This window comes from Myotis nattereri (genome assembly GCF_964212035.1).
Source record: "Myotis nattereri genome assembly, chromosome: 17".
NCBI lineage: Eukaryota > Metazoa > Chordata > Mammalia > Chiroptera > Vespertilionidae > Myotis > Myotis nattereri.
In genome coordinates this window covers 12,664,588-12,736,676 of record NC_138092.1, presented here as the reverse complement: position 1 = coordinate 12,736,676, position 72,089 = coordinate 12,664,588, and the positions used below count along the sequence as shown (strand labels likewise).

Here is a 72,089-nt window from a genome sequence, read left to right as displayed (position 1 = left end):
ACAATCCTTTGCTGTCAAATATAAGAAACATGATAAAAGAACCCTGAGAAGAGTTCTACTTTGTACTTGAAATATTATGCAAGCTTGAGAATTCAGAAGGCAACACATGACTCTATGCAGCCTTCAGAAATATTAACAATCTGTACTGACAAACAGGGGCATCTAAATTTCTCTTTTATGCTACCAAATTGATGTGAGAGCTAGGGAAAGAATGTTCGGGCTGGAATGAATAGAAAGAACATTATACTTGAGTAACAGGATAATTAAAGCATGAAGGCTTCTACATCTTGAGATAATGGCAATGCTATGTGTGGTTTTAACTAATTAAATGGTTAAGAACAATTTGCCTCAGTGACTACCTTACATTTGAACATGAAACTGCTAGCAACTGAGAATAGAATTATCATGGAGCTTGTAAAACAAATAGCTTTTGGCCACCAAAGGTGTAATTACATGTCAGAGAACCCAATGTGAATTAGTCCTACAGAGACTATTTGCCTCTTTACGCTATAGAATTCCTCGAGATTCATAGAGAGAGGGCATAGCTCCCTTCAACTACAACATGTCCTCTTCAAAACCTTTTACCATGTGAGAAAAGAAGGGTCATTACATGTTGGACTCAGCATGCTCTTGACCCAAAACAGTACTCCACAGCTTGAAAAATCACATACCTCTTCCTCAGACCTGACCCCTGATCACTTTTGGCAGTTTCTAAATATCAAACCCACCCTGGAAGCGAGAAGACTTGTCAATCTGATAATGTTCAAAAGAAAATGCCATAGAGTCAGAAATCGAAGCCACAAGAGGAATTCCAGGAATGTTGTGCACTACGTCAGCAGTGTTCAAATTAATGTGTGGTGGTATGATGTCACTGCCTCCCAACTTAATTTGAAGGGGACTTGTTCCTTTAATAAAGTGGCTCTTAACCTTCCTAATGCTGCGACCCTTTAATACAGTTCCTCATGTTGTGGTGACCCCCAATTTCATTGTTACAAATTGAACATAATTAAAGCATAGTGATTAATCACAAAAAGCAATATGTAATTATATATGTGTTTTCCGATGGTCTTAGGTGACCCCTGTGAAAGGGTCATTTGACCCCCAAAGGGGTCGCGACCCACAGGTTGAGAACCGCTGCTTTAGATGGTTAAGTTCTGAGCGATTTGCTATAAATCAGCATCATTACTTTTACAGTCTTATTGCTGAGGAAATCCAATCTTCTAGGCTGCAAGAATGATGACAAGAAACAAATTCAAGAACTATCTTGAAATTGATTTTTCAAATTAGTTAATTTTCCAATTGAATCATAATTATGTGTAAAAAGAATGCATAAAGAACAAAAATGGAAGGAGATTTACCAGAACCTTAAGATGAATCAGATTAAAGACAATTTTATCCTCTATTCCTGTAAAATCTACTTCCTGCATTTTCCACAATGATTAGGTAATACTTTGGTAATCAAGATCAAAGAGAAAAGTTTAAAATTGAAAAAATTCTCTCTATCTGTATGTATATCCCACTCCCCTCCCCCCTGTGGTGCAATCTAACCCTAAACATTTTTGAGCTTGTCCCAGTTCCATTTTTTTTAAAATATATTTTATTGATTTTTTACAGAGAGGAAGGGAGAGACATAGTTAGAAACATCAATGAGAGAGAAACATCGATCAGCTGCCTCCTGCACATCTCCTATTGGGGATGTGCCCGCAACCCAGGTACATGCCCTTGACCGGAATCGAACCCGGGACCCTTCAGTCCACAGGCCGACGCTCTATCCACTGAGCCAAACCGGTTTTGGCCCCAGTTCCATTTTATTGTTCTCAACAACAATTTCCTAGGTAGAGTAGGAAACAACATGAGAAATAAAAACTAAAATACAAGTTACCTTTTTGTAACATAGATTTCCCACCCCCTCTACTGCAAAGCAAACTTAACACACCTTTACTCTCAACTCTTCAAGGCAAAGGGAGCCGGCCGGCTGTTCTCTTTTGTGTCTTCCCTAAGAGGTAAAAGGTAGGTGGGAGTCCATGGCCCCTTCAGTAACCTCTGCTCCCCTCTCCCTCTCCTCACAAGTCATTAAGCCTCCCGCCTTCAGATGCTGAGCATTCAGAACTGTAAATGGTCATTTCTGCATGTTTTAACCAATCGGGCCTGCCAGTCAAGATAAACAACCTTTTTAGAAGTTGGCCCCAGGTTCTTCCCTCTGGGGGCGAGCGGGCTGGGTGGCCGTCCCTCGGGGCCTCAGACCAATCCCTGCAGAGGTCTTCTACACTTAGAGGGTGGGGTGTATGTGTGTGGGGGGTGACGGCTATCCAGCCAGCCCCTGGTGTCCGACACTCAAAGAGGAGGAGCATGACTCCCCTGCCAGGTCAAAGGGTATCTGTGGTTTACATCAAGATGCACCCCGACTTTCTCCCGAGGTCTGCTGTGGAAAAGGTTCCCAGAGCTCTTCCTCTTCCAAGTCCAGTGGACCCAGTGGTGAGCTGTGACCTTGAGAAGTTTCCGTTCGTTCCTGGAGCGGGAGTTGAACTCGATGACCCCCAACACCTCCCAAGGGCTGTGATTCCGATTCCAGTTTAGACTAATCTGCTTCAGGGAAAGTGAGGACATGTGGGAGAGCCTTCTCTCTGTGCTTTTCCAGGGTGGTTTGTGTTCATCTGGGAATCGGGAATCTTGTCACAGTTCCGACCTCTCGCTAGGAGACTGAGCCACAAATTTCTAGTCTCTCTGCAGCAAGGACCTGGGCATTAGGGCATGTATTTTGTACTGACCTCACTCTGGTTCCCAATTTACTTTACTACCTTTGTTTTCCTTTTTGTCCTTTTTCTTACTTGTTTTTTTTTGTAGTATTGTTCTTATCCGTTTTAACTTGCTATATTGTGTGTCTATTTTAAAGCTTCTTACCATCTTTTTCGGAACAAAGTAGAATATAAATAAAGTCAATCCATACTTTTTAAAAAAAAAATATGTGCGAGGGGGTGTCTCTTTCTGCTTCTTTCTGTCTTATCACAGTTTCCCCCTACATCCAAAAGTGGATCCCAACTCCACCAATCTGATTACGTGCAACATCTTCAATTACGAGCACTTGGCGTCCTTCGATTATAAATGTCCAGCGAGCAGGGATCAGGTCTGACCAGCAAAGCGCTGGGCGGCGGAAGGAAGGAGCCGGCGAAAGTGTCGCTTCCAGCTCCCCTGATCACTAGGTGTTTGACCTTGGGCAGGGCCCTTCTCTCGGCATCTCAATTTCCTTGTTTATAAAATGAGGAGGTTGGACCAGGTCACCTTTCAAAACCCTTCCAGCTCTGAAATTCATTGACTCTCTCACCCATTGTGGGCGCTTAATAAATAACCAGCACACGTCCCCAGAACCCCAAGAATGATTTGCGTTTGGACACTTGGGTCAACAAATATTGACTTGGCGTCCACCCAGCATGTGGCTGCTGTGGGGGACGAATCAGAGCCGGCCCCCTGTCGCTCCTGTGGAGGCTTCAGGCCTAAAGGGGAGACCTAGACACTCGTTTGTCCCCACTGCCTGTGGGTTCCGAGTTTTTACAAGATCAGTAGAAGCTGAAACTCCTTGCAGGGATAAAGAACCAAAGGCACAGGAGAAAAAAAGTGGCATTCATGAGAAAAGGAGTTTATCTACTTTTAGAAAAATAAGATTGTGTTAGTTCTTTAGAGTAGAGGGGGATAGAGATTTTTTTAAATTAAGTTTTCATGTTAATACTCTACAGGTCAAAAGTAACACATTTAAGAATATGAAAGGTATTCTTTCTGTGTGATTTAGTTTAGCCACAAAGTGATTGTGCTTGGTATTCTTTCTCTTTAAAATTGATCATTGTTCATTATAAATATGCTGATGGATATTTGTTCTAAATTGTTTGCACTTTTTAACACAGAGAGAGTCTAAGTTGCTAATAGCACCTTTTAAGGTTTATGAGGAATGGAACCAAGTTAAGAATACACCATCAACACTATAAAAAGGCTTGTGTGTCCATTAAGTGTTCGTGAATGCAAGCAGTAACCCCCCCCCCCCCCATTATCAGAAAAAGGGTGAGAAAGAAAGGGAAAAAACCTCGTCAACTACTATTTTGTCACATAAACAACTTTCTCATATTCCTCATCTTTCTAAACTGTTCCAGGAAGTCTTCATACCCATTGCTTCATTTTAATCATCACAGAAGATGATTTCTCGATACACTGAGGATTTCTCTCTAGATACATCTTTGCCTTTCTAAAGGACAAATTGTGTCTTTCCCCTTAAGTATCGACAGACAGGGCCCAATTCCTGCTTGTGTGTTAGAGGGTAGGTGTGAGAGGTGTCGGCAGCAGCGGTGGAGCTGGGCAAGGACCTCTCACCCCAGGGTGGGAGGGATGTGGTCCCCAGAATCCCAGACCAAATATCTGGGCAAAACGCCTGAAAATCTTTGTGTCCTGCAGAACATAAAACCATATCTCCAACATCACTGGCCAAGTGTGCTTTGTAATTCTAACAAATTCAGGAACACTGTAATTTATGCCTTCTAATTCAAGAGCTTTTCAGCACGCTGACAACTTCCTGCGTCTTAACAAGCATTTCCATTTGCTTCCTTCCATCCTTCCAAGTGGAAATGGACTTGAAGAGTCTCTCTCTCTCTCTCTCTCTCTCTCTCTCTCTCTCTGTGTGTGTGTGTGTGTGTGTGTGTGTGTGTGTGTGTGTGTGTGTCAAGGTCATGGCCTGAAGGATAGCTAGCAAAGGGGCACTTGGTTTCAGACAAGGCCTCTGGGCGGTTAAAAAAGGCTGGAGTCACTGCCATCCTCTGAAGCTCCAGGTCTAATTTTCTTTCACTGGAGACAATTCAAAATAGGGTGAACATATGCAGCGTTTTAAAAAATGATTAGTTTTAATAAGTCGAAACTTTTTTTTTTTTTAATCCTCACCCGAGGATATTTTCCCATTGCTTTATAGAGAGAGTATAAGAGAGAGGGAAAGACAGAGTATATAAGAGAGACACATCGATTGGTTGCTTCCTGCATGAGCCCCGACCAGGGGCTGGGCCAGGGAGGAGCCTGCAAGCAAGATAGGTGCCCTTGACCAGAATCAAACCCGGGACCCTTTGGTCCACCGGCAGAAGTTCTAATCTATCCACTGAGCCAAATCAGCAAGCGCAATCATTTGAAACCTTTAACATGTACACACACACAAAATACAACGCAATCAGTAACAATATAATAATTAATGATAAATAATAATAACAATGCAACAAAAGAAAGCTAAATAATTGCAGAATTTATTAAAATATTAATTCATAACACACAATTATTGGTGTGGCTTAGCATGGGACTCGAGTCAAGTTATATGAGGATCATTTTATTGTAATCCCACCGGGCAATTTGTGACTATGTCTTTAACTTAATCTGAAGATGAAGGCGAAGCTCTTAAACTTGAGACCCAAGCCCACTCCTCCCCTCCCTCCCCACCCTGGGGCTGTGTCCTGAAACTGGTCTGCAAGTCTTCAGGGCCGCCCGCCGACAACTTCCTCACCAGGCACAAGGACCCTTAAAACTAAGGCATGAAAAAGTGGTTACTTTTTTTTTTTAATAGCCTCTTTATTTTTTAGAAACCCCAAAGTGTGGCACCGACCGCACCCTTTCTATCATTTTCCTGGGATTTTAAATGACACTGTTTTACCCTATGCATTCTTTTCTTTGGAAGACAACAGCTCTCCTAGGAATCGCGCTTTCTATTCCTGCTCCCTTTCTTGGATCTCCTGTAGCTCTGGAAACCACCCAACTGATGATGTCACCAGGAAGCAAGTTTGGGCCTCGAAAACAGCATCCCATTGTGGTCATCTGCAAGTCCGCCCAGCTCTCCCCCACTGTGTCCTTGTGTCCTGCGGAGTCAGCAAGACAGAGTCACCTCCATGGTCCGTGGGGCCTCCCACGTGGATAACGTATCTGCACTCTTTTCGTTGTCTTCGACTCTCCATGAAACAAACTAACCAAACAGTCCTCGGCGTGTTGGCGTCACAGAAGCCAGTTACCCCGCTATCCATTCGTCTGTGAACATTTTGAAAGATAAAGCTCCACTGGTTGCTGCTTAAGCAGACTCCCTTCCCGGGTCATATTCTCAGAGCCTGTCTTCAGGGCAAACACTGCACTGATCTTAATAACTGAAGCACTTCCTGCCAGGATGCACTTTTTGTTGTAGATTGTCAGTGTTCCAGAGAATATAGATTGGTCTAGTCATTACCCTGCCCCCGCCCTGGATCAGCCATGAAGCCAGGACCATTTTCCATTTGATAGCTCCAAATATTTGGTTTCTCGAGGTTAATAATTAGAGGCTCCTTGCAATGATGCTTTAAAAAACAAAAACAAAGAAGCAGCAGTGGGCGTGTTAGATCAAATACCCATGGAAGAGGCAAATGGACAGATGTAGAATAATATTCACTGGAAGAATCTTATAACCACGTACAAAATTTTATTTTAATGAAGATACAATTGAAAAGCTTTATGAATATCTCATCTTAAATTGTATGTATGATTTGTTAAATATGCAACACAAAACATGTTCTTTTTAAAAAAAAATTTGGGGAGGAAGTCTTCAGACATGTATGGGGCAAACAACCCTACCCCTCTCTCTTACACCCAGGGCCTCACCCTCTTGGTGCTCTGCAGCGACCCCGGTGTGAAACCACCGAGCAGCCAGGTGTACTGAGAAGTGTACAAACAAGAAGTCAGAACTGGGTTCCCACTCTGACTCCAGCAATTACTAGCAGTGAGACTCAGAGGAAGTTACTTGACTACGTTGTGACTCCATTTACTCTCAGAGCTTTTGTGAAAAGGAAAAAATACCTGGTTTTACCAGAATAAATTTATAGTAGACAATACTAATCCCCATCCCTCTGAGATGGTGAAAGTAAGGCCTCAGGTTGATGTAATGTCTTCAGGAGAGGACATAAGTGCTCCCATAAGAAGGAGCCCTTGGCATTTTGTGGTGAGCAATAGGGAGCCCTGACCAGTGCCCTCCCGTACTCATCTTCCCGTCCTTCAACCTGACCGCCAACTGCCACTAACGTGCAGCCACCTGAGTGGCAGTCACTTGACATGTTCACCTCTCCCTCTCCCCAGGGTGATGAGGGGTCAAAAGACAGGTGTGGCTGGTGCCACCCTCTAGAAAGAGACAAGAACCCTGCCCCTGTGGGAGACACTAGATACACTCAAATGGTCATGAACTGGTCTTTAAAAACAACCTCACCCTCGCCTTTGACTATTTTTGAGATGTATTTTCATGTGGAATGGGCAAAGCTTTCCTTACAGGCCTCGTAAAATTTCACATTTGCCTATTTATGTTTCCCACGGCTGATTTTCTTTTTTTAAAAACATATTTTATTGATTTTTTACAGAGAGGAAGGGAGAGAGACAGAGAGTTAGAAACATCAATGAGAGAGAACCATCGATCAGCTGCCTCCTGCACATCTCCCACTGGGGATGTGCCCGCAACCCAGGTACATGCCCTTGACCAGAATCGAACCTGGGACCTTTCAGTCCGCAGGCCGACGCTCTATCCACTGAGCCAAACCGATTTCGGCATCCCACAGCTGACTTTCATGAGCAAAGACCTGTTTTGACTTTATCCAGCACCCACTGTGCCACACCCACACCCTCTATGCTTCCTGACCCATCTGCCACATAAAAGCCTTGTCCATGAGGTGCTTCTTTCCGAAGTCCATCTTTCTGATGCGAAAGACTGTGAAGATTAATAAGGATGGTTATTAATAAGGATGGGAGGAGATATAAGCTTTTGCCAGACTTTCAGAGAGAGTCACAATGAGTCAAAAAGCAGAAATGAATTCGGATCCTCTGCCTTGGGTTCAATACTGGGTGCTTCCCCTTCTCCCTGCTCCATCTTCCTTCTAGTTTCCTGCGCTTCATCAGGGTTATGGTTTCTGGGTTTCTCCTATCATGGCTTTTCTGGCTTTTACTACCAATCCATTCTCTTTTACATTTTTCTGTTGTTTCTTTGTAATTTCCTTTCAGTGCTTTTACTTGTCGCCTTTACTGACACTGGCATTATTTCTTGCCTTCTAATTTCTCATCTCTTCCATAAAAGGAATAAGCTTCATTGTCCCTGACCAAGTCTGTCTATTTTTTGTTCTCTGTGGGCTTATGCTGAAGCTCTGCTTAAAACTGCCAGTGTACACTGGGTCCTGATAAAACCATAGAAAGTGGAGAACCCACCCCAAAAATAAACAGTCACTTCCTTCTTGGAAGGGCCATTAGCAGTACAACCAATGCTTCTTCCATCAAAAGTCGAGTACCATGAAGCTGGCCTCCTATGTTCAATCAATAAACATTTCTGGAGTCTCACAGGCCAGGCAGTATGAAAAGTGATGAGTTCAAGACACCAGCTGGCTTGGTGTCTGTTCTTGAGAAGGCACATGAGCAAACAAATAATAAAAAGACCCATCACTGACTCCCTTTCTCCCACTATTCGCACCCCCTTTCCTGCATCATTTTTATCCATATCACTTATCACCACATGACATGCCCTATATTTTACCATGTTCTTGTCCATTTTTCCCCCAACTGGAATGCGAGCTCCATGGTGAAGAGATTTTCATTTCTTGACTTCTGGCTGAATCCCTGGTACTGAACATTGCCCAGCTTACGGAGGGTTCAAACATATGGGCTGAGCGAAGGACATGCAATATGATGGGTACAAGATCAGAAATGTGGATAAAATGCTAAGGAATTACAAGAATCCACAAGAAACTAAGGGTGTGTGTGTGTGTGTGTGTGTGTGTGTGTGTGTGTGTGTGTGTGAAGATCAGATTCAAAGAGAAATTGGATGCTTTGGGAGTGATGTAAGTAAAATATCAAAGAGTTCAGAAGAGGCTTGGTTATCTGGTGCTGGGTTGAAGATCTGAAAAGGAGGGAAGATGTGACATTTTCCACCCTTAATGCTTATTAAAGTGACCGTTCCTGAGTTGTCTCAGAAATGCTTACACTTCATTTGGAAGAAGAGGGAATGAGGAGCATGCCCAGTGCTTCCTTAGGACACAAAAGGAAATCCAGGTCACAGCAGTCCGAGAGGCAGGCAGGAGGGGCTTAGAATTCAGGTGTGGGACATTCAGGTTTCTCTCCAGTCTCTGCAGTGTGACTTTGAGCATGTTACCTTACCTCTCCGAGCCCTGCTTCCTCGGAATATAATAATACAGACCTTGTAGGGTTGTCTTAAGAATGAAATAAGAGCTTGACTGGTGTGGCCAGGTGATTAAGCATCAACCTATGAACCAGGAGGTCAGGGTTCCATTTCCGGTCAGGGCACATGCCCTGGTTTCGGGCTTAATCCCCAGTAGGGGGTGTGCAGGAGGCAGTCGATCAAAATGATTCCCTTTCATCATTGATGTTTCTAATTTTCTCTCTCCCTCTCCCTTCCTCTCTGAACTCAATAAAAATGTATTTTAAAAATTAAAAATTTTTTTAAAGAATTAAATAAGAAAATTAGTGCAGAATGTTGAACACAGTGCCTAACTGTTAAGCCCACAATAAAAAGGTGGCGATTCTCATAGTAAGGTCACAGGAGCAAAAAACAAAGCTCCCGGCAGCCAATCCATGATTCTCTCTCATCACTGATGTTTCTCTCTCTCTTCCTCTCCCTTCCTCTCTGAAATCAATAAAAATATATATATATATTTTTAAAAAAGACAAAGCTCCTGAATGTTGCTAATTTCCTCAGCCTTTTATTCCTGTACAAATTGGCACTGAACACAACATAAATTAGGTACCAATCAATATTAATACCTCCCCCTGTTCCCAACCTTTCCCAAACCTAGTACACTGAAAAAAGAGAGATCATCGCCTCTTTCTTTCTCCTACTACTGAGGAGCCGTGATAATTTTCTTCCACTCAGAGATGGTTACCTGGGTGACTAAGTCATTATACTGTTCCTCCCTCCTCTTCACACACACACTCCTTTCTTACCTCCCATTACTTCTGCTAAAAAGCTTTTAGTAGAAAAAGTTAATCTACAATTTTCCAAGCTGCTATTTGAACATTATTTCCTTTCCTGAATGCATGAGAACATATTTTTTAACATATTGAAGAAAACACCTTTTCTCTAGGGGAGAGGAAGGGAATAAGAAGGAACATGTGAAAGAGAAAGAAGCAAGGGGCTAGGAAGTAGGAAAACCAGTGGGATCCTCTGGGTCTGCCTGGACTTCCTGGGGATTTGATCCTGTGGAGATGGACCTCTGAAAGAAATGGGCCCATGGCCAGGCTTGGCTTCTGGGTCCTTAGCTTCCCTGCTTGGTCAACTAGAGCCTAGATGAAACTTTGGACTCCCAAGATACACCTGAGGACTCTCACTAGGTTCTTTTGTCTGTTTCATTTGAGTCCTTGCTGTTACCACATACTAAAGTGAACCTGGGCCCTAAATGGTTTGGCTCAGTGGATAGAGCGTCAGCCTGTGGACTGAAGGGCCCCAGGTTTGATTCCGGTCAAGGGCATGTACCTTGGTTGTGGGCACATCCCCAATAAGAGGTGTGCAGGAGGCAGTTGATCAGTGTTTCTCTCTCATCGATGTTTCTAACTCTCTATCCCTCTCCCTTCCTCTCTGTAAAAAATCAATAAAATATATTAAAAAAATAAAGTGAACATGGTTGTTGCTAATTTTAAGCAAACAATCAAATAATTGGAAGAACAAGACAGTAGGATTGCTTTATGGCAAAGCAAAAAAAGTTCACTGCACAGGTCACTCCACCTTTTGGGACTCAGTGCAAGGGAGCAAAATGATGCAGAAAACTCGCTGTAGGCGACGCTGGGTAGCTGCATAGCTTTTTGGAATGTCAGAAAAGTGCAGTAGACAGATCAGCCTGTGGGGTGTGACAGCTCCTGCTGTGGGAAAAATAAGCTGAATGTGTTCACGGTTTACCAAAGTTAACCTTGGAACTGAGGGGCAGGTCTTGGAGGTTCCGGTCCACCCTTACCTTTTTACCCACTTTTAGAAAGAAGATATAACCACCAGCATTGTCATTTTGAATCTCAAAGGACAGGCTCTTTAAGGAATGAACGTGGCTAGATCGCCGGTGATGATTGGATTTCCTGCAAGGATATTGGGAAGCAAAGAACATATTGCCTCTTCAGGCAACCACAGGGCCTGTGGGTCCCACTGCTCTCCAGATAGCTCAGTGCAGTCGGAGAGAAGGACACCAATAGCTCAGTGTCCCTTGGCATACAGCCTGAGCAGGCTTCCACCTCGCCTGTCTATTTAACATTTGAGTCTTCCAAAGCGGGAGTACTGAGTTTGTTTGCCCCCAAGCAAAACGGTACAGTTTACATCAGCCACCTGTGCCTTGGGCTGTGGTGACCCCCTGGCTGGCCCTGGCAGTGGCAGCTATAAGGAGCATGGCTGGTCACTCCACAAAAAGGGCACAAGCCTTGGCAACTTATGCAGGAAATAATTGGCCTAGTCGAAGGCAGCTGTGGCTAGGTGGAAAGAGATTCTATCCCAACCAAACGCTGTCTATTGCTGGCAGTGCTATCCTAGTCATCAGAGTTATCTTTAACCTCTCATCTGCATACCTGACCAATTACTAAGACTTGTCAAGACATCTCTACGACGATGTCTGCCAGATTCCTCCATTCCTCCCCTCTGCGGGCAGACACACGTGAGTTGCTCACAGCCCTCTTCAGCAAACGACTCCCTGGCCAGCTGTGGGAAATGCCCAGCAGCCTCCAGCTGTCAGCTCTTTCAGGACCTGCCTCCGCTTTTCAAGTCGCGGTCACCCTCATCTTGGGAAATGAACAAGGTGGCAGTGCAAAGGCCTAGCCATTTCCCCTCAGGCAAGACTCTTCCTACAGTGATCTCTGGGGCAGAGCTCCTCACGGGGCTGGCTGGCTGTCAAGTCTGATCACCTTCTGCCTGCCCAGTTCTGCTTCCTGCCCTTTTCCTTATAACTCTTGCCTTCCAATAACCCTTGTGTACTTTCAACTCTCTCTCAGGATCCTCTGCTTGGAGAACCTCACCTGCAGCAGCGGGTCTCTTTCCGTGCCCTGTAGGATTCCACAACTAGACAATTTCATTGCCAGGCAGTTGTGTAGTTTGAAAAAGTCTCCCAAAATCCTGCAGTCATTCCAGAGATTCTGATATTTCCTACTAGGGACTTTTTATCTAGGTAGGAGAGGTATAAAGGAAAACGCAAATGGTGTGCTCAAAACTCGAATAGCCATTACCTGGGGGGGAAAAAATGGATACAAATGACCAGGTTTTGGTTCAATATTGGAATTTCTTTTTTCTTTCACTTTTTAATAACCATTGGAAATATTCAGCAATAGAATTAGTTGCCACCTGAATTAGGAAACTCTAGTCACTGGGCTATTCAAAAAGCTGGATTCATTGAATAATTGGGCTGCATGAATTCTAAAGTCCAGGTTCTATTATTCTAATGAGATTATAGCATTCTTTACTTGCTGCAGGTGATACAAAGAAAACTGCCTTTGACTCTAATAGTTCACAATCGAATTAGTGGGGCCCTGTCTCAAGTAGACCTCATTTAAAGTTATACTCTGTATAAGTAAAACTGTTTGTAATACCATCCATGCAATAGTAAAGTTGTATACTCACCCAATATAGGAAGTCTTAAAGGCATACTTAAAAATGAGAGCTGAGCTACACACACACACACACACACACACTAGAAGCAGGTGGGCCCTGGTCTTTTTTTTTTTTTAATATATTTTATTGATTTTTTACAGAGAGGAAGGGAGAGAGATAGAGAGTCAGAAACACCGATGAGAGAGAAACATTGATCAGCTGCCTCTTGCACATCTCCCACTGGGGATGTGCCCGCAACCCAGGTACATGCCCTTGACCGGAATCGAACCTGGGACCTTTCAGTCCGCAGGCCGACGCTCTATCCACCGAGCCAAACCGGTTTCGGCTGGGCCTCTAGTTAATAAATAATAGTACAGGAACAAACTCTGTGTTTTGCATCCTCACAACTGTAAATCTACTTTTGTTCCACCTGTATATATACCAAATGCATTAGAAAAGTTGTTCTCTCAGATATATATTTAAATATATTTTATTGATTTTTTTTACAGAGAGGAAGGGAGAGGGATAGAGAGTTAGAAACACCAATGAGAGAGAAACATCGATCAGCTGCCTCTGCACACTCCCTACTGGGGATGTGCCCACAACCAAGGTACATGCCCTTGACCAGAATCGAACCTGGGACCCTTGAGTCTGCAGGCCAACGCTCTATCCACTGAGCCAAACTGGTAAGGCCATATATATTTTTTTTAAATGAGGAGTGACTTTTGTTCTCTTGATGACCTAAGAGCCTTTGAAGCTGGGAAGAACCACTTCAGGATTCCTTTGGAGAAAAACTCCCTCAAAATACTTATTTGGTAGTTTTTAAACACACAACTAATAAGACAAAAAAACATAGGAAAAAGGATGGCAAGTAAGCACATGAAAAAGTGTTCAACATCATCAGTCACTAGGGAAATGCATTTTAAATCCACAATGAGAGAGCAGGAACACCCCATTATGAGCGGCTATCATCAAAGAGACTGACCATACTAAGTGTTGACAAGGATGTAGAACAATGGAACTCCTGTACATTGCTTGTGGGAATGCAAAATAGTACAGCCAATTTGGAAAACAGTTTAGCCGTTTCTTTTAAAATTAAACTACACTTTCTATACAATCCCTTCATCTCACTCCTAGATATTTACCCAAGAGAAACGAAAGCATAAGTCCACACAAAAACTGGTATGTAAGTGTTCACAGCAATCGTATTCATAATAGCCAAAATAAATATATATATATATATATATATATAGCCAAATGTCAACTGCAAGTGAATGGATAAAGACATTGTGATACACCCATCTAATGGAATATTCCATAATGAAAAGGAATGAATGGAACAAACCCACACAAATATGCCCAACTGGCTTCTTGGCAAAGGTGCAAAGGCAATTTAGTAGAGGAAGGATAGCTTTTCCAAAAAAAAAAAAAATGGTGCTAGAGCAATTATATATCCATCGGCCAAAAAAAAGGGAACCTCAACCTAGAGTAATAACAATTTTAGGGCTATTGTATGCCACTATTGGTTAGGGTAGGTCTGAGTGCAAATGACAGAAACCCCAAATTATCAAGGATTACATAAAGTCCTATTTATTAAAAAAAAACCAAAACAACAACAATAAAAATGCCATTTAGGGCAAGTACAGCAGTTTCCAGAAGTTGTAAAACTACCAGGCTCCTTCCGCTTTGCTATTCCACTTTCCTTGGTATGCCTCCTCGGTCCAGATTGGCTGTCCAAGTCCTCACTGCGTCCACATTCAGGCCAGCGGAAAGGGGAAGGGACAGAGCAGTGCTCATCCTTTCTCTTCATGGACTCTTCCCAGAACGCATACATACAACATGTCCTTACACATGTTGGCCATCACTTATTTACAAGGCCCACCGAGCTGGGTGGGCAGGGAGAAATGTGGTCTTTATCCCAGGTACCATTGTACCCAGCTGAATATCAGAAAATTCTATTCCTATTCCTAAGAAAAAGGAAAGAAGATGTATTAGACAAAACTTGCAGACTCTTCCGCAGGCCACATGTGTGGTCCAGAAGTGTCTTTTTTGTTTCCTTCTTTCTACTCTCGGCACCTGTTACATCTGGTATATAAATAGCTATTCCATAGACATCTGTTTGAGAATGCATGAGTGTGGAAGGGGACCAAGGGGGAGGGAGGTATGGAGGACATCTGTAATAATGTCAACAATTTTTAAAAAAAAGAATGAATGAAAGAAAGAATAAATGTGGTCTTTCCAGAACCCAGATCCATCGATGGTGTTCTGTTTTCCTAAAGACAATGAAAACAATACATGGGGATGTTGAACTTTTCACTGACATCCCTGAATCCCCTGGTCCTGGTAGTATTTATTTGGCCTTCTAGAAAGGCCCTTGAGGTGTTCCAGCGAAGAACAGTAGGCTATCATAACCAGGACATTGTCATAGAATGCGCTGTTCATTCTATGTCTGCAGCTGACATTAGGGGCTTTCCCCCATTTAGTGTCCCCTTCACTCTAGGTCAAGTACAACACCCACTGACCTCTGATTCTCAACGTACCCTAATGAAACAACCAAGCCTTGTTTGCTGGCAGCACAGGGTTAATTGCTCCTTCTAAAGCTTGACCTTCGTACTGTTGCTGATCCCTACACTCTCATATCTACAGATGCTGCATAGCTGATATATTTTGACTTACTTATGCCACTTGCGTGCATAAGCTATTGCTAGCTGTGATAGGAAAGTCACAAAAGGAAAGTGGCCTCATCTTGTAAATTGCTTCGGAAGATCTTTTGACAAATGGTGGTTTTGAGAAACAGTTCAACACATGTGTCCTTTACTTCTACTGGCCACGCGCCAATTGAAAATGTTCCTACAGTTGTTATTTATTCATTTTTTAATTGTCCAAGCTTGAAGCCTACTGACTATATTAGCCTGGCTGAAAAATCAATGTTTAACAAAGAAGTGAGGCATTAACTCTATGAAAGTTAATCATATCAAGCAACACACATCTGACTTGCCCAGAATAACCATCTCATGTCCTATGGAGTTGAGTGGGTTAGGTTTAAATTTCTTATCAAGTTGCTGAAATATTGAAATATTTCAGGGATTCCTGAGGGTTTCAGGGCTAAGAAAGTATGTGAATGAATTTTTCCTAAAAAATAATTTCAAGTTGAGAGCATTTGCCCCTGAGGAAGGACCAGGGAAACTAGAGTACAGAAATTCTGCTCGTAGGTCCAGGAAAAAATTTATATCAAGTCCCAGGAAAACTGCTAGAAATTCACATTGCCCTTGATTCCTTTTCCAGATGCTTGTTTTGCTAGGGGAGGAGAGGGGGGGATTTTTTTTAATGTCTTCTGATATATATGCATGCTTATTATATTTTAAACACTTAATGAATTCCAAATGTTCTTTTTGCTTATTCATGGGTACTCAAGACTGAAACGCAGGCCAGAAAGGGACACCTTCTTCATCTGACCTTCCCACTCCATGACTGCCACTGGTCACTTTTGAATTGTAAATGATGTGCTTTTGAAACTGTGAGCTCCCAGCTGCCTTCACCTGCCTCAAGCCATCATCACGTGGCGGCAGCTCCACTGGATGAGCAGCCACGGCAGTCCCTGCACCTTCTTTCATTTTTCTTTGTGTATAGGAATATTTCTCACATGAAATTCTTCCTGAATGCAAACAAAATTTCTGGTATTCTAAACCTGCATTTTCAAGTCTGTGTCACTCATCTCAATGTTAACTTCTATTGACTTTCAACAAATAGTAACTTATTTGTCTAGCAAAATGGGTTTATTTAGAAACAACAAAGAACTGCAATCTGGGACATGTGGTCCAATGGCCAATCACCAGCAAATCAGGAGAAACAAAGGGGAGAAATGCTCTTTTATGAACTTGGGAGGGGCTCTTGTAAACGAAGAGTCCATTGGAGGAAACTGAAAGTTCGAAGTACAGTGACTTTTCACTGGTTGAGTTACGGCCGGCTCCCATAGACTGAGCTGGTACTGAGCAAGGAGGAATCTTTTCTTCCTCCTGCTGAGACAGTAAAGCAGTATCACTTCCTGTGGGAGATGCAAGGTACATCTCTTCCTGTCCGGGCCAGTAGTGTGTGTTGAGTGGCACATGCTTCAGAGTTCCCCCTTTTAGCCTACCAAATCAATTAATTAGGTTTCTGTTTATTAATTTTCACACTTCCAAAAGCTATTCCAATGCTTAACAGCAAATTACAGTCTTGTCTTTGCTTGCAAAATATGAAAATACAGTACATTAAAAAATATAATTGATCAAGAGAATGATGAGCCGTAACCAGTTTGGCTCAGTGGATAGAGCGTCGGCCTGTGGACTGAAAGGTCCCAGGTTCGATTCCGGTCAAGGGCATGTACCTTGGTTGCAGACGCATCCCCAGTGGGGGTGTGCAGGAGGCAGCTGATTGATGTTTCTCTCTCATCAATGTTTCTAACTCTCTATCCCTCTTCCTTCCTCTCTGTAAAAAATCAATAAAATATATTTTTTAAAAAAAGAAAAAGAATAATGAGACAGACCACAGACTAGGAGAAAATATTTGCAAAAGATACATCCGATAAAGGACTATTATCCAAAAAATGTACAAAAAACTCTTAAAACTCAACAATGGGAAAACAAACAACCAGATTAAAAAGTGGGCCAGAGACCCCAACAGACACTTCACCTGAGAAGACACACAGATGGCAAATAAGCACATGGAAAGATGCTTCACATCATTGTCATCAAGAAAATGGAAATTCAAACAACAAAGAGATACCCCTACAAGCCTATTAAAATGGCCCAAATCCAGAACCCTGACACCAAATGCTGGTGAGGATGTGGAGCAATAGGAAGTCTTAGAGCAAAACGATACAGCCACTGTGGAAGACCGTTTGGCAGTTTCTTACAAAACTCAACATTCTCTTGACATAAAATCCACCAGTCATGCTCCCTGGTGTTCACCCAAAGGAGTTGAAAACTTATATCCACACAGAAACTTTCACACCGATGTTTACAACAGCTTTATTCATTATTGCCAAAACTGGGACACAACCAATATGTCCTTCAGTAGGTAAATGGATAAGTAAACTGTGATATATCCAGACAATGAAATACAACTCAGCACTAAAAAGAAATGGAGGAAAACCATGAAAAACATGGAGAAACCTTAAACACACATTATTACTAAGTCAAAGAAGCCAATGTGAGAAGGCTACATACTAAATGATCATAACTATGTGACTTTCTGGAAAGGGCAAAATGATGGAGACAGTAAAAAGATAAGTGGCTGCAGAGACAAATAGTGGAGCAGAGGATTTTTAGAGCAGTGAAACTAGTCTGTATGACACTATAATGATGGATATATGTCATTACATAATTGTTTCAACCCATAGAAGGTACAACATCAAGAGTGAACCCTAATGTAAACTTTTACTTAGGATGATATAATGATTTGTGAATGTATTTTAATAAAATATACCAGTCAATTTTAACAAATCAGTTTTATCAGTTTTAACATATATACCACTCTGGTGGTAGATATTAAAAATAGAAGATGCGCCGAAACCAGTTTGGCTCAGTGGATAGAGCATCAGCCTGCGGACTGAAAGGTGCCGGGTTCGATTCCGGTCAAGGGCATGTACCTGGGTTGCAGGCACATCCCCAGTGGGGGGTGTGCAGGAGGCAGCTGATCGATGTTTCTCTCTCATCCATGTTTCTAGCTCTCTGTCCCTCTCCCTTCCTCTCTGTAAAAAATCAATAAAATATATATATATATAAAAAAATAGAAGATGCTATGCATGAGTGGGGGCAAGAGGTATATAGAAATCTCTGTATCTTCCCCTCAATTTTGCTGTGAACCTAAAACTGCTCTAAAAAATAAATTTTACATATGTATGTATGTATTTATACTGGTGCTTAAGGGTTAAGATATTTAAATGGTGCCAAACTAAGCTGCTTGTTACAACCTTTCTCATCTTCCCATTATAATATCATGAGTTTTTGAAAATTAAGAATCAACCACTTGTGAGAGGAATTGCCACTGACTACAGAGCAGAGGAGGCTAAACCAAGAAACTTTATCACAAATACTTTGTCCTCTGAAAAAAGAAGAGCAAAGTTGGTAGGAAGAAATTGAGCCCTCAAAGTGTTATTCAATCAAAATCTACAAATCCCAGGAGAAGGCGCAACAAGAGTACAGAAGGCCAGGGAGGCAGAGGTGGCTGGTTACAAAATGGGTGGCTAAATCCGTGGAACAAGGAGCTGCAGATAAAGCAGTGTGCGGAAGCGTGCCGACCAGCCCAGCGTGTTCACGTTTGTAGTGTTTCCATTTATCACAGCTGATTCAAAAAGAATCACAGACAGCCTGTGGTTCTTGACAACATTAATTCTCTTCACGGCAGACAACTGGACAATGGGTCAGGGGAAGATCGTGTCATGGCGGCTGCTCAACAGGTGATAAATGTAAATGTCTGCGGGATTCCAGAATTTAGGCAAGGGGGCGTGTATTTGCACGCTCCTGAAACTTGAGAACTATCCTTTTTCAAAAGGATGGCAGAAAAGCAGAGGACATTTCACCATCAGCTGACTCTGAGACTGGAAGGAACGTCCCTCACTGACATGTGTTAGGAAAATGAACACGTTCACAACATAAGAGCTACCCAAAATTCTAAGTACAAGAAACAACGCTTTCCAAAGACTCCAAGGAAGAACACATAGATTTGAAGATGCTTTACTATAGGAAAAGAAAACTTGAGGAAATGGCTGTGTCCTTAAAAGAAAAAGAAAAAAAAAGCATGTGAGGAGATATAGTGACACCCCCCCTGCCCCCCCGCCCCCCCCCCCCCGCCCGGCAAAAAGAAAAAAAAAGTGACCCAGAAGTTAAGAATGTAAAGAAAGTAAATAATTTCACTTTGGAATTAGAAATGCCATTGGACGAAAGAAAGCAAAATTGACTCATTGATAATCAAATTGTTTATAGGATGAATATGAGTTTTTTCAGGGAAGCTTCCCCACCTCTCCATGGACAGTGCTCACAGGTCAGACTTCCAAAAACACGCTTTTCTCACCTTTATTAGCTCTTCCTTCTCTGTGCTGCACTGTAATTGCATTTGGTGCCTTTCTCTGTCCCTAGCCTTTCCGGCTCCTTCAGGGAGGGACCATGATCTTTGCACTTTTATCCCATAATCTAACCAGTTGGCCCTCATTAAGGGTTTGATGAATGTGTGAAATGGGAGTTCAGTCAGTTTGGCTTTCTTATTGGCTTACATTTTTGTTTTTTTAATCAGCATGCAGAAACCCAGTCTGTCACTAAAGTATCATAGAACATAGGCTAAGGTCTGGAGTAAGGGAATAGAGTTTAAAGGTATGGGATGAAAACAAAACAAATTTTTTTTTTAAAATAAGGCTAAAGTAGTAGACAAAGGAATGAAGATGGCATAAAGTAAATAGTACATTTTAAAAGTAAACAAATTGTAGAATTAAGTGAGGAAAAAATTACTTTCCTAAGGTCATTCTAGAAGTCAACAGATTAGCTAAGAATACTTAAATTGCCTTTTATCACAAGATCAGATTACCTTAATTTCTTTTATTTTTTCCTCTTTTTTTTTTTCCTGTCCCATTTTCTTCTTAAAAAAAAAATCTTCACCATGTGTTGGACTTGTCAATGACATCTATGGAAATCACAGTGCTAAGTATCATTAACAGATAAACCCTAAATCTCAGTGGCTTAAAAATGGAAGTTAGCCTTAGTTGGCACAGTGGATAGAGCGTCTGCCCTCAGACTGATGGGTCTCAGGTTTGATTCCCATCAAGGGCAGGTACCTCGGTTACAGACTCAGTCCCCAGACCTGGTCCAGCCCAGGTGGGAGGCAGCCAGTTGTTGTGTCTCTCTCACATCAATGTTTCTCTGTCTCTCTCCCTCCCTTCTACTCTCTCTAAAAAAATCAATGGAAAAAATATTCTCAGGTGAGGATTAATTTAAAAGAAAAGGATGTTATTCCTCAATAAAGTCTAAAATGATTGGGACTGGCTTTCATAGACTTGCAGAAGTCTGGGAATTCTGAAAGTCTTAATTTTATGGGCCTACCCTCCTATAAAACCTTGAAATTATCTCCATTTAGCTGGCAGACAGGGTTCATCCAGGGACCCCAGAGAGGTACAGAGAGATTTCTGTGGACCAGGGCTACAGTGGAGCACATCACTTTATATCCTAGTAGTTAGCTCAGCCACACAACCTCATCTAATTGCAAGGGAGCCGTGGCTCTGATAGGGAAAAATGGGTTTGGTGAATAACTCATCTGCCCCTGACACAAATTCCAAATTATTCCAACAATAGATCGTCATGATCTCGAGCACTGAAAGTAGCCCTCTCCTTACTTTCTCATTTATCCTTGCAATGATCTGATGGACTTGGATGTTAATATAGTACACCCAATTTAGTAACCTAAGGTCACGGAGCTCTGAATAACAGCGCAAGATTTGTACCCCATTCTGACCCCAAAAGCCCACTGTACTATGCTGTATTTCTTCAGTTAAATCATGTTTAAGTGAGATTATAACCTGACTGAATTGTGATTCAACTTAAATGACCACGTAACTGCCACACACCAGTAGAGTCCATCCTTTGTGATGGTTTCCCAATTGAAGTGATGTTTTTCCAGTTGGAATGATGGATTTATGCTAATTCACCTAAACTCTTTCCCATTCTCCTGTTTAGCACGGATCTGAAGGGATCACTGCAGCCCTCGTGCAGGAAAGGAGTGATACACATTGTCTCATGATTTACCTCTCATCAGTGCTAACAGACCACCACAAATTTGCATTTCAGAGTGAACATATGTATGCCTCACACTTTAAAAATACATTTTCAATGTAGTTTCATTTTATTTTCACAACCCTTTGAAAAGAAGACATCCAATAAATCCACTTACAAATGAATAATATTAGCTGTTACTTTGTGAAAGCATTACATATATATCTACACATTATATATATAAATTATAAAGTAATATATGTGTATATATAACTTCATTTGATCCTCAATGTCATTTAATGAGTTGTGTTTTTATTACCAGTATTTTATTGATGTGGAAACCAAGGAACAGGTTAAGCAATTTAACTGAGGCACCAGGCATGAACACTAAAGGAAATAAACCAGGGCAGGTTACTAGTGAAAGTCGCCTGTAATTTTCTCAAAGTTGGCCTGGCTGGTATTGCATGAGCAGTGGTTAGAGCATCATCCCAAGCACCTTGGGGTCAGGGCACATACCCAGGTTTTGGGTTAGGTCCCCTGAAAAAGTGTGTATAGGAGGCAACCGATTGATGTTTCTCTCTCACATAGATGTTTCTCTCTCTAGAATCAGTGAAAACAACAACAACATATCCTTAGGTAAGCATTAAAAAAACAAATTGTCACAAAGTTCAAGTTCATAGGTCCTATTTATTCTTTGTTTTGCCATTATCCTTGTCATGTATTATTCCTCTTCCTCAAAATGCTTACCACTTGGGGCTCTCATGACAGTCTCTATTTTTGCTACTTGGCAACTTCATTCACGACACCTTTATTCCATGAACATGTTGATTTGAGTATGTAAAACCTAATCGCTCCTATTATTTCACTAAAAAAGTGCCTTGCTGTTGAAAGCATGAAGCAAAAAAACAAAACAAACAAGCAAAAAATCTGTTTCTTAAGCTAAATCCACACGTTATGGAGAGAAATCCTTCATTTCCTCTTAAAAAACAAGAAAGCATATATTCTATACGTTCACATATTTGAGATATTAAAGACACATCAATTTCCGTCCTAAGAAAGATTTAACTTCATATCTTCTGTCAAAGTTTTGGTGCGTAACACAAAACTGGAGACACCTTAAAAGAACGCTCTTGAAATATTAGTCATTTTAAGTGACTCACTCTCTAAAAGAAATTATTTGGGGGGTCAGAGAAAGGTGGCTTCACCATCTCAGAAATCAAACCCTGATCAACTTGTTCATCCCTTCAGTCTACTACGCATGCGCCCAAGTGGAAACTGGGGGGAAATAAAAAACACCGACATTGAACTGGTCACTGGAAACGCTCCTCCTGGCCTATCCTTTACCTTCTAAATGCTGGAACTTAGGGAAAAAATGTAACTTGTACAACAATCTTGCGGCTCAGTGTGTCCATCAAACAACAAAGCGCTGGGAGCGGGGGGGGGGGGGGGGAGCCCCTTGGCGTCTGCCGCCGGCACATGCCACCGTCCGCAGCGCGCGAGGCCGAGTCTTCGGAGGCTCCTTCGTCCAGTCCGCCCGCAGCGGGCCCCTGGCAGGTGCTCAGCGAAGATGCGTTAGGGAAACCGCTGAGGCCCAGGCGGCCTGCCTGCACTCAGGGCGGCGCGAGGTCCGAGTTCTCCCGCTCCCCACCCCAGGCTCTCGGTGCCTCTGGCGCCTGGTGGCGCAGGGCGTGCGGGCGCTCACCGGGTCTGCGCTGGACACCGCGCGGGGGAGCGGGGCGGGGACCTGTCACCCTGCGCGCGCGGGGCTTTGAACTTCCCCCAGCGGCCGGGGTGGAGGCACTACCGGTGGAGGCTGGCAGGTCTGCGCGGCACCTGCAATTTCCGCCCTTCTCTCCCCCCTCTTCCTGGCCTGGGTCCGGCCCGAGCCCGGCCAGAGGCCACCCCACCCCTCCCCCCGCCCCCCCACCCCCGACGGCGGGATCGGCAGGGGCCCTGGGAACGACCACGTGCCTCAAACCTTGTTTCCAGGGGGAAATAGGCAACGATCTGTATGTTTTAAATCACTGGACGTGAGGTCTTCTGGTGCAAGTTTTATTTGGGTATTAAAATCTAACCGACGAGAAATGAGTCGGTTCGCGGGGCCTCGAGGGTCACCCCAAACCCTTCCTCCAGAAACACGTCTTTCCCGCTCGCTAGCAGGAGGCGTTCGGGACGGGGCGGTGCCTCCTCCCTGGGCTCCCCTCCCGCCCCCTCCGCTCCCGGGCCGTCTCTCCCCCCCCCCGCCCCCCCCCGCTTCGCGCCCACCCATTGTCCCCTCGCAGCTGTCCCTGCGCGCAGATCCCCGGCTCCCGATTGGAAAGCCTGCCCGTCACTCAGCCCACACTCGCCATTCCCGGCCTTAAATGGTCTAAGGCCGAGTTCCGGGAGCAGCAGGTAAAGCCGCGCGGCGGGAGGGAGGAAGGGCGGGGCCGCGCGCCCAGGTCGGCCCGCCAGGCGCGGGGAGGGGCCCGGGCAGCCGCGGGCCGGGAGGGGGGGAAGCGAGGGGGGGGAGCGTGCCCCAGGGCCCCTCCCTCACCAGGCAGGACCGCGCCCAGGCGCCCCCCCTCCCTCCCCAAGTCCCGATCATAATGCCCAGCTGCGGAGCCACTCGTTATCCAACCCCCCCGACGGCCTGGGGGTCAGTTACCGCCGCGAAGCACCGAGGGCAGGGCAGGGCGGGCCGGGCCATGGGGAGGGAGTGGGGGGGATGTGAAAGGTCCCGGATGTTGCTGAACCAGAGCCCCTTCTCGAGGGAGTGACTGGCGCAGGCGCAGGCCGGCCCGGGAAGCTGGGGTGGGGGTGGGGAGACATTTCCCCCTCGCAGGTTGGGACTAAGTGAGCCGGCGGAGGCTGCTGGGGCTCGAGGGGAAGACGAATTTGGGGGAAGTGGTGGGGCAGGCGGGGGGGGGGGGGGAGGTTCCCGCCCCGGAGCACTCGGAGCTGGAGGAGTCGGAGGCTGAGCTGGGAGGAAGGCGGGCTGGAAGCGGGCGAGGGCCCGTGCTCCTCTGCTCGCCCTCTAGCGCGGGGAGCGGCGGTTGCGCTGGGCCCCCAGAACTGTGGGCACCAATCAACGGTTGCCATAGCAGCGTTTGACGTCATCGTGCGTGTGGTGCCCCTGCTGCCGGGGCTGGTGATTGGAGGAAACCCCGTGTCTGCGGAGCGGCTGTAGCCTGTGAGCAGCGAGATCTAGGGACAGAGTCTCAGCCTCGCCGCCGCTGCCGCCCAGAGACTACTGAGTCCCCGTCCGTCCGCCCGCCCGCCCGCCCGCCGCCACCCACTCCGGCCACAGGTAAGGGACCGGCCGCCGCGCCCTCGCCCCGCTCCTCGTGCCCCAGGCCGTCTTCGGAGGGCGCGGGCTCCCGCCCCGCTCCGCATCCCCTCGGCCCCGCTCGCCCGGAGGCAGCGGCGCGGGGCTGAGGCGGAGTCTCCAGGCGGAGACGGGCGGCGGCTTTCCTTCCGCTGGGCTCGGGCGGGCGGCTAGCGGCTGCCTCGGGCGACTCGCTTCCGGATCGGCGCCTCGGCCCCGATCGGCGCCCGTTCCTGGGTCCCTCCCGGGGCGTGGGGGGTGGGAAGGGCGCCCACACGCGAGATCCCCGGGGACCTGCCCGGCCGCTGCTCCCCGGGTGGCGGAGGCACCACCAGCCGCGATCCGTTCCCCCCGCCGCCCTGGGCCTCCGGGGTCCCTTCCCCCGCGCGCCCGCTCCCCCTTCCGCCGGCGGCGCCGCGTGTTGCAGTGGCGCAGGTGAGGCCGCCCCCTCCCCGGCCCCCCGCCCGCTCCCCGGCGCAGCCTCCGCGCCCCGCGCTGCGGCACCCCGCCCTCCCCCACCCGGGCGGCGGCTGGGCCGGGCCTGGGGACCGGGTCCCGAGCGGAGGCCGCCCGGGGGCGCCCGCCAGGTAGACGGGGTGCGGCCGCGCTCCGCGCGGGGGTGAGCGGGCCCCGGGTGGGGCTCGCCTGACACCTAGAGCCGAATTTCCTGGGTTCCAGGGGGGCCCTCGAATATTCCGGGTGGGGGATGGGACCGGCCTTTTCTCCCGGCGGATGGGGGCTCCGAGGCCAGGTAGGGGCGGGGCGGATGGCAGGGCGGCGGGCGGCCCTTCGCGGTCGCCTCCGGGGCCTCGGCGGGCTGGAGCCGGGGGTCCCCTGCCCTGCGGGGCGGGGAAGCCGGAGCGTAACAGCCGGCGGTGGCGGGGCTCGCCTGGGTGTGGCTCCCGCTCCCTCCCCCACCGGCTGCAGCTGTCGGGCCCTCCCGACTGGAGCCCCGCGGTGTCGGGTGGCGCCGGGGACGCCGGTGGGAGAGTGGGGTGTGTCCGGGGCCGGCGGTCCGCGGTCCGGCCTCTGCCCCCGGGGCGGGCGGCGGCTCCCCGGTCCCCGGGCGAGGGCGAGGGCGAGGGCGAAGGCGCTGCTCCGCCCTCCCGCCCGGTGGGGGAAATTCACCCTCGGCGGTAGGCTGGGCTCCTTGACACGGATCCGCCATGACAAAGGGAGAGTCGGGGGCTGGTGCGGAGGCACCCGCTTGGGCGGAGCCAAGGAGGGGGAGGCCGCCGAGGGCGCGGACCCGCGGGTGTGCGCTTTCCAGCCGCGGTCCGCCGGCTTTCCGTTCGCCCGGCTGGACGTTTGACGGCGGTTAAGGGTTAAATGGGTGCGGCGAGGCGGCGGGGCGCTGGTTGCTCTGAGCAACCCAGCCCACTTCCCCTTGCATCCGGGCGGCGGACGAGGAGCCTGCAGGCTGGTTCTCGGTGACCTGTCGTCGGAAGCAGCGCTGGTCAGAGAGGGTTTTTGAGTTCCTGGGGTGGGGGTGAAGGGGTTATGCGATCACAGATGTTAAATAGTTTTCAAGTTGAACCACTCTACCTTGTTTCCAAGCTGATTACTGGTAGGAATATTGGGGACCTGTTCCCGATTTTTTTTTAAGTATTGTAGGATTTTCCTGGGAAGATACGGATTGGGGAGTCCGTTCCCATAGTGAGTGACAGTGGCTCTTCTGTTCACCTTTTAATAATTGCACTTCAGACCGTACATTTTTATTGAAAGTCATTTCTTCTGTGAGATCACTGTATGTTTTAGTATCTTTTTGTGTTGTTTTGGCACTTTTCAAAAGGACCTAAGGGAAAATATAACGAGGGTAAATTGAAAAGTCTAGGGGGCTTTAAAATGAGAAGGAATTAGATGGGAAGTCATGTTAGGGCAATTAATTTTGACTATTAGAAGCAGAATGAAGTAATTCTATATTTAAACTGGAACAATGACATCAGAAGCTCTGGTCACCCTGGAAGCACTTCATATGTAAATTTTAGTGTTCACAGTAAGAGTGGAAGTTTGAGGATATATATATATATTTTTTTTAAGCATATATGCATATAACAAGGTACAGCTAAATGCGACTTCAGGGTCAGTTATTGATTATTTTGTATTTAAAATATATTAAAACAAGCAACTTGGTCATTTCTTCCAGAAAATTGTCATTCTGAGGTGGGAGTAATACCAACTAAAATTTAAACTTAAAACCTCCTGAAAAGAAATTAGTATTATAAAAGTAAAAAGACATGAATTACACATTAAACTGATATGAAGTAAGAGAAATGTATTGTTCTTCATAGGCAGTGTTTCCATTAAGGAAAAGCTGCTTAATTTTTGATCACTTAGTGATATTAGAAACTGGAGTTGAAATTTTGGCCAAGATTAAGGGTTGGTTTTAAGGTGGCCTCTGTACTTTGACCTTTATGTGAAATTGGGATCTTCTGAACAAAAATATGGTAATTTTAATTTTGCTGAACTAATGTTAATGGCTTTAAATTTCCCTCTGTATGCCATTTTTAATTTTTCTATTCTGATCAGTATGTGTGTGGGTGTGGGTGTCTGCATTAAATTCCTCCAGTGAAGAATCTTCCATAGGCATTTAATCTTCCATAGTCAGTTAAATTTGAGGTGTTAAATACAGGTATTTTTTTAAACAAAAGATATAATTTTGAGTCTGTTCACTTTGATGGAAAAAATATCTAAATGCTTCTTTTTTTCCTTTTTTTTCTTCTGCAGAACATCCAGTCATGGATAAAAATGAGCTGGTGCAGAAGGCCAAACTGGCCGAGCAGGCTGAGCGATATGATGACATGGCAGCCTGCATGAAGTCTGTAACTGAGCAAGGAGCTGAATTATCCAATGAGGAGAGGAATCTTCTCTCAGTTGCTTATAAAAATGTTGTAGGAGCCCGTAGGTCATCTTGGAGGGTCGTCTCAAGTATTGAGCAAAAGACAGAAGGTGCTGAGAAAAAACAGCAGATGGCTCGAGAATACAGAGAAAAAATTGAGACCGAGCTAAGAGATATCTGCAATGATGTACTGGTGAGAATCAAACATTCATTCTAGCCTCACTGTACTATAGGGTTCCTATAATGAATATCAATTATGATACTGTTAATTTTATTTTCTTTTAAAAATTGAGTGTTCAATATTTGAAGTCTTCAGGGTGTCACACTAAAAGATGTTAAAACAATTGTAGTTAAGTTTGCATAAAATAAATGCAGTAATTTTAGTCACTCCAAAGAGACTATAAAATAGACTATGGTAGTGTTTTTTTCACTAATTGAAAAGTTTAGTAGTATTACCATTTCAGTTATGGTTGGAATATTTGTAGTATTTCTAGAGCTAATTTTAAAAAATGTACATATGTGGATATAATAGCTTTACATATCTTGGTGTTTGTTTTTTTAATTCTCACCAGAGGATATGTGTTTATTGGGGGGGGGGGGCATGTATGTGATAGAGAAACATGGATTGGTTGCCTCCTGTACATGCCCCCACTGGGGACTGAACTCCAAACCTAGGTATGTGCCCTGATCAGGAATTGAACCCACAACCTTTGGCTGTATGGGACGATGCTTTAACCAACTGAGCCACTTGGCCAGGGCTACATATCTTGTTTTTATATAAAAGAGATGTAATAGTAGACTTAGTGTAGACATACTACCTACCCTTCCCTGGGTTGGCCATCATAATGTTAATATGAGTCAGCCATACAGAAAACACTGGCTTCAGTTGCTTTTGCCTCTTCCTGAATTTGTGTTGGAATTCAACTTTGAACACTGACAACCACAATAAAAGGTTATGAGTAACTCAAGCTTGATTTTTCCAGGTTCAATATCTACTGTGTTGAAGCACTGCTTCTCTATCAAGCTTTAAAGATATAATGAACACTATAGACTTTTGTTAAAGTTGTGATGGTATTATGATTTTACACTAGTCTTTAGTTGCTAATGGAATAGCTTCACTTCCTAAATTATGAGTACATTTCTCAAATGGTCTTTTTAAAGAACAATATTTTTTATCTTAATTAACATGGACTCATGTGGTATCTGCCTTGGGTGCTTTTTTTTTTGCTTTTATTTGAAATCTTTACATTGATAGCTGTCATTTCTGAGATGAGAAAATTCCATGATTTATCGAGGCTAAATGACAGTGCCTTTCTTGTGACTGATTTATCTTATTGCAAAGATAATATTTAAGATTTAATAATAATCATGGTTTTCTATAATAAAAAATGTGTTGGGCATTCTCTCCCTTGCCCTCTTTACTAACTAGTTCAGTGATGGCGAACCTATGACACGCATGTCAGAGGTGACACGCGAACTCATTTTTTTGGTTGATTTTTCTTTTTAACAAAATGTATAAAATAAATATATAAATATATGAAATAAATATCAAAAATATAAGTCTTTGTTTTACTATGGTTGCAAATATCAAAAAATTTCTATATGTGACACGGCACCAGAGTTAAGTTAGGGTTTTTCAAAATGCTGACATGCCGAGCTCAAAAGGTTCGCCATCACGGAACTAGTTAGTACCTGTGTATTTGTTACTCAATTTTGTTCATTCTGGTGGTTTTCCTCCTATTATTACATCTGCTAGATCAAGTCATTTTTATTTTGGTTTCAAAGGGTTTGTTACAAGTTATAATTTCCCTTAAAACAAGTCAATTTAGTATTAAAGGGGAACATGGTAACATTTACCTTCTACTAACAAGCTTATTTGCTATTCCAGGTAGGTAGGTATTTGCATATTTTCCACACTGGATAAAAGCTGGTGTGAGGATTTTCCTAGGAAAAGCCTGTAGCAGTTTTAATTTTGCTTTCCTTTGATTTCCTTATCAAGAAAAGTATTGCATAGGATCAGTGGATGAGAATAAGATAATTTCTAAATAGCTCTTTGTAGATACGATTATTAAGAGGGTTTGGTATTGATCACTACCCTTATTCTTCAGAGTAGCACTGACTTCTCACCAAGTTCAACTGAAATTTGCACTTTGAAAGTTTAGATAAAAGAAAGTTTAATTCCTTGGCCATACAAAAGGCTCGGAAAATTCTAAACAAGCTTTTGCTTCCAGCCCTGGTCTTTTCATGAGTAAAACTCTTTAAGTGATCTATGTATAGCTCATGCCTCCTAACCCATAGTAGAGACACTCACACTTTTAAGTAAATGAGCAAAAGGGCTTCTTTTGGAAAAGATAGTAGAACTAGGTCAGCAGCACTGCTAATTTTTCAACTTGGGAAAATTCGATATTTACAGATAATGGGGGTTTTTACAAGCAGGCTTCTTGACAGGTAATGCTGACTCTGGAAACATCTTGCATAAAATTCTTTCTCCGTTTCTAGTAAAATGGAATAATAAAATATAGCAGAACCGATATTTCTCCCAGAGAAAAACATCTTTGAACTGATGAACTTGATGTTTAGTAAAAATGTGCTTTAATTATATACTGCATGCCCCCTAAGACCCCGGCATGTGCCCTAACCAGGAATGCAATTGGCAACCTTTTGGTGCACAGAACAATGCTCAACCAACTGAGCCACACCGGCCAGGGCTGCTTTAATTATATTTTAAAATCTTACACATAATCAATTATAATTGTATTACTCACTTTTTTCTGAACTTATTTATTGATTTATGAGAAAAATAAGCAGGTAAATCCTCTTTCAGAATTAATGTCATTGGCTGGTAGTGTCAGTGATAACCAGAGTTCATTGTACTGTTGAGCACTTAGCTAAGAAAATACCCTCTTTCTTCCCATATAAAGGAGCTAATCTCCAGAGTTCTAACTTTTTCTGAAATGAAGAGCTCTTTAGTCGTTAATAGTGGTTACTACCATTCTGTTCATGTGCTTTTGTCAAGTGTTTAATATACCAAGCAAACAAAGTAGGAATAGGAACTGTGTTACTTTGTACAAGAGCTGAAGACCATTACTGGGAGAAATGGTCACTAGCATATTCTTCCAACATGGACTTCTCTTTATGTAAAAGAACTTGGGGCTCTTCTCTTGCATCGTTAATTTGAAATGGCACTATGTGAACTAATGCAGTCTGCCTTTCCTGCCAGCTCATAGACCAAGTAGGGGAGGTCTTGGTAGTAGCGGAGGAATTTAACACTAGTGATCCCTAATAGCTTTTCTGCATAAATCCACAAAAAGAAGCCAAAGTTTGAATAGTTTTGTCTTGACTGATGAAATGAAAAACAAAATGAGGAAAGACATATTAGGAAACTTAATTCACAAAGAAGAATTTAGTGGTGTAAAATGAGTTCCATATTTTGAGTCAGGCCCAACTTTTTACCATGTAATAGCTTCTTGGCCTAAGTAAATCCCTCAGTCCTCTGAGAAAACTGAACTCAGTTAAATGCAGGTAATATCCACCCCCCATAGGATTGTTGTGGAGAATAATAATAAGGTAAAAAAAAAAAAGCCCTTAACTCCTTCTTGGCCCTGTTTATCTCAGGTTGGGGATTTTGTTTAAAAGCAGTGAAAGCAATATGAGCCTGCCTATAATAGTATAGGGGTCTCTTAACTCAAATCCAAGAATGAGATTTAAAAGATCCAAGAAGCCTTAAAAACTTTTTTCAGGGGCAGAGGGTTCATTACTAGCCAACAAGTTTTCAAAATTTCATTTAAAAATTAAAACCAGTATAAGGCAAAAATGGCTTCCAGAGATCTCCTAGGAGGTGAAGCAGTAAACAAGTGAATCTAATATTTTAATATTCAGCAACAATTGTTGATTAATAGTAATGGTGATTCCCATTTTATTATGCTTCTCTGCGTTTTTATTTGCCCAGGGCCATTTTAAGATGTTGCTGGGTACTTGTTTTTACCTCCAGCCCACAGAACTACCATTAAGCAGGAGCAAGCTAGGGAACCAGGCAGCTTTGGGGTCCTTTCTAGTCTGAATATATTAAAATGTATCTTGGACTTAAAAACTACTGTTTGGAGTTGTAAGCCAAAAATCACTAGGCACTCATTTATTGGATTAAGGACTTCTCAAAAGAATTCTGTAGTGTTAGACTTATCTTTATGACTAAAGCATTTTCACAGTAATTACTAAGTATTCCACTGGTGAGGTGTTTTGTACAGTTGAGCAGTCTGAGGTATAGGAAGTGGAAATCAAAGAAAATAAAGGAATGAGAATGGAAAGGTCGATGTTTGCTATTGGTGGGAAGGGAAAGAAGAACCAACAAATTGGTTACTTACCCTTTTTTTTCAGATAACAATCTATAATAATAAAAGCGTAATATGCTAATTAAACCTGACGACTTTCCCGATGAAGCCAGGGCTGAGCCCAGGGCTGAGCGGGAAGCGGGGTCCCAGGTGCCTGCAGCCAGGGGAAGAAAGGCCTACTCTTGCACGAATTTCATGCATCGGGCTTCTAGTACTTAAATAAGAATGGTGTTCTTCCTACCTGTTCTAGTAAGAGGTGAAGATGACCTGGAAATGTTTGGTGATTATAAGATGAGCTGTGAAGATAGTTAAAAGTGAACTAGGAGGAAGAGTTTAAGGATTAGAAATTGGAATTAAAGTGAAAAACTTGACTAATGACTCAAGTATATAAAGAACATGCACACTTTTGAAATAATGATTCAACTTTAATATACCCAAAAGAGAGGAAGACATTGTAGGCCCTGACCTTTCTAACTGCCTAATTTTAGCACATTTTCTAGACTTAATTAAAATGACATCTTGAAACTCAACTTGGACTTCGTTTTCTGATTGCAAGTTATTGCTGTGTTGACTAGATCATTGGTTCTCAACTTTTTACATTCACGTTGATAACTCATGTGTATGATAGACCCCCCCGGGCAGTACCAGGATTATTTGTCATTCCCATTGTAGTAGTAGTAGTTCTACAACCCTTACTGTCCCACTCAAAAGCATATTGGCAAGAAAGAAATATTGTCAGGATAAATATGATCTAATTTATTGGACAAAAGCTACATTATAAGTCTTTTACTGCTTCTGGTTGCTCATTCATTCAGACTTGATATGCTCTATGCTGCACACAGCTTTTATTCTTACCTTTCATTAAATAACTGCTTTCCCATCTGCTCAGTCTTCCCCCAAATTCCCTACAAACAAAGCCTTTGGCTCTAGTTTGGTGTTCTCACTGTCCCTGATATACAAGCCATTGCTAATTCCCATCTTTATGGCATAAGGGTTTCTGCTTTATTACTCTGAGTTAGAACTTACTTTAATCTTGATGTCTTCTGTTGTTTTCAACTGTAGAGGATGGCTTCATTCCTTCATTCTCCTTGAAAACAGGATATTGAATTTGTAAAGTACACTGAAGGAATAGGATATGCTTAATATTTTTTAGGTAGTACAGATTTAAATTAGGTTTGGGAGGAATAGTGTGTTTAACAACCATATCTCAATAGTTCCCATTGTACTAGGTACATTTCTGTGCAATGGTCAATCTCCATTTGTTCTTTAGTGAATAATTCCCTGAAATGATGAACAGCTGATACCTTTGTGAAAATTGCTGTGCAGTAGCAGTTGTCATTTGTTATTGATTTATTAGATTTTCATTTTCTGTTAAGGTATAATGTGACATAGAAGTGACATGCTTTAGAATAGTCATATCTTGGCAGAGTTCACTATTTCTTGCTATTGACATTCTTTTGCTATAGTGTGGAGTTTGGAGGCAGCAAAGCATGGCTGAGAATAGCTGGTTTATCAGTATGATCTTATATGGCATGGGCAATGTTTGTTTACATTGGACTAGATTACTAAAGCTTTCCACATATAAGCATTTGTGAGTTTCTTTGACAAAATTTGTTGTGAGCCTTCTTCCCTCCTCCCCCAAATAAAAATATACTTATAGTGGTATTAGCATAGGTAGGATGGCAAGGTAATATAAGTACAGTCACTCAGTGTGCTCAATTTTTGCTATATTTGAATGCTATTTACTTGAATCATTAATTGACTTGGACTTCATTAGAAAAGTTAGAAACATTTTTTAGTGGAGGTTAATTTCCATCTTACGAACAAGTTTTGGAATCTAGGAGTTTTTTAAATTAGTAATATTACCAAGTAGAACCCAGTGATGAGTTGAATGTTTCATCTCAGCGATTTACAAATGTTTTCTGAGAAAGACCTATTTCACTTGTTGATCCAAGATTTATGAACTGTCAGCTCAAATTTTTGCCCAAGGTGTAGAAGGGACCTACTTGGACCACATTCATCCCAGAGACACTTGATGAAAATCCAAAACACATTATTATATTTATTTTTATTATTTAAAAATGTTTTATTGATTTTTTTAGAGAGGAAGGGGGAGAGATGGAAACATCAATGAGAAAGAAACATCATTTTGGCAGCCCCTTGCATGCCCCCTACTGGGGATCCAGCCTGCATCCTGGGCATGTGCCCTGACTGGGAATCCAACCAGTGAGACCTCTTGGTTCGTGGGTCAACACTCAACCACTGATGAGCACACCAGCTGGGCTAAAAGTTGACAGTTGAGGACAGTATTTTATATGAAGGCTGTAGTATGATTAGAACAGGCAAGTTCTCAATTCAGTAAATTATTGAATATTTTACTACTGTGTTTGGAAATATAACATCCCAAAGTGATCATGCTTTCTGTTAAGAGTAATGACTTTTCCTTCCAGTTTCACCTTTGGTGGTTTTCATTTGATGAAAAGGGGATTATCATCAGACTGTTCATTGTGTCACAGGGATATGACTAAATAAAAGAAACTAGAGTGTTTAGTACTGCTTTAGAGGGTGATAAAACCTACCACAGGCTATGGAGACATTTTGGGTTTGAAATTTTAATTCATTTTGTGACTTTGGACAAGTTATTGCATCTTCCACTTCTTCAAAATGCAAATCGTTTAGGATGTTTTGAGCATTATTGAGTTAACACACTCCTGGTGATATTAAGTAGTAAATATAATGCTTTCCTTTTGTACCTTTGCAATATCACTTTAGTGTACTTATTAATTTTGATATTTAAGAATTTTAATAAACTGCTTTATTCTTTACTTTTAACATTTATTGATCACCTGTTATTTTATGGGCCCTGTGCTGTAAAAAGTAAATAAAATAAATATTTTTCAAAAAAAACTTTAAAAAAATCTTCACAACCTAGAGAGGAAAATAGGCATGTACACAAATAATACCCTATATAATAAAGAGCTAATAAGCTAATTAGACCGGATGGTGGAAGGACCTGCCAGAATGGGCTGGAGGTGAGGCCAGTGAGCCTGTGCCACCATGGCAGTCCCGGCACACACACACACAAACCCCCACCCCCCCTCCGCAGAGGTGGCGTGGCGGGAGAGGCAGCGTCATGGGCCCCATCCTGCTCCTGCAGGGGAGAGGCAGCTGCAGGGGAGTGGGCCTAAGTCATAGTCTGACATCCCCCGAGGGCTTCCGGGCTGCTAGAAGGATTCCTAAGCTGGCAGGTGGACATCCCCCAAGGGGTCCCAGGCTGAGGGACCTTCCCCCGCCCCCCAGTGCACAAATTTTCATGCACCGGACCCCTAGTAACAGAATAAGAGGGAAAATACTACTACATGTTGGTCGAATATGGACGAGCTGCTCTTCAACCTTTTTTAAAAAAATGGCTGATAAAATCTAGTCCCATTAGGGAGTTTATACATAATATACAATGTGCAAGTTACAAAACTATCAAAATGGTGTTTTGAACAAACCAAAAAAAAAAATGCAAACACCAAGGAGCAAATGAGAATTATAATGAAATTTTAGGCTGGCTTTAACAAATTCCTTAAACACTAGGGATAATATATCTTGGCTTTATCAAACTTCTTGTTTGATTTTTTAAAAGTTAAATGATGAAGATCTGCCATCTGTTATTAATGAGAAATGCAGTAGTTAAGTGGTCAGTCTTTTATGATTTCATCCATGAAGTTAAGCAGCACTGTTCCTTCATATCTATATGATCTTATCACAGAATACTTATATACTTTCCTTTCTTATGCAAACAAGCACAAGAAGGTGAATTTGAAGTCAAAATGTCTGCTAATACCCACTAAATCGATTCTTTACATCATCTGAATTTCAGCTATTTTGATGGAGCATTTTTCTAATTGGTTGAAAGCGAAGGATGGTTAAGGAAAGGAAGCCATTTCAGCCACAAGGGGGAGTAAGAGACTAATTTCCAAATTGATGGGCCCCTCTTGCAACAAAAATACTAGTTTGTATTTGTTTTAGAATTTTAAGAAAGATAAAAGACCCAGTGGCTTTACAGAGTAAAGTGAAAGTTCTGGGAAATTTCTCTTTGTGCACAAGAGAATTGTGCAATAGAACTGGGATTAAATTTCCTATTTTAGGATGTTATCTGTGGGGCAGTTTGAGTTTCTTACTTGGATAATAAAGTAAATTGAGGGTTGAAATTTATGGAATCATTGAATTTTAGGTTTGAAAGAGCATCCATACTAGCCTTTTCATTTTGATAGGTCAGGAAACTGAAGCTCAGAGATTCAATGATTTCCATTAGGTCATGCTATGTAAGCCTTAATAATTATCTGTCCCTTATGGTATTATTCACTTAGTTATAGATTGAAACATGGTGTTTACTCAGCTATAATGTTGGGTTTTAGGAGTGATGGATTGGGGGCTGTCAGAATAACTGGACTTTAAAAGGCATAACTGCAGTTTTAGACAATATTTTAGGGTTCTTGAATGAAAGTAATAAGACTTACATTTGAGGCCCCTTGTGTTTCTTGCCAACTTTTAACCCCAGCATTTTTTATGCATGGTTTGTATGAAAGAATATCAGTTTCCTAACTACTTACTCTTCATCTGTTGTGCTCATGGAAGAGGGGCCATGAGAGTACAGTCTAAAACAGGAATGAGTTATGGAGGCTTTGGTCTTTCCAACTCATATTTGGTGAGGTCAAGTTCAAGGAGACTGTTACCTCAGCCATATTTTTAAATTGCAGTCCATAAATGTCTCATGAGTGGTTATTTTGATATTCCAGGGCTATTAACTATTGGCTCATGACATTTTATGTATATTTATATTTGTGAAAATTTAACACTTCATTTTGAAATAATTTAAAAAATTATAAATGGAGGTTAAATTAATTTATAAAATAAGTTATCTAACCTATGGAATTTATTCACAAATTATACCACTTTAATCTAATTATGGTTCAGAATTCAATCCAGAATCACACTTTGCATTTCATTGTCCTATCTCCTTGCTCTCTTTTATTCTGGGTCAGTTTTTCAGTCTTTGCCTTTCACAATTTTGGTACTTTTTAAAACAGTACTGGCCAGTTATTTTGTAGAATGTCCCTAAATTTGTATGTCTGGCGATTCTTCATGATTAAATTCAGATGGTACATGTTGGGGAAGAATTTCTTTCTGGAAATGATATTGGGCCCTCCTTTGTGCATCATATTAGGAGACACATGATATATTATTGTTACTTAACCATTTTGATAGGACATTAGGTATCCCAACTCCATAACTTGGCGATTTTCCTTTGAAATATATTTTTCATTAGTTAATTTTTATGTATATTCTAATTGGCAAGCCCAATTGGCAAGCCCAAATGACAGCACACAACCCCGTTATTTGAGTGCACAGTTGCAAGTGACCATTCTTTAAATAAATGTATGGACAGTCCCCAACTTAACAATGGTTCTGGTTAGTGATTTTTTAACTTTATGGTGGTGTAAAAGTGATATGCATTCAGTAGAAACCGCACTTCGAATTTTGATCTTTTCCCAGGCTAGTGATGTGCAATACTCTGTAATAATGCTGGGCAGCAGCGCGAGCCACAGCTCCCAGTCAGGCACAAGAACATGAGGGTGAACAACCAATACTCTACAGGATGTACTATCACCAACGATTTTTGGATATTGCGTTCTGATAGGCTAGGCTAAACTGTGATTTTCGGTAGGTTAAATATATTAAATGCATTTTGAACTTACCTATATCTTTCAACTTGTGTTGGGTTTATTGGGATGTTACCCCATTGTGTCAGGGAGCATATGTATGAACACTATGATAAGTATGTCGTTTCTTTGAGTTTAGTCCAAGGACCCTTAGTCTGTAAATTCTGATTCCTACTTAAGAAAGAAAAGGTGACCTTGAATTTTATTTTATTTATTTTTTAATCCTCATCCGGGAATATGTATTTTTATTGATTTTTAGGGAGAGAGAGAGAGAGACACACACACACACACACACACACACATTTGCCTTCCATATGTGCCCCAACCTGGATCGAACCCCCAACCTTTTGGTGTATGGGATGACGCTCCAGCCAACTGAGCCAATCTGCCAGGATGTGGCCTTGAGTTTTAAAAAAATCTAAGTGGTGGGTTGGCAAATGTTCAGTGTATTAGAGAAGGTTTCCTGGAATAAAATTGGAAGGGGGATTTTGAAATTAGTGCTATAGTGAAAAGAAGATTGATGAGGGTGCAGGTTATGATTTGCTCCTATCACTCCTCTTGGTAATAGAGTTCCTGACTTGCAAACAAATTTACTCTGCTTTGCTGCCTGAAACTACCCTCCCAACCTATCTCTGATGGATGTTTTGTCTCCCTTAGCTTCCTTCTTTAGGGTTATTACGTAGAAACCTGGAGCCTTATCCAAGGATTCTGAAAGCATATTAGGATGTACTTAGCCTGCTCCTTGGCTGCTGTTTCTGAATATATGTGCTTTTCTGCTTCTCAGAAAATTTGAATATTTTTCATTAACATGCAGTATCAATTTCAATAATTATTACCATGTTTTGTCTTAACTATTTCGAAGTTTGGTAAGATGATGAACCCTTGATAGTCTTCAGCATGCTGACCTAAGATTTTCATCTCACTCTCTTAAGATCATTCTAAGTTTTCTGTTATATTTAAATGAAGCAGTTCAAATTATACATCTATTATAATTCAACCTTGAACTTAATATTTGAATGCCTACTATGTGCAAAATATGTCTTTAAGGAGCCAGTAAATAGAATAAGAATGCTTATGTATGTGAAAAGTTAAAGGTGCAAAGTCATAATTTTATTTTAAGTTATACTTAATCTGAATAGTAATTTAGGTGTTATAGAACATAGGATATAAAGTAAAAAATTAAAACTCTGACATTTCACCACCTCAGAGGTAATCTCTCTTTAGGCCTTTTTATACCCTAGAAATTTGCATTCTATCCTTGAAGAATGTACATGAGTAGGATCATAGACAGACTATCCTGTCCTGTCACTTTAAGGAAGAGAAATGGTATTTGTGATTAATGATAAGATTTAAGCTTTGAAACAAAAATAAGAATTTTGGAAAACTTGTATGTATACCTTGATCTTGTCAGCTTTCTAAAAAAATTTTTATGAGTATAAAGCGATCTTAGGACCAAAAACTTTTAAACCATAAACATGGAGCATTTGTTGTTACTACTAAGTTTTTTTTTTTTGGAAAGTGTATTATGGTAACTTACTTCATTATTTTATTGCTTGCAGGGAAGTAAACAGTTGGTTAGGGAATTTGGTTCAGATTGGACTGTTGATAACACTTCGGGTTCTGTTCTAAATGCTTTCTATATATTACCTCATTTAATCTTCACAATCACTTTGTGTATTATATCTATGACTACTATCTCCCTTTTACAGATGAGAACCCTGGGCCCAGGGAGATTCCAGAACTTTGTCAAGGTGACAAAACACAGCTAGTAAGCCAGTGATGGCGAACCTTTTGAGCTCCGCATGTCAGCATTTTGAAAAACCCTAACCCCATCCGAGTAGAATGCCAGCTCTGTATCTGGAGCTTTGAGTGGTGCTTTCAGAATTTATATTGTTTCTCTTACACCAAGCTATTGCTCCAGGAAGTGTTGCTGATTCAGACAGCTCTGTGGTGTTTGACATGGTTTCTAGCCTAATTGCTAACTGAAGGAAGATTTGATGTTTTATGCTTCCTATTAATTTCAGGCTATAATCATACTAAAGTACCAGTGAAAGGAGGGATATCACTAGAATAGAGGTGGATTTTCAGTTTATAAACTTTTCATTAGAAACAGTTTGCCCACAATCAGGATTGAATGTTTGTTTCATTTCCTATTAGTGGGAGCAGGTTGAGTCCTAACCCAGGAAGGGCAGTCAGAACTAGATGACCTGTCAGTTGATGTGGTTCCTTAGTTTTTATACACTCTAAAGTCAAAGCACTGCTGTTACATAGACCATCTTTAGATCAAGGCATATGTTACAAAAACTGTTGTTAATATATGCTGCCCTGGATAAATTGACTGGCTAGGGGTGGGGGGCAGGAAATCATTACTTGAACCCTATAAATCAATAGCAATGTTGTAGAGAGAGAAATATCTTTCATTTCTAAGAACTCAAGTTTCACAAACTTTTATCTGTTGATTAGATTAAGGTTCAGTCCCTGTCTTCAGAATCACGAATTTAGATCTGGATTATGAACCATCTACAGCAAGCATGTCAAACTCAAAGGCTAACACAGGCCAAATACACAAGGTTTAAGTTTATGTGGGCCGCAAAAAAAACACAAAAGCTTCAATTTTCATAGAAACGTAGGTTTATTTCTATAGAGACATGCTGAATACAAAGGGCTGAAATAAGTGAGTAATCGTTAACATAAAATAGAACATTTTAATAAAAATTAATGTTTTTTTCTTGAACATTAACTTACCAGACACTGAATAACTGCACAAATTAATAAGTGTAATGCAAATAAACCTATTGTTCTTGTTCTCTGAAAGCAAAATATTTCCTGTTGTGCACACCAAACAAGTCAGTACAAGATTAATGAGGAGGCAATCGCTGCTAAAATATTCGCTGCTAGTATTAATGGAGAGAAATGGTGCACCTGCGCATAAGGCGCATAAGAGAAATGAATGCAACACGATTATAGTAATCAGTCATTAGCGAATGTTGTAGTTCGTTATTAATAAGTATGTAACAGGATATTGTAAAAATTAACTTAGCAAATTTTTATTAAGACGTTTCTTACATACCGTTATATTGGCTGGGCCACAAAAATATTTGTTGTGGGCCGCAAATTTGTGACATGCTTGATCTACAGAGGTATTGGATATGGGCTTCTAGTGGCATCTTGCCTACTATATAAAATTAGCATGTGCATCAACTCTAATTCTGCAAATTAATCTGAGGTATTTTTTTAAATGTTGACCATATCTTTAAAAGAGACAAACTGGCTGTGTTCAAGAACACATTTTTAAATTAGTTGAGGAAATACTCAATTTCTAAATCAAATACATTTCAGCAAGATTCATACTGATTAACACTGTTGGCTTTAGTTTAGTGCTTGAGTGTAAGATGTTCATAAATGTTGTGTTTGACCTGAAAATATTTTCCATTGTAAACTACATTTGGGTTAGGAAGTTAATGTACTATGTTATATGAAAACTTTTATAAGCGAAAGGGAATCAGTAGCTATAACCTTGTTGGAGCTGTGATGAAGCCTCATTGTCTCATAATGCTGTGTCCCTTTTAAATTCAGATTCTTGATGTCCCAACGTCATCATTACTTTCATTGTACTATTGTAGATGAATGAAATTTAGGAAGTTGCATTGTGTGCTTAGGGTATTCTTTTTAAAGTTTTTGTATGTTTTGAAAATAGCTATTAGTCCTTTCTCCCTTTAATTTTCTATTTTGCTTGCGTCCAGTTTTTTCCTTGTCACTGCTACTTTCTGATAAGTGGTATTTGCTTTTCCCCCTTTATTCTTATTTGTTCCCTCTTGGTCTTTGCATATATTGGTCTTTTTTCTCTGGCTTCCAAATCTGAAAAATTGAGCTTTTGTTTTTCTTTCATCAGTTGACAAAACAATATATTTGATCACCTGTTTAATGTTACAGTTAACTTAATTCAGTGAACTCTTTTATCTTCCATGTCTTCCCTTAGAGTTTAATGAGACCATCTGATTTATGAATCTTCTCTATAAAATACCCAAGTGATTCTCTCACTTCTCCTTAAAATCTATATAAAGAGTAAAACACACTTTCTGACTGGGTGGCCTATCCCAAGCTTAGACCATTCATACAATTTTTTGCATATTCAGAAGATACCTTGCCTCTTGCTGAACTTAACTAGTCTTGTCTTCTGGAGCCATTCATATAATAGTCTTTCAATATTCATGATAGTTTCTAGTTTCCTCATTTTTGCTTGCTTTCCTTAGAAACTCTCCAGTTTGGAAATGCCTGTCTTGGTACATTATAAAAAAATAACAGCTGAAACCGGTTTGGCTCAGTGGATAGAGCGTCGGCCTGCGGACTGAAAGGTCCCAGGTTCGATTCTGGTCAAGGGCATGTACCTGGGTTGCGGGCACATCCCCGGTGGGAGATGTGCAGGAGGCGGCTGATCGATGTTTCTCTCTCATCGATGTTTCTCTCTCATCGATGTTTCTGACTCTCTATCTCTCTCCCTTCCTCTCTGTAAAAAATCAATAAAATATATTTTTTTAAAAAAATAACAATATACTCTAGATCAGTTCTCATTAGCCCAGTGTGAAACATAATCATTTTCTTTAACTTTCTAATTTTATTAATATCTCGGAGTCACATTACCCTTTTTAGTAGGCACATCACCCTGTTAAAACAAAATGTAACAGTGGTAGCACAGGTCAGATTGCCTAGTTGGAGTTGTATCTTCACAAGTTGGCTGTGGTTTTAAACACATTACATTGTCTTTTATAAGATGGGGATCATTGTAGTTTGTACCTTATAGGTAAAGTTATGGAAGGATCAAATTAAATAATCCATATAAAATGCTTAATTGAGGTGTCAAAATGTCATGTTTATTATTGAAATAATGTTAGGATTCTTTTCTTCATTTGTCTATTGTATAACAAACCAATCAAAACTTAGTGACTTAAAACAATGATATATTCTTGTGATTCTTTGGCTTGCCTAGACTGTTGGCCAGTTCTTTACATTGTATTGGCTGAGGTCACTTACTGCTCTGCATTCAGCTAAGGCGAAATAACTGAGTGGCTTCACTTAACATCTACCATGACTGAGCTGACTTGGCCTTTCTCTCCAGAAGGGTACTTTAACTTTTTGCATGCTGGCCCAGGGCTCCAAGAGAGCAAAGAGGGGGAAGTTGCCAGTCCTCTCAAGGGTTAGGCCCAGAACTGGAACAGCAATCACTTCCACCACATTCTGTTGGTCTGAGCAAGTCAACAAAGTAAGCCTAGACTCTGGGGAAAGGAAATGAAATTTTACCTCTTGACAGGTGAATGAGTGGCACACGTGAACAGGTTGATGGGAATTGGTGGAGGCCATCTTTGGAGACAGTCAATCACAGTTTTGTTCTTTCATAATTAGTTTTCTGAACCAACGTGTTAGTAGTCCTTTAAATTTAATCTTTAGTCCAGTCTTTCTTGCTTTTTATTTTTTAAATCTTAATAGTTCTCTTAGCTTCATGTAATCAGAAGCTTTGATAGACAAAAGTATGCCATTTACTCTTTCTTGGCTCCTTTTATTTTTAACAGCTTTATTGAGATACATGGACATACAAAGAACTGCACATATTTTTTAAGACTTTTTAAAATTGATTTTGAGGTAGAGAGGAAGGGAAAGAGAGAGAGAGAAACATAAATTGTCTGCCTCCTGCATGCCCTGCACTGGGGGATCAAGCCTGCAACCAGGCATGTGCCTTGATTGGGAATCGAACCCACAACCATTCGGTGCATGGGAAGTTGCCCAACCAGCTGAGCCACACTGGCCAGGACAGAACTGCACATATTTAATGTGTGCAATTTGATGTTTGCTTTCTTGATTTTTTTTTCAATTACAGTTTACACTCAGTGTTATTTTGTATTAGTTTCAGATGTATCATGTAGTAGTTAGACAAAGTGGAGTCCTGTTCTCCCCTGCCCCACTCACCCATCCCCCCATCCCGTCAACTTGGTGTAGTCAGCATTTCACTAGAAACTTTGCCACGATTGATACTTGGTCCTTTTGTTCCATCATTAGGCCAATAAGCAGCCTATTGTTATCTCATCTTCCTGTTACTTGTAGCTTCCAGTTAATAGCTTTAAAGTTATTTTGTTGTTACTGTTTTAATAAGATGTAATAACTAATTTAGTGTTCACCTTGGGGGGAAGAGGTGCTTACCTACTATTTTTAAAATTCTCTGTATGAGTTTATCTTTGTGTAAAGTAACATTCTTTAGGGATACAGAAGTTACTAAAAAGATGAATTACTAATTCTCATAACATTTATTGGCAATTTTTCTAAATAACTTATACAAATTTTCTGATGTTTATGTTAACATTCTACATGTTAAGTGATTCATCCTTAACTAACTGCGTGCTGTGGCCTGCATCTTTGCATATGCTGAGTGGGTTAGATAAAGTAATTAAAAGTGAAGGGCATGACTAGGCAGTGTTATTCTTAGTTTCAGCTGTCTTTCCTGCTAGACCACCTATCCACAAGCAGAGACTGTCTTGCCTGCTCACCCTAATATTCTTAGCGCCTAGCACAGTGTCGTTTCAAATGCATTTGCAGAATAAGTGAATGTAAAATGTGAGTTAGGGATGCCTAGGTAGAGAACTGGTTTCAGGGCTGGGCTTAGTTATTACTACTACTTTTATTGGAAAAGTCTTAGTATCGTAATACCTTAGGTGTATGTAAGTGAGCCAGAGAGCAGCTCACAATTGAATTGTATATGAAGCCTTCTTTAAATTTACCTTTTCTCCAATTTAATTTAAAGTTGTTTTTGAATTCTAGTGAATCACATTACACTATTTCTTTATACGTACTTAATAGTCTAACCTTTAGCTTAGCCAATCAGAAATAGAATTTACCCTTAAACATGTGGAGTTGTTACAATTTAATCTAGACTGACTTCAAAGCCGTATACCATGTCTCATAGTTGAAGAAAAATGCGTTACCTGAAAAGGCCTGGTCATTTGTTTCTTAAGTGAAAAAAAATCCACTGTCTTCTGTTGTATGAGGAACATCTCCAAAGAGCATGTTGTTCAAAGGGTTAAACACTTTTGCAGCTTAGAGATCTTTGAATGTGAAGGTCTGGGTGTGGAGTAGTAACAATTTTGTTATCCTAATCAAAGTGCTCTTCTGATTTCAGGCCAGTGGTTTTATTTTTTTTTTTAATTATTATTATTATTTTAGTCCTCACCCAAAGGGTATGTTTTCACTGTTTTGAGAGAGAGGATGGGGGGAGAGTGAGAGAGAGAGAGAGAGAGAGATGAAACATTGATGTGAGAGAAAAACATCAATCGGTTGCCTCCCATAAGCACCCCGACCAAGGATCAAACCTGCCACCTTTTGGTGTACAGGACTAAGCTTCAACCAACTAAGCCACACGGGCCAGGGCCAGGCCAGTGGTTTTAAATGTTGGTTAATAACCACAGAGGACATTTTAAGTTGACTTAGGTCACCTTCATTCCTTTTTTTTATAATACAGTGCAGCTTAGTCCTACTGCCAACTGGGCCGCTACCCACTTCATCCATGTATCTTATTAGCTAAAAATTACTTAATGAAATTAAAGGTTTACTCTTCAGAACTGTAATTTTCATAATTCTACTGCTCTCTTAATTTAGTTAGGAAAACTAAAACTTTTACTTTGAACATCTTTACCTGTCGTGTGAAGTATTACTTGAGTGTATTCTTATAAATGAAGTTAATTTTGTTCTGTTTCCTCTGTCATGGACTCTGGTAATTTCTATTACAATATTAGTTTCTGCTTAAGTCATAATTCCTCCAGAGTCTCAAAAGATTTATCTCTTGTGTTTTTTTCCATTCTATCATGACTACCTTGAAAATGGAAATTTTGCCAGCTTGTTAGAAAATGTGGACTATCATTGAAACATACAGTCTATATTGGCATGTAAATAGCACTATGGGAGAGGGGGAAGGGTGGTATTCAAATGCATAAACCTTAAATAATAAACTGTACACTAACTTTAAATTTCAAGTGTTGCTGTTTAAAGCATTCTGTTTTTGCTGTAACTGGTTTGGCTCAGTGGATAGAGCGTCGGCCTGCGGACTGAAAGGTCCCAGGTTCGATTCCGGTCAAGGGCATGTACCTGGGTTGCGGGCACATACCCAGTAGGGGGTGTGCAGGAGGCAGCTGAAAAAAAAAAATGAAGCATTCTGTTTTTAAAGCCACAAATTCATGAGCCTACTGCATTCAACAATTGTATTCTTGGCGATGACTGTATTAAAGTTTAATAACTTAGGCTATAGTGTGCTCTTAATAAATGCAGGTTCCTTCAGTTTTGTAAATGTTTTATTCTTATTATGACTTTCTTTTCTTCCCAAGTCTCTCTTGGAAAAGTTCTTGATCCCCAATGCTTCACAAGCAGAGAGCAAAGTCTTCTATTTGAAAATGAAAGGCGACTACTACCGTTACTTGGCTGAGGTTGCTGCTGGGGATGACAAGAAAGGTATGCTGTATTTTCTAACCTGTATAAAAAAAAAATTGTGGAAGTGGTCTTTTTCTAAAGTGCAAGCAGTTTTTTGTTGTTTTTGGGTTTTTTTAATTGCTTAGAGCACTAAATGAAGGACAGTAATGCACTTTTTTTCTCTTTTTTTTTAGTCCTGAGACTATATACTGCCTAATACTGGTATTCTAAAATTGCAGCTGGCTGAAAAGCCAATTTTGTGCATAGGAATACTTCCTCAGTTTTAAGAAATAGCGATCACAGCATAACTGTAGAGCATTGTAAACTAATAAAATATAATACTGAGATGATTAGAGTCGTTTTTGTCTTGACATTGACTAATAGCTAGTGTGAAGCTTATTTTTTAAATTTAAGAACCTCATTCAATTAAGGTTGCTACAACTTGATATTTCATAGGATATTTCGTTGGATATTGAGGGATGAAGATGAAGTGCAAGTTTTATCAATATATTTCTGTGTTTTATTACCCAGGGATTGTGGACCAGTCACAACAAGCATACCAAGAAGCTTTTGAAATCAGCAAAAAGGAAATGCAACCAACACATCCTATCAGATTGGGTCTGGCCCTTAACTTCTCTGTGTTCTATTACGAGATTCTGAACTCCCCGGAGAAAGCCTGCTCTCTTGCAAAGACGGTATGTATTTTACCTGTTATGTGGAAATACAGTGAACTTTATTATTTGAGCACTGAAATGTACTTTTTTAAATCGTAGGCTTTTGATGAAGCCATTGCTGAACTTGATACATTAAGTGAAGAGTCATACAAAGACAGCACACTAATAATGCAGTTACTGAGAGACAACTTGACAGTAAGTACATAGTTAATGTGGTTGATGAGGTTGTTTTATAGATTACTATAAGGGATATTTCTGTCCTTTTTTTAAATATTTATGACAAGATCCTATCTGCTGTTAAAACTGAAGAAAAAAACACTGTGAAAACTGAAATATTAAACCAAAGACTTAAAAATGTTCAGTTTTGCCCTGACCGGTGTTTCTCAGTGGTTAAAGCATCAGCCTGCAGACTGAAGGGTTGTGAGTTCAATTCCTGGCCTAGGGCATGTACCAGTGTTGCAGGTTCATTCCCTGGCCCCAGTCGGGGTGCGTACAGGGGGCAACCAATCAATGTGTCTCTCACATCGATGTCTTGCTCCTCCCATCCCCGCTTTCCACTCTATCTAAAAAATAATAGTCATCAATGGAAAAATGTTGTCAGCTGAGGATCAACAACAACAAAAAGTTGGATTTCATTAGTTACATATATATCTATTGTTAAAATAATTTTGTAACCCATGATTTTTGCATTTCAAACACACAGGCCATTTTATTTTCCATTCTAACCTGGATGGTGCCATTTTTTTCTTTTCATTTTAGTTACAGAAGCGTTTAGGTGTTAGTACTGAAGACTTCTTTGTGTTTAAATTCCATTAAAAATAGTTTTCTTGGCTATAAAGTTACCTCCATATTTATTCAGCTATGGCAGGACATTAATAACTTCACTTACAAAATTTCAGATACTTCGCAGAATCCAAATAGAAATCTATTTTTGCCTAGTCTCTTGGTTTAAAAGGTCATGATTATCCTTGGAATATGCCAGACCAAAAAAAAAAAAAAAGCCCACATGCCATTATCACTGAAAAAAAAAATTGACAATTTTTTAATTATGTTAAATATCTCAATAGTGGTTGAGTGTCAAATTCTAATTGTCTCTATTTGTCTTTAAATTGTTGGGTTTTTTAAAACAGTTTTTTATCTGAATTGGGCCCAAATAAAGTCTACATATTGCAATTTTTTTATATGTCTCTTTGGTCCCATAGGTTTTCCCATTCTCCTTCAGATAAATATTAAATTTGAAGTTAGGTGAAAAATTATCAAGTATCTGCTGGTGGTTCTAGGAAGGAAGATTATAGATTAATGCTACTGGGTTTTGTGTGCTTTAGGGCCTTTTCTCTTGGGGACTAAATCATTTTATACATTTCATTTCTTCCAATTTTATTCTAGTCCACTGCTAATTTCCTGAACCAGTTCTGCATTCTAGTGTTGAATTTCTTCAGAGAGTTTTTTTAAAAGTCTTGTGTACTTGTTTATTATTACTAAACACTTAAAATTATTAATTTTTTAAATATATTTTTATTGATTTCAGAGAGGAAGGGAGAGGGAGAGAGGGATAGAAACATCAATGAAGAGAGAGAATCATTGATCAGCTGCCTCCTGCACGCCCCCAACTGGGGATTGAGCCTCCAACCTGGGCATGTGCCCTTGACTGGAATTGAACCTGGGACCCTTCAGTCCACAGGCTGACTCACTATCCACTGAGCCAAATTGGCCAGGTACTTAACATTATTTTAGAAAGTGTAATTAGGGGGCTACTTACAAACTTGTGAGATTTTTATTTTGATCAAGAGATTAAGCCATGGTTTCTTACAGAATAAATCTTTTTATATTAAACCAGAGGCCCGGTGCACGAATTTGTGTACCAGTTGGGTCCCTCGGCCTGGCCTGCGGGATCGGGCTGAAACCAGCTCTCCAACATCCCCCAAGGGGTCCTGAATTGTGAGAGGGTATAGGCCAGGCCGAGGGATGCAAGAGGTTGGCCAGCTGGGGAAAGACCGCAATGGGGCTCCAGGGCATGGCTGTCCCATCTTGCTCAGTCCCTATCAGCCAGACCCCAGCAGCAAGCTAACCTACTAGTTGGTGTATCTGCCCCCTAGTGGTCAGTGCACTTCATAGCAACTGGCCAACCAGTTGACTGACTACTCTCTGGTGGTCAGTGCACGTAATAGCAAGCAGTTGAGCGGCCTTAGCATATCATTAGCATATTACGCTTTGATTGGTTGAACTGCTGACTGGGCAACCAGACACTTAGCATATTAGGCTTCTATTATATAGGATAAAAGACGTGGAATTTGCTAGCTAATTTTAATATAATTTTTTATATTCTGTTTGAAATGATGAGAACTTGTCATTCTGAAAGGTAGACCCTGAGACCTAGTTACTATGTTGTATTGTTTGCCTCTCCCACACTCCCGGGCCAGGAATTGAACTCACAACTTGGATATGTACCCTGACCAAGAATTCAGCTATCACCCTTTGGTGCATGGAATGATGCTCCAACCAGCTAAGCTGCCCAGCTAGTGTGGCTCCGTGTTTGAGTGTCAACCTGTGAACCAGGGTTTGATTTCTGGTTGTGGGCTCGATCCTCAGTTTAGGGCATGCAAGAGGCAGCTGGTCAGTGATTCTTCCTCATCATGGATGTTTCTACCTCTCCCTCTTCCTTCCTCTCTGAAATCAATAAAAATATATTTTAAAAATAGAAAACATTGAGATTTTTTCCACTTAATTTTTCAGTGTATAAGCAATATAAAATTTAAAATTGTCTTGAATCAATTTTTTATAATGACCTCTAAAATTATAGCATAGTAATAAGACTAAAAAAATTACTAATATTTCAAGCACCTGAAGTAATTTTTTAACCTGCTGAAAAACTAACACTGATGAAAAAATTAATAGAATCCATAATTCTACCACTATGGGACAATTCAATTTTTACCTCTTAAAAGATTTGGTTCTGACCATGCTGGTTTGTGTTCAGCTAAATTTGTATTTTTACTTAGTATCCTGGCTCTTGAATTTCATGGGTTGTGGGATTCTCTTTGGAGTGGGAGTATAAGTTTTAAAAGGAGAAAGTGCCTTGTGCATAGGCCAAATTAGTTAATTTAGTTGCACTAAATGTGTACATCCATCTGCCATTGGAGCTATTCAGGACAATCTAATCTGATAATTATTGATACTCTTAGCATTTCTATGATTTCTTCTACTTTCTCTTTACTTTCTGTGACTAACCATGAATTTCCTACATATGACTTTATTTGAAGACATCTGTTAATATTTTTTTCAAACTGAAACATGCTAAAAATCTTTCCTTCTTTTACCAGTTGTGGACATCGGATACCCAAGGAGATGAAGCTGAAGCAGGAGAAGGAGGAGAAAATTAACCGGCCTTCAAACTTTTGTCTGCCTCATTCTAAAATTTACACAGTAGACCATTTGTCATCCATGCTGTCCCACAAATAGTTTTTTGTTTACGATTTATGACAGGTTTATGTTACTTCTATTTGAATTTCTATATTTCCCATGTGGTTTTTATGTTTAATATTAGGGGAGTAGAGCCAGTTAACGTTTAGGGAGTTACGTTTTCATCTTGAGGTGGCCAATATGGGGATGTGGAATTTTTATACGAGTTATAAATGTTTGGTATAGTACTTTTGGTACATTGTGGCTTCACAGGGCCAGTGTTAAAATTGCTTCCATGTCTAAGCAAAGAAAACTGCCTACATATTGGTTTGTCCTGGTGGGGAATAAAAGGGATAATTGGTTCCAGCCACAGGTGTAGTTGTTGTGGGTACTTTACGTTTTGGAGCACTTAGAGTGCTGTGTTGGAAGTGGACAGCCCACGGGCGGTCCATGCTGAACCGTGTGTGTATCTGTGGAATGTCAGCCTCAGTGCGCACACCTTCGACGACAGCTGCAGAGTGTTCCTTTAGTTGTGACCCATTTAACTCTGGATAAGGGCAGAAACGGTTCACATTCCATTATTTGTAAAGTTACCTGCTGTTTGCTTTCATTATTTTTGCTACACTCATTTTATTTGTATTTAAATGTTTTAGGCAACCTAAGAACAAATGTACAAGTAAAGATGCAGTAAAATGAATTGCTTGGTATCCATTACTTATGTATACCAAGCATAGCAGTAAAACAAAAAACCCATGTATTTAACTTTTTTTAGGTTTTTTTTTTTTTTTTTTTTTTGCTTTTGTGATTTTTTTTTTTTTTTTTTGATACTTGCCTAACATGCATGTGCTGTAAAAATAGTTAACAGGGAAATAACTTGAGATGATGGCTAGCTTTGTTTAATGTCTTATGAAATTTTCATGAACAATCTAAGCATAATTGTTAAGAACACATGTATTAAGTTCATGTAAGTGGAATAAAAGTTTTATGAATGGACTTTTCAACTACTTCTCTACAGCTTTTCATGTAAATTAGTCTTTTGGTTCTGAAATTTCTCTAAAGGAAATTGTACATTTTTGGAAATTTATTCCTTATTCCCTCTTGGCAGCTAATGGGCTTTTACCAAGTTTAAATTCAAAGTTTATCATAACAAAATACTACTAACAGAACTACTGTTCCCAACCACGTCCCATACTCCTCATCCTCCCAGCCCCCCAGGCTCCCTGAAAAAAAGGTGTTGGGTTTGTTTGTTTGTTTTCAGAGGTGTGGGGATTGATTGGAAAAAATAATATGTTCCATTTAAAATTGTAGTATGGCATTTTCTAACTTGGAAGCCACAATGTTCTTGGCCCATCATGACATTGGGTAGCATTAACTAAGTTTTGTGCTTCCAAATTGCTTTTGTTTTTAAGAATTTCTTGATACTCTTATAACCTGCCTTCAACTTTGATCCTTTATTCTTTCTATTTGTCAGGTGCACACAGGATTATCTTGTTCAGCCTTCTGTCTGTCACCAACCATTATTACTTGGTGGCCATGTACTTGGAAAAAAGGCCGCATGATCTTTCTGGCTCCACTCAATGTCTAAGGATACCCTGCTTCCTTTGCTTGCATCCCATAAACTATTTCCCTCATCCTATTTACTGCAGCAAATGTCTCCTTGTTTTATCTCCCCGTGAAACTCCACCTATCTGGAATGGTCTGTCATTGGCTGCCTTTCAAATCTTTTTTCCTCTCTTCTTTTAATAATGGGGCTAAGTTATACCCAAAGCTCGCCCTACAGACTATTTCCTAAGTACCTTGCAAAAACACCAAATAAAAATACCATTTTAAAAGGTGTATTTTTTCTTTTAGAATGTAAGCTCCTCAAGAGCAGGGACAATGTCTTCTTGTATGTTCTATTGTGCCCAGTACACTGTAAATGCTCAATAAATACTGATGATGGGAGGCAGCGAGTCTTGATGATAAGGGGGAGAAACCGAAATCCCAATACTGTGTTGTTGCTTGTTTCATTATGACCTCAGATTAATTGGGAACTATCAGCCCTTTAAACAGTTGTCCCAAATATTACATTCAAATAAAAGTGCAATGGAGCCCTTGGGGTCTTTCTTTCCAATGAGAAAAGATCTCATGAATTTGGAACAATGATGCATTTTCACTCAGAGCTTTTTTTTCTTTTTTCTTTTTTAATTTCTCCTGACTCCCAGGCCAAGGACATGAAATAATCCATAGCTTAGAATTTAGCTAGACTGAGGAGCTGGATCTCATTGAAGTATAAGTAAAATCTAAAGCTTGTCATATTTGCCTATTTATGTGTCCGTCATCTACTAAGCTAGTTTGATTCTGAAGTAAATTGTGGTAGTACTTTCCAACCTGGGATTTTTTTGCCGTGGATTTGAAAAATAAAATGTTTGTAATTTATTTGTTTTAATTGTTCCAAATCCAGGCTTCATGTCTGTTTTTGTCAATATGTAGTTCCAGGAATTTGGAGAATTCAGCATATTTTGTGTGTGTGTTTGGAATTGCTGAGGAACACATGTCTATCCACTTAGAGTTGTGCTCTGAGAGTAGAGCAGCAGTGTGATCGGAAGTATGGACTTCTCTGCAGTTTGGGCGTATGGTCCTGGCTTTTTAAAATAGCTGTTACTTTGTGCTACATGTGCTACAAGGATCATGGAAATGTATGTCAAGTGGCTTAACTAGAGGGGCACAATATCTTCCCCTTCCTGTCTTTCCTGGAAAATATGCTGCCATGGCCCAAAGCATATTTTAAAATTAGTCAAGGCCAATTGGGGCCTGCAATCGTAGATTATTTGTAGCCATACCTCAACTTGAGAATATAACCTTGATTAAATAACTTGGAATTCTATGGTGAGATGTTTAAAAATCTGTCATAGACTTTGAATGCAGATACAAGGATTTTGATGTTTAAAAAACTTGCACAGACTGAATGCAGATACAAGGAGTTTGGAGACTTTCCAGCAGTGGCAGTATCATTTAAATGGTTTATATCATCTTGAGAGGAGAATAGTACTTTATTTGGATGCAAATATATCATAGTAGAGTCACTGCATGAGAGCCTGCAATATTAGAGTTTTCAGAGATAGTTTTACATGTCCCCTGTCAGGGAAAGGTGACATACATCTTACATAGCTTTTATTATATTTTGTCATACCACATAGGAAATTACTATAATGGAAGAGAAATATCTAAAGTTGGTGGCTGAGTCTGGGGATTTGTAAAATAGCTAGATTTGGATCTTTTCTAAATGTGAGATTACATCAGTGAATTATTTTTGTTATCTTGAGTGTGTCTTACAGCAGTGACAATCTTGGCTAACTCTGGCTCTCCTTTTAAAAGACTAGTGACCTAAAAGTATTTCTGGGTCCGGGTGAGTATATAAAGAAATTTCACAACAGTCCTCTAAGAAGGATGGTACTCTTGGAGACAAAATGGTGTTCAATAACTCATCACAGTAGATGTGCTTTAAAAACTCAAAAACTGACCTTAAAATATTGCTTGTGTACATCCAAATTTGCTAATGCTGCTCACTTGGGTCCTTGGAAGACATTATGTATGACTGTCAACCCCACGTATTTCAGAACCTGAAAGTTATTGCAACAGCAAAACTCTTGAGAGGCCAACTATTTGGAAGACATCTGCCTCTGCCCGGTCCTACTTTCATAACCAGTTTAAGAATGTTCAGCATCATGTTGGACAAGCAAGTGTGTGTCTTGGAGCAGAAACCAAGAGACCGAACATGTTTAGGCAGAGCTAATACCTTAGGTCAGCGGTTCTCAATCTGTGGGTCGCGACCCCTTTGGCAGTCGAACGACCCTTTCACAGGGTTCGCCTAAGACCATCCTGCATATCAGATATTTATGATTCATAACAGCAAAATTACAGTTATGAAGTAGCAACGAGAGTAATTTTATGGTTGGGGGTCACAACAAACTGTTTTAAAGGGCCAGAAGGTTGAGAACCCCTGCCCTAGGTGATGGCAGACTCACAGTTGATTACTTGAGTCCATGCCATGAAATTTCTGAAAGCCCACACTTGTCTAATGTTAAAGACTTGTTAGTATGAAATCAATTTACAATTCCCAAACTTCAAAACCTACCAATATTTTCACTAGGTGCTTACATTTTTTGTTACTGGGTGTTGGTTTGGGCCAGCACTGTTATATCTAAGACTTTCAGAAGATTTGTGTTTGAGTCAAGATTTGGCGAATGAATGGGATCCAGACGGAGGTTACAGCATGTGCAAAGGCGAACTTAAAAGAACTTCCCTGAACATGAAAGTGGGGCTCAGTGTAGAAAACATAAATAGGTTATGTTCTGCTATCTAAAGCTGTGGTTTTCACTTCTAATGCTTTTGATCATCTGAGGGGAACTTGTTTTAAATGCCTGTTCCCAGCACCAAGTCTCAAAGATTACAATTTCTTAGATTGGAACCCAGGAGTAAGCATTTTGGGAAATCCCCTGGGCTGTATGATTCGGTGTTTGCACTGCTGAAGTCCAGGGGTAGGGCGAGCATATACAATGCATGGGAAAACGGGTGTGTACGACTATTTCAAGCCAAAAGCTATTTCTAAAACTACATTTTGCAAAACAAAATTTGTGGATCTGCTCAGCAAATCTTACTTCCCAAGTAAAGAAGGTTAAAGGTTACCTATTACAACTGGTTTTTCACATTAATGACTCTGGTTTAGTTTGAGAGGAGATACCATAGAGAACTTTTGCTGTGTCAAGAGGAGAAAAGTAACACAATGTGGATTTTTTAAAAAAACAAATGGCATCTATACTGCTTAACTCATGCCATGCACAAAACTCAAATCCAGAAGAATGGACTTAAAACTCCAGAAAGTTCATAAGATGTGGATGAATAATTTCCTGGCTTTGAAGTTGGTAAGGAAAGATCTCAAAGTGGACACAGAAAGCATAGCTTAAAAAAAAAAGTATAAATTAAGAATCTTAATGAAGGAATTTTAATATAAATTCAACTACATAAAAAGGTAAATACAGTGGGGCCTTGACTTACGAGTTTAATTCGTTCCGAGACCGAGCTTGTTAAGGAGCTCGTTAATTCCAATTACTCTATCAACTCTGCAAAAAATCTGCCGAGAGACAGCTGATATCTCAAGAAACTCGTTAGGACACTCGTAAGTCAAGGCCCCACTGTATCGAAGTGAAAAGCAACTGAAACAAGATAACATACATACAACAAAGTATTACAAGAAAAGGAGAAGGCAAATATTTCGAACATTCAATTTTTTTTTAATATATTTTATTGATTTTTTTTTACAGAGAGGAAGGGAGAGAGAGAGAGAAACATCGATGAGAGAGAAACATTGATCAGCTGCCTCCTGCACATCTCCCACTGGGGATATGCCCGCAACCCAGGTACATGCCCTTGACCGGAATCGAACCTGGGACCTTTCAGTCCGCAGGCCGACGCTCTATCCATTGAGCCAAACCGGTTTCGGCTCGAACATTCAATTTCATAGAGGAGTTATGTGACCAATAAATACACAAAGATGCTTAAGGAAATGCAAAAACCAAGACCACAATTTGATAACACAACTTTACCCTATTGATTAGCATAACTTGGAAATTGTCACACCAAATGTTGGCTATGATGTGGACTGAGATCTCTTGCACATTGCTGATGGGAGTGTAAATTAATACACCCCTTTGGGAAATAATTTGGCATTTTCTTGTAAAGTTGAACATTTATATCTACAACTGAGCAATTCTTACCTGGGTGTATCTCCTAGAACACTTGAATGAAATGAGTATTCACAGCTGCACTGTTCGAATTGTTTTTAGCGAAAAACAAGACAATCCAAATGTCCATTGAAAGAAAATGGACATTTATCCAATGACAGTATTAATGAAAATGAATCAACTACAGCCCAATTGGTAACATGGGTGAATTTTTATAACAATATTGATTTTTGCCCGGCTGGCATGGCTCAGTGATTGAGCATTGACCTGTGAACCAGGAGGTCACAGTTCAATTCCTGGTCAGGGCACAAGCCCTGGTTGTGGGCTCAATCCCCAGTGTGGGGCTTGCAGGAGGCAGCTGATCAATGATTCTCATTGTTGATGTTTCTATCTCCCACTCCTTTTCTGAAATCAATAAAAATATATTTTAAAAAGTACTGATTTTTATAAAGCCCCAGTAGACTACATAATACAATATGATATTCTTATAAAGTTCAACAATTAAATCTTTGGCTTAGGGAGTTGTATATGTGATAAAATTTCTTTTTCCTCTACCAAGAATCTGAATGATAAGTCAAAATTATAACAGGCTAGGCCCTAGCTGGTTTGGCTCAGTGGATAGAGTGTCAGCCTGCAGACCCAAGGGTCCCAGGTTCGATTCCGGTCAAGGGCACATTCCTGGGTTGCGGGCTCGGTCCAATGTGCAGGAGGCAGCCAATCAATGATTCCCTCTCATCATTGGTGTTTCTCTCTCTTTTCCTCTCCCTTCCTCTCTGAAATAAATAAAAATATATTTAAAAAATTACAACAGGCTAGGGCAGGAGGACAAAAGTCAATGAAAGATTGCTAATGTTAACAGTGTGGGACTCAGGTGGTGGATTCACAAATACTCATTAGAAAGGGATGAAATGAAAATTATGGTCAGTTCTGGACTTTAGAGATCACAGAAAGAACTAAAAGAAAAAGTATGGTGAGCCAATACATTCATTAGTCAAAGTCTTGCTTGAATGGTAAAAATAGGATTGGCAGAGAAAATACGAAAAATGGCCACCAAAGTTTGTGTAATGGATGAAACAGCACCCAAAACTCAATAAAATTGAGTTTTCTATTCAATTTTAAAATTGCTATTCTATTCATTGCACTTTACCATTGTCCCACCTCCTTTCCATTTAAACGAAGGAGCTGGGAGCAGGACCTGGAGGTTTAGTCAAAGGACGGACCGATCTGGGTGGGCTGTAGCATGAAACACTGAAGCAAGTGAAAAGTACAGCTCTCTCAAATGAAGGAGCAGGTAAGTCTTCAAGAACTTTTGGTAGCACACAGTGGTAGCAAATATTTGTGAAGAAACTTTAACCCCAACCTTCTGGCATCTTTGCTAACAAAAAGATCCCCCTTTTTTACTTTGCAAACACCTACTATAGTGACTTAGAACAGGTGCTCAAAAAATGTTGGGTCAGAGAGAATGTCTCTCACTTGTGGTCATTTGCTCTCATTCTTATTTCCAGAATAAATTTTGTTTTGTATTTAACAGCTGCTTGTTTTTTAATATTACAAAAGGTATCGAGGAATATTGATAACAACAGTATCACTTTGCGTTATCAGTTAGTTTGGAAGGGACTTAAAAGGTACCTGGCTTCTAAGGTTCTAGCGGCTAGCTAGCCCAAGGTCAGCATTATTGTAGATGTCTGTCCTGAGGATTAGTGGGACTGCTCTTGTTCACACGCGTCAGCTCTGGATTATGGTTTTTTCTGCTCCCTGAACTCAACGAGATCTGTTTTGCTCTTTTGAACCCACAATCAGAGTGTCATATCCGCCTTCACTTACGAGAAATAGGCCTGGTGCTTGTTCATGGTCCCATGGTCTTATGTCCTCTTTGAGAATGTAGAGCTCATCTTTCCAGTGTGATGCGGTCAGGCTGGGACTGGAGTCACATTTGCCTGGTAACTTGCAGCAACACAGTACACGTAAAACTTCCAGGGCCCGGGGGTCGGGGGCGGCGGGGGGGTGAGTGTACATGTGTGTGACAGAGAAACAGAGACAGACCCACTAAAAGTTTGCCAGCTCTGATTCCGAAAGGCAGCTCCTGAACAAAACAACATCCAGCTAGCTGTTCCCACACTGATAACGAGGCTCAAGAAAGAATGAGCAGTGGTTCCTACACTCGGCTGCCCCTCAGAATCACCTGGAACTTAGAACTACTAATACCCTGGCAGCACTCAGGCCTCCGGTGTATCACTGTCTGGCATCATTCCTTTAGGCTCCCCTGAGGACTCCCGTGTGCAGCCAAGGCTGGGAACCAGAGCGGAAAGCAGGTCAGAGATGAGGAGCTGTAGGACTGCACAGTCTATACAGTAGCCACCGGCCCTGGGCAGCTATGGCACTCTCAGGTGGAACTGAGATGTGCGTTAATAAAATGCACGCTGAATTACAAAGACCTGGTTAAAGAAAAACGAATGCAAAAAAATCTTGACAACTTTGTTATTGGTTATATGTTGTAATGATAATGTTTGGGGTCTATTGGTTTATAAAGTATATGATTAAAATTAATTTTACCTTTTCGCCTCTTTTAATGTTGCTAGTAGGAAGTTTTAAATGGCATATGTGGCTCACATGGTATTTCTATTCAACAATGCTGCTCCAGAAAATCGAATTATCAGTCGGCATATCACTCCTGCTGAGTCCAAAGCGGGCCGTGGAGATGAGCATCAGGACGAAGCCCCACAGGCCTTTCGAATGATTAAATAGGACGGTGTACGTGACAGAGCACCGTGTCTGGCACACAGGAAATGCTTCGGATCAGTTCCTGTCCCCCACCTGCCTGCACCCTGCGGCCTAGGCCAGCTCCTCCCTCCAGGGAGAGTCCCTCGGATGACTCATCTCTGCACACAGCGTGGCAGTGACTTGCCCAGCCAGGCTCAAGTGTTGCCAGTTCTCAGAAACTTCCCATGATCCTAGTGCTTACTCATCTATGACTCTCTGCAGCCTCCAGTGGGGCTCAAACACTCTGCCTCCTCCTCCGCCTCCTTATTCTCAGAAAGGCTGGGAAAGGGAAGAGCAGCTTCTAACGAACCCCCTCAGGCAGATCAAGTCTCCAACCCAAGCAGCCACCAGAAGGGACAACTGTGCTGTCCCACCCTATAGGTGGCCAGGAGGCAAAACCAACCCTGGCCACGCTCCACAAGCCAACACTTTCCCCTGTGTCTTAGACCAGGTCATTCGGTGGCGGAAGTCACATCACAGAAGGCTAATACGAGAGGGCCACACCCTTCAGTAAAAATGCACACATGCAAGGAGCTTTTATAATAAAGGCCTTACGTTCTGGCCTTTCTGCCAGTCCAGCTGTTCATAGCTGTTGCCTGTTCTGATTGGCTGGTGCCCATGCCATTCCAGTTAAACGTTGTTACTTAAATAGTATCTGTGGGTGAAGGCGTGCTTTCATGAACCTCTCCAGGAGCCTCCGTTGAGCCATGATCTTTCACATTTCCAGGCTCCTTACTTTCTTACCAGGCAGGGCCTGATCCCTCTCCATTGCTCTTTCTCTTTCTTCTCCACCAGATTTAAAATAATAACAATAATAATAATAATAATAATAATTAACCAACCATCCCCTCCTCTGTAACCTGCCCGGCCCACAGCCCTCAGAAGAGAGAGCTCAAATGCTCGATCCCTCTGCAGCTTGGGCCAGAGATGGTTACTCCAGCCCAGAACAGCTAGCCATTCACTGGCTCATGACTTCGGGGTCCTGGATTGAAGAAAGGAGCTGGGTCCATCAGACTGTTTCTTTCCAGCATCTGAAGTCATCCTATAAATTGTGGCCAGGTAGTGATAAAACAAAAACAATGCAAAACAAAAAAATGGCACTGTATCAGACATGTATCTGGAGTCTAGCCTGGGGCGTCTCTGACAGCATTTTGAGGTTCTCCACAAGTTGGTGAGCAAGCAGGAGCTGGTCTTCCGAGAAAAAGGAGACACACACGTCAGGAATCAAAAATGAGATAGAGATAGAGACGGAGAGAGAGAGGAGAGCGGGGAAGGGAGTGAGGGCAGGAGGAGGAAGGGAAGGGGAGGACCCGGAGCCACGGTGGCTCCTCCAGTCTTTGCAGTGTTCAGTTCGATGACCCTGGACTATAGAACTCATTTCCTGAGCTTGGGTTCCATGAGCTTCCTCAAGTCTTCGAGTAAACGCTTCTCTTTCTCTTGAACTAGTTTGAAGGTATTTCTATTCCTTGAAGCCAAAAAAAAAAAATATTTTGCTTTGAGACTGAGATTGAGTGTACCTTCTGTAGAGAGGAAGGACCCAGCCCTGCCGCTCTACCCTTGGGCACCTCAGCCCTTGCCTGAGCCCCGCCACAGCCCTCAGCAGTCACTGCAACTGGCCGTCTCCCTGTCTAGGCTTCTCCAGGGCAGGGGCCCACTAAGTATTGTTGCCTCGGATCTGATTGTTGGTTGAGAGTTAAAAGTAGTGTTTTCAACCTCCAGTAAAAATCCCATACCTTTGCATGGCTCTTCTAGTGTATAAAACAAGCTCATCCCCATGCTAGGCTAGCTTATAGGTGACCCAATCAGCAAAACTAGGCTTGTGGTCTTGTTAGAATGATACGTAGTTACGGCTGGCTGTTGGCGAGGGCTCTTGGGGCGGCCCCGGAGAGTCCAGTGACGGCTGGGCCTGTAAACCTGGTCCCCTGACCCTGGATTGGGCTATTTCCTACATTCATATTCTGTATCTGTATGTGTGCCTCTATTTTTGTAAAATGGGTTGTGATGGTCTCCCCAGTGCTAGGAGAACCCTTGAAGAAGGCTTTTAGTTCCATCTCTAAGAGCCCTCGCCTCACTCCAGAAACTGAGCAGCAAGTATAGGTTAAGTTCCCAAGGACACCAGCTCTATGGGAAGTAGGGCAGCGTGGCCCCCTCAAAGCTTTGCACCAGCATCTGGCTCCCTGGCTGGCCCCTCGGGGTGTAACCCCCCCAAAACCATAACAGCCAGGCCTCTGCGCTTCACAGTGTCCCCATTCCCCACAATTCCTCAACTCACGCACCTCATCGCAAAGCCTTCCCTCTGATTCCCGCCCAACCCATCATTTCTTCGCACACCCGGATGCTACCAAATGAAACACTAAGCTCCAGGTTTAACAGTGGTTCTCAACCTTCTGGCCCTTTAAATACAGTTCCTCATGTTCTGACCCAACCATAAAATTATTTTCGTCGCTACTTCATAACTGTCATGTTGCTGCTGTTATGAATCGTCATGTAAATATCTGATATGCAGGACGGTCTTAGGCGACCCCTGTGAAAGGGTCGTTTGACGGCCAAAGGGGTCGCGACCCACAGGTTGAGAACCACTGCTCCAGAAGCAAATTTCATGTCTTCCCTGTTTCCATTAGCAACTCCCCCCTTCCCCCCCCCCCCCCGAGCATCACCTGTGGGAGGCCTGTTCCTCAACATGCTCCCCTTCGACCAGGGCTCCTAATAAGGAACAATTCTCCGCAGGGTTTTCTGGGGGACCCCCATATTCAGAATGTTTTCCTGCATAGAATGCATTTAGACAAAATATTGAATACATATACATATATGTGGCACATTCCAGTAATTAATATGATGAAAATCATCTTAGCATTTTGGTAAAACCCATGAAGAAAAAGTCTCGTTCCCTTATTCTGCACTCGGTCCTCTGTGACAGGCCAGCATGTGTCACTTTTGACAAATGCAAAATGCTTTGAGGGAGAACATCCTCAAATCATGATACACCGTTTTTCATGCCTCACAGAAGCAACTACCTTTCTTTTATTTTGATGTAAAATTCACATAACGTAAGGTTAATCATTTTAATTTTTTAATATATTTTTTATTGATTTCTTACAGAGAGAAAGGGAGAGAGAGAGTTAGAAACATCGATGAGAGAACATCAATCAGCTGCCTCCTGCACACCCCCCACTGGGGATGTGAGCAACCCAGGTACATGCCCTTGACCGGAATCGAACCTGGGACCTTTCAGTCCGCAGGCCGACTCTCTATCCACTGAGCCAAACCGGTTTCGGCAGGTTAATCATTTTAAAGTGAACAATTCAGTGACCTTTAGAGATCACCCTGAAAGGAAGTCCCATAGCCATTAAGCTCCTGCAACCACCAACCTGCTTTGTGTCCTGGGCAAAGGGAGCTCTGAGGGGGTCTCTTTGGTACTAATCCCATTCATAAGGGCTCTCCCCTGATGCCCTAAGCACCTCCTGATACATTACATTAGGCATCAGGATCCGACGCAGGAATTTGGGGCAGTAGAGGGACGTGGGGAATGACACACACAGCTCCTCCTCCTCTTCCTGGTTGTATAATCTTGTGCCCTATCTAGACGACGATCCCACTGTGTCCCTTCCCGGTATGCTCATGCAGCACCTAAGTAACAATCCGCACCGGAGCCTGACCTCTCTGAGCCTTCGCACCCTGAGCCATGCCGTCCACCAATAATTAACCACGTCTGGTTGACAAGATATTCAGGGTCCTAGCCTCTGTGCCTTTGCACACGCTCTTCCCTTTCACTGGAATGTCCTTATTTTTCTATTTGACAAATACCCATGGATCCTTCAGGTCGTAGCTCTCTGTGAAGGCATCCTGATTCCCCCATGTAGACATAAGAGCGCGTTCCTGTGGTGCCCGTTACAGCCTTTGCTGCGGGCCAGGGCCCCTGCCTTCCCATTTTTGCCTCTCTAGCACTTAGCAGCACACCTGGCCCTTAGCCTGCAAACCTGCTCCTGAAATGAAGCTGCACCCCCCTACCCCCCCCACCCTCACCCCTGCCCGGGGTGGGGATGGGGGCAGTTATCCAGATGAGCGGGGAGGTCATGGAGCCCAGGGCCAGATGAAGCAACTCTGAAAGGCAGCAGAGTCTGGGGCAGTTGTGCAAGGCTTAGCAGAGTGGGGAGGTTCGCGTCTTCCAGTCCTCTTTTGCTGAGAAGCCAGTTGGACCTGATTTTCTCCTTTTACTGGTGAGGAAACAATGTCTCCAGAACGCTGTTAATTTGGGGGCCATTCGCTTCCCTTTGCCTCTATCTGTTCAGTATGTATTTCATCTTCTCATTTTTTTACCCCTGGGTGGGGAAGGGGGACCATGTTGGAGGGTATGAGGGGGACAAGAAGAAGTTGTAGAGGGAGGAACAAAATGTTACATTTTTTTACCCCGAGACATTTTTTTTTTGTTCTCTTGGAACCCCTCACCCCCCCAGCACGCACAGACACACACGGAGACACACACACACGGAGACACACACACACGCACACGCACACACACGCAGAGAGCCGCACACAGACACACACACAGACACACACACAGACACACACAGACACACAGACACAGAGACACACACAGACACAGACACACACACAGACACACACAGAGACACACACAGACACACACAGACACACACACAGACACACACAGAGACACACACAGACACACACAGACACAGACACACACACACAGACACACACAGACACACACAGAGACACACACACCGACACACACAGAGACACACACCCAGACACACACATACACAGAGACACACACAGACACACACACACACACACTGACACACACAGAGACACACACACAGACAGACACACACAGAGACACACACAGACACAGACACACACAGACACACACACCGACACACAGACACACACACAGACACACACAGACAGACACACACACAGAGACACACACAGACACAGACACACACACAGACACACAGAGACACACACAGACACACACAGACACACACACAGAGACACACACAGACACAGACACACACACAGACACACACAGAGACACACACAGACACACACACAGAGACACGCGCACACACACACACACACACACCCTCCCCCAACAAGCACACTGAAGCCACCACCCAGGCTGTCCTCAGGGGCCTTCCCCTTTCTGGGGAAAATTTCCCGGGGTGGGGCCGTGGTTAAATGCTAGACTTTCACGTGGTTTAGCCACTGAGTCAACCGCAGAGAGAGAGTGGGTGTGTTCACACAAGAATGAGCGAGCGGTAGCTGGGAGGAGTGGCTGAGGAACCGGAAGACAAGATTTGTCCCAGAACAGCTGGGTAAGCTCAGGATGCTTCCGGAACAAAGGGGGAGTCATGGACTGAAAGGCCGGACCTCCTCGCTGTCTCTGCCCGCAGGGGCCTGGAGCCGCTCCAGAGATCAGAGCGTGGCCTGCACGTTATTGGGGGCAGAATCCATTTAAGATGCTGGCAGCTTGTCTTCCAGCTGTCAGCTTCGGCCAGAGCGTCATACACTTTCCATCAATAATTCAACCATCTCAGGAGTAGAGGCTCCAGGGGGCCCCTGGGAGCTGACAAGCTCCATTCATTATTAAGCGGGCGCTTGAAGCCTTGCCCCTGGGAGCCGGGGAACCCGCTCCTGGCTGGACGCCTTCCCATCACTCCTCCTCCCTTCCTCTCTCTGCCCGTCATTTTCCTATTTTCCCACGTTCTCTAGGTTGCTCCCTGCCACTTGCTGCGGATCCTTCCAGATTTTGTAGCATTTCCTACATCTATAATCCTACTGTCCACCACAAGCAGAGATGCAACAGCCTAAGAGGAAAGACCTAGTGAAGAATTCTTCTAGTTCTCCACTGCATTTTAACAGGTTCTGTTTATGTACAGGCACTTTTATATCAGGTTTCATTTGTTGCTTATTTTTTCCAAGATCCCTATGATTTGTTCACACTGGGCATCTTGTCTAGGCCGCCAACAGCATTCGGTCTGATGGCTCCTTTGCACCCACTGACTGCGTGGGAGCTGTTGATTTTGTGAGCAGGAGAGGAGAGGAACAGGTGGGAGGGCGCCGTGTAGCAGCCACTAGAGAAGAGCAGGGTCAGGAGAATGGGATCAGGGGTGACGGGATCCACTGTGCGCCGGACAGAAGCCTGGGTTAGGGGGTGAGGCCCAGAGCTGAAGGAACCGAGTTGATGAGGGACTTTGTGAGGCTCTGGGTTCATCATGCATTGCTCTGACAGGCCGGGAATTGGTGGCTGACACAGCACCCACATTGACTAAAGCAAGTGAAGTAGCCAAGCCTAATTCCAAGGGGCAAGCAAGGGAGCAAAACCATCCCCACCAAGGGGACAGCAGGAGCTGGCATAGGGGTGATGTCGCTGCACTACTCCGGAGGGGAGAGTCAATGATTGAGTGAAATCCAGTCATAGTTAAGAACCACGCAGCCACATCGAGAAAGGATTTCTGGGAGGCTAATTCGCCCCACTTAACATTAAGTGATTAACTCTGGCCCTGCCACCTCGGGGACACAATTTTAACTGGTGAGTCGCAGGTTTTGAAAATTTCATGTTGTCTTAGTACATTCAGGTTGCCATAACAAAATACCATAGACTGGGTGGCTTATAAACAGAAATTTTTTTTCTCATAGTTCCGGGGGCCAAGAAGTCCCAGATCAAGGTGCTGGAAGATTCAGTGCCTGGCAAGAGCCTTTCCCCTCACAGATGGCTGGCTGTAGTCTCACTGTAAACTCACATGGCCAAAGTGGCCAGTGAGCACCCTGGAGTCTCTTTCATAAGGGCACTAATCCCATTCATAAAGGCACCACCCTCATGAGCTAATCACCCTCCCAAAGGCTCCACCTCCTAATTCCATCACCTTAGGGGTTAGGATTTCAATATATAGATTTTGCAGGGACACATTCAGAGCACATGTTTATTTTTTAAAGAGTTGAGACTCAAGTATTAAATTTGAGAATACAAAAATTCTGTTTGTCTGGGATGAATAGACACAATGACTTCTAACAAATAATCTATTAAAATGATGTGTTTGCCCTGGCTGGTTTGTCTCCATGGTTAGAGTGTCAGCCTGCAGACTGAAGGGTCTCTGGTTTGATTCGCAGTCAAGGGCAGGTACCTCAGTTGAAGGATCCCCAGCCTTAGGAGGGGCAAGTTCAGAAAGCAACCAATCGATGTGTATGTGTCTCTCTCTCTCTCACTGCCCCTCTCCTCCCTCCCTTCCACTCTCTCTAGAAATCAATGGAAAAAAATATCCTCAGGTGAGAATTTAAAAAATAAATAAGTAAAATGAAGTGTTTGCTTCCTTCTATTTTCACCCCCTCCAAGTACAACCCCCAGGGCAAACAATAACCCAAACAAAGCACTGGCCTCTTAGTGCAGCGGTTCTCAACCTGTAGGTCGCGACCCCTTTGGGGTCAAACGACCCTTTCACAGGGGTCGCCTAAGACCATCGGAAAACACATATATAATTACATATTGTTTTTGTGATTAATCACTCTGCCTTAATTATGTTCAATTTGTAACATTGAAATTGGGGGTCACCACAACATGAGGAACTGTATTAAAGGGTCACGGCATTAGGAGGGTTGAGAACCAAGTGTAAGGCCGTAGGCACTCATAAAACGCCCTTTTTTGTGTGTTTCAGGCCTTTGCACTGGCTGTCCACCTAGCTTCCATTTTCCCCAGAAAGGATGTTGGTTGTGAGGAAGGCACATTCCAACCACATGAAGCTTTTAGGGCACGAGAGAGGTTGTTTTGGTTTAAATGGTACATTTTCCACCCATGCTCCCCCTTGGAGAGATTTAAAACCACTCATTATTTTCCAGGCCCTCATGACCTAATGGGGAGGTAGCTACGTATAATTTTAAAATGTCTTCAGTGTTCTTGAGAAAAGGCTACTAAATCATTAGCTAACTACTAATTTTCTCTTTAATCTCTATAATTAACGTTTTGTAACTGAGGCTGGAGGAGGTCTGGTAGCCAAACAAACCCAACAGGTGAAAGTAGTACTAAGAAGAGAAGGGAAAATTAGCCTATCAGAGTGAGTCAGAGAGGGAGGGGGGAGTGGGGGTGAAGGTGGGAGCTCAATGCTGCCCACCCCTTGGGGCTCAGGAGGGAGGCAATCTGCGAGCAGGGATGTTTTTAGTAATTGGCTTTCTGGGTACAAGAGATTTAAGAAGGAATTTAACCCTTTCAGCAAAACATTCTCCAGAAAATGTATACTTTCCTGCATCCGTAAGGAACATAATGGTGCCGATGATGGCTGACTCATCCTTAAAGTTCCTAAGTTAGTCTGTGACTAGACTCTTAGCTGTGAGCTCGTTGGAATAATGGCTGCTGCGCCCACTGGACTGGACCCTCCGTGAGACAAGGTCTGGGTCAGGTTTACTTGCACTTGCTGTGGTAACCCCAGAGCCTAGCCCGATGCCCGGTGCATGGCGGGCTTTCAGTCCGTCTTGGCTGACTGAATAGGACACAAGTTTATTACAAACAAAAGCCTCTGACAAGGCACACGTCTGTTATTCTGAGCACAGCTTCTTGTGGCCCAGTGCTGGGGTGTGGGTGGTAGAGGAGGCAGAGGGTGACAGGCAAGTTAGCCTGCTGGTTCCGAGCAGCCCTCGGAAGGCGCTGGGGTTCCAGTTCCAGCGTTGCTACTTACCAGCATGCGGACTTCTAACCTCTCAGTGCCTCAGTGCCCTCATCTGTAAAATGGGGGTAATAATAACGATGCTTATTTTGTAGGGCTGTGGCAAGGCTTAAATGAACTCACAGACATAGAGCTCTTAGTACAGTGCCTGGTAAGTACCAGTGAGGATAACGATGTGGGCTTTCACCATCATTGTTATTCATTCAAGCTAGAAAGCTGTTTTGGATAAATCTCTGACCTGAGTTTGCATTGCTCTCGCTCTTTTTAAAAGAATTTAGCCTAAGCTTTACATTTCAGCTGTGCTTCTGGTTCAAGACCGTGGGTACAATGGAGATACAGTTGAACACCATCCGTAGGAAAGCGATGCTCTTAATTACAGTTTCCTTACATGGATGGGCTTAACGAGAGTTCTTACGATCTTTCCACGGGGGTTCTTTTCTGGCTACAAGAAATGTGCTCACAGAACCCTGCCAAGTTGTAAACCCTCAATTATGGTTCCTTTTCCTCTCATGATGGTTTTACACCGTGTCGTGTGGCTCAGCTGGAGCTAGGTGTGCCACCATCTCCTTACCTTTGTGGTTCCAGCTCAGACTTGGCCAAAGAGAAATCGGCACAAGATGTAAAAGGCAGAAGGAATCGTGACCAATGGTCTCTGAAAGTCGTGCTGTTTTAGATGCAGAGAGAGACCGATGCAGAGGTGCTGGCAGACATTTGCCCTGCGGACCAGTGGCACCTGCAGGCCCCTCCCCTCCCCCGCCCCCTCCCCGACATAGAGGCAACAGCCTCCCGTAAACTTCTCCTCGGGCTTCCGTGGTCCCTCCAGCTGGACGAGCCTGGCTTCCCAGGTTCCCTCCAACGTCACTTTCCACGCCAGTGCTCCGGCGGATCTCCCAGCCTCTCCTTCCAACCCCCGTCCCGCAGTTTCTCCCACGACTGTGCAAGGTTCTGCTCATCAACAACCACCTTATTCTGTGCCGCACAGACTGGGTCTGCGTCCCTAATGGAACTCTGTCATGATTACTGGCCCAGAGCATCCATCGATGATACTGGCAAATCAATGATCAATTAGTAAATCAGTTATTATCATGACAATTGCCAAGTGATTGTTTTCTAATTTCATCACTCCTACATTTATTAGTTAGTATTTTACAGCTTTTCTTCTCTCTCATTAATTTATATCCGTTTTAACTAATTAATTCTTATTTGATTCAATGGGTTATAATCTGATGTTACTCTCATGACTTATTCTGGTGCTTAAAATGTCCCAGATCTGGCCTTTGGGAGGCTCTCCTAACTGCCTCTTAGTACCTTCCCTAGCTTCCCATCATTCTCTAGCTCTTCTGTACTTCTTTAGCACATGCTATTCCAGGCTCATCTTGCACTATCCCTGCACCACCCTGGGAATCAACCATTTTCCTAAGGAGCCCTGGTTTTGGTTAGCGGAGAAGGGTATTTCGAAACCAAGATCTAGGTGCTGGGCATGTTCATTGCTACTGGGTGTCATTGCTTTTTTACCTTCTTAGTAGACAGACATAGAAAATTTTATATGTGTACTCTATCTATATCTATCTATCTATCTTAAAAATCATTCGTTCAAATCATACTGATACATCTAATTCCAATTCAATATCATTGGGCTGCATTCTAACTCTTTCCTTATTCATATTTATAACTTCCTTTCCCAACAGTAAAAAAATCTATCTCCTATTATTCATGATATATAGTCTTATTTTCTTAATTCTAGAATATGCAGAAAGTAGTTTCTAAATTGTTAGCCTTTGCCCTAACCAGTTTGGCTCAGCAGATAGAGCTTTGGCCTGTGGACGAAAAGGTCCCAGGTTCGATTCTGGTCAAGGGTATGTACCTTGGTTGCGGGCACATCCCCAGTAGAGGGTGTGCAAGAGGCAGCTGATTGATGTCTCTCTCTCATAGATGTTTCTAACTCTCTATCCCTCTCCCTTCCTCTCTGTAAAAAAATCAATAAAATATATTTTAAATAAATAGTTAACCCTTACCTCTGCAGGAAAACAAAAATACGGACCTGAGTTCAATATTTACAGATAGTTTTTGTTTCTATTCTCAAGGTAAATGGCCCAAATACTTCATTCAAAAGCTAGCCCAGATAGTTACGGCTGCTGTTTTAAGCTACGTTTTGGGACGGTTTGTTTTGCAAAGGATTGTAAAATGACTTCGCAAATTAGCATGTAATCACAGTCCAATGTGCAAAAGAAGAAATCAGGCAGGACCTAATGACATCCAGTTTGGGGGGGAGACGATTCATCTGCCCCAGGTACAAATAGGCATTCATTAGCTTAGGCACCTCTTGGGTGAGTCTGGGCAGAGTGGCACTGGCCCTGGGCCTAATTAATCCCAAATAAGGTGAGGTTTGTCTTAGACACCCTGTCTTTCTCCTTTCTCTCTCATTCCCATCCGATGGGAATCTCAGTCCCCAGACATTCACTGACCTCTGACTTCCCAGAAAAGCCTGCCACCGTTTCCCAGCTCTGCTTGGGTCCTCCTCGCAGCCCTCCCTTCAGCTCCCCCGGCTCTCAGCTATGAGTGACCTGTGTGAGCCCTTGGGAAGGGAGCTGTCTAGTTAAATTCACAGCGGAGAGTGAAGCTATTATCCACCTAGTTATGTACCCTCCCCTGGGGTACACATGTACTACACTTGTTAAACTCGGGCTCTGGGGACGAGTGGAAGGGAGATATCTTTGGACCAAGCCCTTTCCTGTTCTGCCTGATGCCTGACCTCTGCCTACCTACTCTGGAGACTAGAATTGTCCTGCTGGGAAAGGCTGGAGGAAATGCATGTAATGGATGCTGCTTGTAATGTGTTATGGAGAGTTCTTTATCGGCCACTTGAACCGTTCCATGCATAATAAATACATTGAGTGTATACACTTACATTCCTGAACTGCTGAGTTTATGGGCAATTACATTCCTGTAGCTCCCGATTCAATGAGTGCATTTACTACCCACCACTTGAGCAACACATGAAGCAATGTGTGAGCTAGAAGTGGCCAATGGAGACAATAGCAAGACCCCCCCACGCACGACTGCTGCCACCAGCATAGGGCGAGCTGTTGGTGACTCTTCCACTTAAGGGATTTGAAGAGAACTCCTTATTCATCTGCTGACTTGCCCAGGTGCCTGGAGCATTTCACGTCTTGACTAGCACAGCAGCTGCCCCCAAGGTGGTGGGGTGCGTTCCAGAAGCGACTGGAAGGATTCATCACAGACTATGTGACCGTGTCTCAGAAATTATTTAGAGGAAGAGAATCTGGTAATAAGAATAGAGTTTTCATTATAAGCAAGATGAGGGCTGAGAGTCACTTGATTTGAATTTTTGAAGAAATACAACCTTATTCTGTACCCCAGGCTGGCAAGGCAGGGCATGACTCTTGATCGAATGCCACGTCAGGTGAGAAATGGTGCCTACCCATCCAATTGGTCTCTGCAGCTAGTTCCACAGGTGTCTCAAGGGCAGAGCATAGTAAGCAAGCATAATGAATTTCAATATAATGGAGAGATTTCCAGGGAGTTGCATTACATATTAATAAGCTGAGACTGAATTTGGAGGGATGATTGAAGTGCCTGACTAGTCTGTCTCCTGTGGTTGACACTTGAGTTCAGGGATGGGCTTCAGGGGATCCATGCCCCCCCCCCCAGATTATATGGGGTTTTATAGTGCTGCTTATCCATTTTTATGAGGAGAGAGGCAGCAGCTTTCTTTCGGTTCTCAAAGGGGTCCTTGACCCCTCAAAGGTTAAGAATCTTGATCTAATCATTTCTGAGAAAACATCATAGGTGGTCTTCACCTGAAGCTTACTCTCCCAGGGGTGTGTGCAGATTTTGACACCTCGCCCCACCTCAAATTGGGACATCACAGGGCACCATGATGGTCCCAAAGTGCCACAACTATCCCTGCTCCCTTAGGAGTCACTATTCTCCTCAAAAGATTACCCTTGGAGACAGCATGGAGGGACCTGCAAAGTATTATGCTAAGTGAAAGAAGCCAGTCAGAGAAAGACAAGTATCACATGATCTCACTCATATGTGGAATCTAAGGAACAAAATAAACCAATGAACAAAATAGATCCAGAGGCATAGAAGCAAGGAACAGACTGGAATCTCAGAGGAAGCGGGGGGGGGGGGGGGGGGGGGGGGGGGGAGGCTGAGAAAGAGTAGGTGTGTGGGAAGTAATCAACCAAAGACTTGTATGCATATATGCATAACACATGGACACAGACAATGGTGTGGTGAAGGCCTGGGGCAGTGGGGGAAGGAGGAGGAGGGTCAATGGGGGGCGGGGGGGGGGGGAAGGGATATCTGTAATACTTTCAACAATAAAGATTTAAAAAATAGAAAATAAAAGCAAATATAAATATAATATTTGAATGCATGCGAGGGTGAGTGAAAGAGCTAACTGCTCTATTGATTTTAAAGAGAAAATCGATCTTAAATGAAATTATTCCCAGCATGCCGCACTTTGAGCTGAGACAGACTTGAGGATCAATGCTCAGTTGGTTTGATTGCTAGTACAAACCCCAATTTTGAATCCTTTTAGAATGTAATTGCTATGGCGGAGAAGAGTTCCATTAAATAAGACGTAGGCTTGATTAATTGTTTCAGGAGGCACGTGTGGCAGGGAACGGATGGGCGTGCTTCTCGGGGAAACCCAGCTTCAGGCCGGAGGCAATGGAGCATTTCTGCCCGGCACAGGGCGGAGACCCACTTCCTGTGACGGAGAAAAACAGTGCTGATCCCGGTGGCCACCGGCTGAGGGGCTTCTCCCCTGTGAGGCCTCCACAGACACGATCACATGTATTCTTCACAGCAATCCCTTAAGATCAGCCGGACACACCATTTCACAGATGGGAACATTGAGAATCAGAGAGGTCCAGTCATTT

At 42.4% G+C, this 72,089-nt stretch overlaps 1 protein-coding gene across 5 annotated transcripts; it reads left to right on the top strand.

The window, feature by feature from the left end:
- The first annotated feature begins 24,069 nt into the window (after window positions 1–24,069).
- YWHAZ (tyrosine 3-monooxygenase/tryptophan 5-monooxygenase activation protein zeta) lies at window positions 24,070–51,959 on the top strand. Of its 5 annotated transcripts, none has more exons than XR_013997048.1 (7): window positions 24,070–24,601; window positions 27,347–27,651; window positions 45,861–45,984; window positions 46,474–46,637; window positions 46,716–46,811; window positions 49,937–50,099; window positions 51,487–51,959. XR_013997048.1 is itself a non-coding variant. In XM_081111134.1 (7 exons), exons 2-6 carry the CDS (start codon window positions 27,358–27,360, stop codon window positions 49,994–49,996), a joined length of 738 nt encoding a protein of 245 aa, XP_080967260.1. In that variant the 5' UTR covers window positions 24,070–24,601; window positions 27,347–27,357; the 3' UTR covers window positions 49,997–50,013; window positions 51,487–51,959. The 5 variants fall into 5 exon arrangements, 4 of the variants coding, with proteins under 4 accessions (XP_080967260.1, XP_080967257.1, XP_080967258.1 ...); XM_081111134.1 differs by having other exon boundaries at window positions 49,937–50,013; XM_081111131.1 differs by having other exon boundaries at window positions 49,937–51,959.
- Window positions 51,960–72,089: the final 20,130 nt, after the last annotated feature.

Coding starts and splice junctions, on each gene's coding strand:
- YWHAZ (XM_081111134.1), top strand. CDS start 27,358: ATGGATAAAAATGAGCTGGTGCAGAAGGCCAAACTGGCCGAGCAGGCT. Junction 46,638..46,715: donor CCTGCTCTCTTGCAAAGACG/GTATGTATTTTA, acceptor TTTAAATCGTAG/GCTTTTGATGAAGCCATTGC. Junction 46,812..49,936: donor TACTGAGAGACAACTTGACA/GTAAGTACATAG, acceptor TTCTTTTACCAG/TTGTGGACATCGGATACCCA.